Source organism: Gymnoscopelus microlampas (assembly GCF_963454915.1).
Source record: "Gymnoscopelus microlampas genome assembly, chromosome: 6".
In the NCBI taxonomy this organism is placed as follows: Eukaryota; Metazoa; Chordata; class Actinopteri; order Myctophiformes; family Myctophidae; genus Gymnoscopelus; species Gymnoscopelus microlampas.
Genome location: NC_139943.1, coordinates 2,224,688 through 2,296,776, shown reverse-complemented (window position 1 = coordinate 2,296,776; position 72,089 = coordinate 2,224,688). Strand labels below are relative to the sequence as shown.

At 41.4% G+C, this 72,089-nt stretch overlaps 3 protein-coding genes and 2 pseudogenes across 5 annotated transcripts; 2 read left to right on the top strand and 3 right to left on the bottom strand.

Annotated features, from left to right (window-relative positions):
- Positions 1–15,668: 15,668 nt before the first annotated feature.
- LOC311047938 (uncharacterized protein) lies at positions 15,669–21,504 on the top strand (the record flags this gene model as incomplete). The annotated part of the gene is made up of 3 exons (XM_084060889.1): positions 15,669–15,720; positions 16,258–17,229; positions 21,017–21,504. 3 exons carry the CDS (start codon positions 15,669–15,671, stop codon positions 21,502–21,504), a joined length of 1,512 nt encoding a protein of 503 aa, XP_083917015.1.
- A 4,119-nt stretch (positions 21,505–25,623) lies between these two features.
- LOC311047937 (signal recognition particle receptor subunit beta-like) lies at positions 25,624–26,412 on the top strand (the record flags this gene model as incomplete). The annotated part of the gene is made up of 1 exon (XM_084060888.1): positions 25,624–26,412. The coding sequence occupies one exon, from the start codon at positions 25,624–25,626 to the stop codon at positions 26,410–26,412; it is 789 nt and encodes a 262-aa protein (XP_083917014.1).
- Positions 26,413–31,802: 5,390 nt separating this feature from the next.
- LOC311047936 (mitochondrial inner membrane m-AAA protease component AFG3L2-like) lies at positions 31,803–44,025 on the bottom strand (the record flags this gene model as incomplete). The annotated part of the gene is made up of 10 exons (XM_084060887.1): positions 31,803–32,186; positions 35,153–35,347; positions 36,369–36,569; positions 37,539–37,654; positions 38,379–38,489; positions 39,278–39,403; positions 40,399–40,506; positions 42,464–42,617; positions 43,213–43,350; positions 44,017–44,025. 10 exons carry the CDS (start codon positions 44,023–44,025, stop codon positions 31,962–31,964), a joined length of 1,383 nt encoding a protein of 460 aa, XP_083917013.1. The 3' UTR covers positions 31,803–31,961.
- A 116-nt stretch (positions 44,026–44,141) lies between these two features.
- On the bottom strand, positions 44,142–57,781 carry LOC311047935 (mitochondrial inner membrane m-AAA protease component AFG3L2-like; annotated as a pseudogene). Its single transcript, XR_014602880.1, has 12 exons — positions 57,635–57,781; positions 56,314–56,467; positions 55,465–55,572; positions 54,781–54,902; positions 53,905–54,015; positions 51,268–51,383; positions 49,609–49,809; positions 47,787–47,981; positions 47,148–47,231; positions 45,798–45,947; positions 44,472–44,596; positions 44,142–44,145 (listed from the first exon to the last, which is right to left on the bottom strand). The product of XR_014602880.1 is annotated as a mitochondrial inner membrane m-AAA protease component AFG3L2-like (transcript).
- A 525-nt stretch (positions 57,782–58,306) lies between these two features.
- LOC311047934 (mitochondrial inner membrane m-AAA protease component AFG3L2-like) lies at positions 58,307–71,630 on the bottom strand (annotated as a pseudogene). The gene is made up of 11 exons: positions 71,465–71,630; positions 70,615–70,722; positions 69,940–70,061; positions 69,080–69,190; positions 66,403–66,518; positions 64,743–64,943; positions 62,936–63,130; positions 61,889–61,972; positions 60,546–60,695; positions 59,227–59,344; positions 58,307–58,335 (listed from the first exon to the last, which is right to left on the bottom strand). The product of its transcript is annotated as a mitochondrial inner membrane m-AAA protease component AFG3L2-like (transcript).
- Positions 71,631–72,089: the final 459 nt, after the last annotated feature.

The window sequence follows — 72,089 nt, the reverse complement described above, 5'->3', positions numbered from 1 at the left end:
GCACCTGTAAAGAATGTTCTATTTGAATAATTAAACGTAGGAGCTAATTTCTGAACCGGTGGCAACCTCCACAGTGTCCAGTAAAAACACACCAATTGTGTCGTCACGTCATCCACGTCACTTTGTCAACAGTACGGCATGCTGCAATGTGTGATTTCTGTATCCCTATATGTAAACCTTTGGTGCATTAATGGCTTGTTGGTCATCATCAGAGTAACAAAGTCTCCTCAATCTCTCAGTCTGCTCGTAGGATAGTGTTGCAGTCACTACTTTTTGTATAGATAGATTTGTGTACATTGCCTTTATCATCCCTCTAACTTTATGTCAAGAAAGTTAATTTCTGATTTTTTTGTACATGCCCAGGTTGACCGATCACAAATGGGAGCAACAAATGACCTGCATCCTGTGCGCCGTGGATGAAGACACCCTGGTAGGACTAAAGCCCAAGCCTGATAAAGTATTAGTAGTGTTAACGGTCTCAAAAGAGTTAAAGTATTAAAGGGACTACACCATGAATTAAAAAAATAATAATCCAGTTTGCTATGCATGAGGCCACGCACTCGGATTGGATACCATTTATTATCTGTGATACCTCAGTGTACACTGTAATATCCACAGTGATGCCGCTTATCATATACTGTCTATGTGTTACTTTTCAGGATTCAAATTCAAAAACAGCAAAAGTAGCAGATCTACAAGCTCAAAGCACTTGCGCCGCGTTTTGAGCTTGCGGATCTGCTACTTTTGATACTCTTGTGTGATGCTGTAGTATGATCAAGTAGGGGACTAATTTACAAACAACAAAAACACAAAAAGTGAATATGGCGATGAGGTTTCTGTCCGACAGATATATCACATATACTAACGTTACACTTTCCTCTCTCTTAACCCAAGGAAATGACGCAGCAACAAGCTAGTGTTTGACCTGGAGATGGAGTGGAATTGGATGCAAGAAAACTGCACATCGACGAGCACCCCATCAGCTGTTCCTATTGACCCAAATGACATAACGGATGACTTTGTCTTTGAGGACTTTAGAGTTGCAAAGGAATGCCTGGACATATACCTTTAAATAGGAAATCACTACTGGATGTCTCCAGTAGTGATGCATGTCTCCAACTGTTGCTACTGTACAATCTTGTAAAATGAGACACAGGCACTTCCGCTATGGGCAACTTCAGGCAAATATAGACACAGCCACAGGCACTCTGGGGTGTTAAGCGCATAAATAGTAATTGTGATGTCCTGGGTATGAATCCGATTCTGGATCTGTGCTCCGTACCTAAACCCAAGCATGCTGATCAATGCATCACCTTGTGTGACACACACACACACACACACACACACACACACACACAATTATTATCTAGGCTCTTGGGTGAAAGCACTTGACAATGCGTTTTTCCATACTGCTGTCGGTCTGGGAAATAAACATCTTTATTTTACACTAGAGCATTCTTCAGACCTGTGCAGGAATCATCTGTGGTAGACTGAGGAAGAGCCGCAGAGAGAGTGACAGGCAGAGCAGAAGGCTGAGTCTGGCCTCGGCGTCAATCACATTAAACAGCCCCCGGATTAGTCAGCCCGAGTCAGGGACAGGGTAGGCCGCACCAGCCCTGCTGTTTTCGTACCTAGAGGGGCGGGTTTAACATCTCCGGCGAGAGAATGCGTGTGATCCCATTGGTTCACCGATCTGTCCGTCAGCCCCCGCCCCGTCAACACAACATTACGAGCGACGCCCACTGCACTCTGGTTGGTTGGGGAAATGAAACACTTCCTATACCGGGTACACCGATGCGCTGGTCCAGGCTTTTATTTTTTAGCAAAACTAAAAAATAAAAGCCTGGAGATCGAGGCTAGGGACAGGGGACAGACGGGGGACACATGCTACTAGTCTGGAGAGAAGCGCCATCCTCCCATTTCTCTGAAAACAACGTTGTGTAATGTTGGGGGGTGAAGGAGGGTGCTGGAGAGCTCCCTGTGCAATGTCACTGTGATATTTGAATCGTTAGATGACAATATTGTGTAGCATATTCTTAGTGTGGGCAAAGCATAAATGTTATAAGACCAGTTAACTGCAGACAGAGGTAGGTGAAAAGTGAAGGAATAAATTATATTGATGGCAACATTAAATTAAATAGACAAGAGACATGATTGAAGCAAAATAAACTGTGTATTATGATCAAAAAGGAAAATAAAAACAAAACATACAACAGTTCAGTAACTTCCAGCAAGGTATCAAGGCAAGTCCAACAGAGTCTTTCAGTAGGTAGGTAGTTGTCAATGGTCGAGGTATTGTCTATAGTCAGAGGGAAGTGGCAGTGTGAGGGCAGTGTAGTGTGAAATGTTACTTGAGGGGATAATGTGTGGCTGCTGCTCTTTGGCCTACTCCAGGTAGGACAAACTTCATTTATGGTTGGGTTCGGTTAGTTGGCTCGCCATCCTTTTTCATCAAGAAAAATAAACCTGGCCAATTAAATCAGATTCAATTCAATTCATGTAGTCACAGCCAGCAGGTTGTGCCAGCAACTTCGGGTGGGAGTCTGCAGCAGCTTCAGAGTGGTGTGAACTTCACTCTGGCTACTGAAGACTGCCTATGCTTTATAGGGTGTGGCTGTGATTGCAATTGCAAGCACTGGTGTGACTGATTGATTGAGTGAGTGAGACTGTGTGTGCGTGTGCGTGTGCGTGTGTGCGTGTGCGTGCGTGCCACACAGACAGCGGTGACACAAACCTTTTGAAACCTGGGTGACATTTTGCAATATTGTCATTTTATTCAACAACAAAAAAAAAATGGTGGGTGGTGGTGGGGTAAATCGAAAAAAAATCTGATTACATTTTACCTATGTGACAGATAGGATTGGTCTCATCGCAGTCAAAACTGCTTCTGCGTGGGTGTTTAGATGCAATGGAAAGAGGACGTCACTAAGATCTGAGCCACAAGGTATGCATGCGTCAATAACAAAGAAATAATCAGTCTCACAGCAATTCCATCAATGAAATTCATTCATGTCTATTTAATGTTTGCACATGCATTCCTAAAAAGGAATTCATCCTGGTTCTAAGTCTAACTCTTCCTCAGTGTTAAATGCCTATTGCATTTCTTAAAAGGAATTTGTCCTGTTCTAACTCTCCTCAGTGTAGAAAACAACGGACCCCACGTTCATAAATAATAAGAAAACATGAGTCCCCGTCTAAAATAACCAAACTTTTTGAATACCTTTTGTAACTTTAAATGCGACATCGATACGGAACCAAGAGGCATCACCTTTTGACACTGAGCCTTTATGTTCCAACCGTAAGAGTCTAATTCCTCAGGGTGAGCCTGGCCTCCGTCTCTCTCTTTCACACACACACACACACACACACACACACACACACACTTTCATTACAATACTTGTGAGGATATCATTTTTACCTTTTTTGGGCATTTCTAACCTGACTGACTACGTGCGTGAGCTTTTAGATCTACTATTTTCTGTGCGCAACACCAGCGCACAGTTGAGTACAGTAATAAATCAGGCATAACTCCTAACCCGACCACTAAATACTAATCCGACGCGTTCTGAGTACATCATCCAAACCCTCATCCATGCCTTCATCTCATCCCGGTTAGATTATTGCAACAGCATCCTCCACGGTATCACCGCCAAAACCCTCAATAAACTGCAATATGTACAGAACTCAGCCGCCCGCCTGCTCACCCACACCCGCTCCAGAGACCACATCACACCAGTCCTACACAACCTCCACTGGCTCCCGGTCAAACAAAGAATAAACTTAAAAATCCTCATCACCACCTACAAAGCCCTCAACCACCAGGCACCCCAATACATCTCCGACCTCCTTCACAACCACGTTCCCACCCGTTCGCTCAGATCCAGCGATGCCAACCTCCTCAAATTCCCCACCAAAAAAACAAAGCGCACCTGGGGTGATAGGGCATTCTCCGTTGCAGCACCCACCCTCTGGAACCCACTTCCACCTCACATCAAAACCGCCCCCACCCTTGCCGTGTTCAAAACCTCCCTCAAAACCCACCTCTTCAGAACCGCTTTCCCCACCTAACTGTTCTCCTACCACCCTAGTCTCAACTTGTGTTTTATTCCCTGGCCTTCTGTAGCCTTTTAACTTTTTAATCTCTGTATTTTCTCATTAAAGTTGTTTTGTTTTGATTTTATTCCACTTAGTTTAGCCTTGTAAAGCGACTTTGAGTACCCAGAAAAGCGCTATATAAATCTCAGGTATTATTATTATTATTATTACATAAAAGGCGAAAATAGGCTAACGTTCAGCTGGAACATATTCCAGGGCTTGAACTGAGCTTCTATGCATGCATGCTGATACTTTACCTTCACAGCAAACAATGAATATGTAGCATTGTAACTTCCTTCATTTTATTTCTCATTACAGAGAATAATTCAAACATCATGGTTCACATTCACGGTTTGAGCACCGAAGTCTGACATCACTGCTGCTAGAGGCAGCTATCACAGTTATTTTTTGTATTGGAAATCCCATAGGCAAATCTTAGATTGCGTCATATAAGAACTCCTCCAAAGATAAACAAATCACCCCAGCGAAATTAAGCATCAACTGACGTGAAAAAGTACAAAAGTATCCAAAGACAATGTTTTACACATACCTGACAAAATCGCCGGGGTGATTTGTTTATTTTTTGGAACACAGTTCGTATATGACGCAATCTAAGATTTCCATATGGGTTAGGGTATGAAAACGCCACTCCTTTGGACATCGATTTAAAATGGTCACCAAATGAACCCCATGGGACATTAGTTGACCTGGGCAACAAGAAAAAATCTTAACTAGACACCATAAGGGTCCTAAAAACATGGGGTAAAGTAGAATACACCATAAGTATTTAATACAAGGATTAATATAGATGTGATTTGAACATTTTCTGTTAGTTTTTTTTGCAGTTTCTGTCCTGAAATAGAGTCAAGACCTGCTTGAATCTTAATAATAACCACTTTAATGAACTCCTTGGGTCAAAATTATACATAGAAATGTGTTCATTTGTCTCTGTATGTTTACTTCAAGAGTTACAGTATGTTATTTTCTATTGTCTCCATTGTATGGTTCAGGTTGGGAATAAGTGTAACAAAGGGTTAAAATAAACCCCATGGGACCTTATTTGACCAGGGCAACAAGATTAAAACTTAACTAGACACCTTTAGGATCCTAAAAGACATGGTAGAAGAGAATACACCTTAAAAATGTAGTACAAAGAGAAATATAAATGTGATTTCGAAATATTCTGCTATTTTTTTTTGCTGTTTATGTCCTGAAATAGTCAAAATGTGCTTGAATCTTAATATTAACCACTTCAATGAATTCCTTGGGTCCAAATGATATAGAAAAATGTATTAATTTGTCTCTGTAGGTTGCTACTTCAAGAGTTATGGTATTTTCTGTTATCTCCATTTTATGTTTGATTGGGAATAGGTGTCAGAAAGGGTTAAAATGAACCCCATGGACCATTATCTGACCTGGGCAACAAGAATAAATCTTAACTAGACATAATAAAGGTCCTAAAAAACATATGGTAAAAAAGAATACGCCTTAAAAGTTTAGTACAGAGAGAAATATAGACGTGATCATTATGATTTCAACATTTTCTGCCAGCTTTTGGCTGTTTCTGCCTGAAATAGAGTCAATATGTGTTTGAATCTTAATAAAAACATAAACCCCATGGGACATTAGTTGACATGGGCAACAAGCAGAAATCATAACTAGACACCTTTAGGGTCCTAAAAAAACAGGTTTAAGAGATGTGTTTTTGGGGTGCTCACGGAGCCTCGAAACTGCCCTACTATCAAGAATGGACTTCACAAATAAATCGGTCTTCCCATAGCTTGCACTTCCATGTGCTACTGTAGCCCCACAGAATTCAATAGACGGTCGGTTTGGTTGTTGAAAGGACTAGTTGCTACTCTGGCACTTCTCTTCGGTGGCTCAGCTTTATTTTTTTGTTGGATTTTTTATGTTTTTTTGATTTATGTACTGCTGTTGACATTTTGAGTGTACTTTTTCACCAGCTGAAATGACTATGTCATCCCCTCTTTGCACACTTGCACTGTTTCCATCAGCTCTCTTCTGGCGGACTTCAACCACATCAGAAGCATCTCTTAATTCTTCATGGCAGATTTTGCAAGTCTCTCTATCACTCATGGTCAGGCTACCACTACCACTGGCACTGTTGCCCTTCCTAATGTGTTCTAAAAATCAAATTAATTTTGTTCATGCCATGACCCAAATGCAGGTAGACTAAAATACCAACTTAAAGTGAAATCAAAGGTTTTATTCTCCAGTACTCAGTGACAAGCACATGTACAGACTAGTGCAACCTAACAAACAGGTAGGCCTATATATACACAGGGAATAACTAGACACAGGTGAAACTCAAAGACAATCAACACAGGGACTGGCTTGGGCAAACAGGACACAGGGGATACAAATGAACCATAATCGGGGTAGGTGAGACAAGGCAGGTAACAACTACAAAGGAGGACGACAGGAACACAAAACCATTACTACAAAATAAGATGCAAGAGCACAATTCAAAAACAAGACAGAAATGCAGATCTTTACAGAGGAGTTGTGAAGTTCTCGTGAGGTGGGTAGGGGGAGGGCAGCATAGTGATTGGTTCATACTGCGAGAAAAGTATTTAGTGAATGGGGTGGGGTGTATAATCAAAGATGCATTTTGTTTAAGCCAAATTTGATCCACAGAGCTATCCAAAACTTTTAAATAATGCAAGCAATACTATTAATCAACTGCCAATATTCTTCCACCACCTTCTGTATTACTGAAAATTGTGACAATTAGTTGTGTTGAGTGTAGCTGTTTTGAGGATATGAAGCCTTGTTCCAGTAAAAAAAAAAAAAAACTAGATGGACATTTATTACCTAATTAGTTTAGTTAACTTGAAATGGGTGACAATTTCAGAGGTTTTTAATAGTCACACACAAAATATTGGATTTCACAATGATCTAATTGTATCTCTGCCATTTGGACAAATCCAATGGATGTCTAGTCCCCAAAAACATAGGGTTAGACACAAAGAATATTTGTCTAGGATAAATAATGAAGGAGTTAGGTTATTTTAATGATGTCTTGGACGCCATCTTGAAAATAACACCTTTCCATTGACCAAACTTTGGTAAACTTTTAGTATGTTATTAAGGACACCTAATACTACAAAAAAACTGTTGAAAAACGTTTTGTTGCAATTTGTTTTGGGTAAGGTGCTTTTTTTTCATAAGTGCACCCGCCTATATCCAATCAATCACTGTGATTGATTGAATGTTTCGCTACCCAGACCTGGGTCAGTTGTGGTGGTGGGAGGTTGAGTAATAGTAATAAAACAAAAATATAACATAAAAAAGTCAACAACAGACAAACAACTTGTCTGAAAAATGTATGACCCCTCAATCACTGACCTGCAGGCGATGCGACGCGTTTTGAGCTTGTAGATCGGCTATTTTTGCTATTTTTGTGTGACATACAATGGCGAAGTACGGCATTCATTTACGGAAAAAGTTAAAATACGCCGATAAGAGGTGTCTTCCCAACAGTATATGCAATGTGGCCCTCTGGAGTGAGTGTGGAAATATAGTGGCTCTCCATCATCAAAGTTGCATCACCCCTGACACAAATGGAGACAATGAATAGGGTTTATGATGATAATACATTACCTGCACATTATCAGTGGAGATGGACACCTTAGAAGTGTAGACATAGTTCACCAGCAATCCAATCATGTGAGGTTCTACTCCACTGATGGTCACCTGTTCCTGTGTGGACTCCACCATACCAGAGGTAAACATGGCCTGTGCAGGTTGGAAAGGTGAACGGTTGGTTTGGAGTGTCCATGGTTTAGGCCAGTGGTTCTCAAATTCTTTCCTTGTCAAAGACCCCCAAATTGACACTTATTAGCCCCGCGGACCCCCATTTCAAAAGATATGCCAGGGACACCCATAAGAGAAGACTTTTACGGCTCTAGCAGTGATTCTCTACCAGTTTGATTTCAAGGACCCCCAGTTTGACATGCATTAGGGCTACAGACCCCCATTTAATGGCATTTCTATCTCTGGGACCCCAATTTATATTCTAAAATAAATGTTTAATTAACACTGTAAGAGTGTACAAATGGAACGGGTCCATTTGGTTTCATTTTTACCCTCTCTCTGAGTTACAGACCCATAGGGGTTCATTTGGTTCCTAACTATCATTTAGCTAGGGACCCCCTGGAGCTCCCTCAAGGACCCCTGGGGGTCCCGGGACCCCACCTTGAGAACCACTGGTTTAGGCCTTTCTTATTCACATTGTTAATTGATGAATTAATTTAGATATAGCATGATGATTGGTTTGATGTGAAAGCCAAGGCTGACTTGAAATACAATTCCCTTAACAACAGCAGGTCGTTAGATGTTGTGTATTTACCTCAAAGAGCTAAAGGAGGCCAGGACATAACGATGGCAGGGGACCTCCTGTCCCTCACAGCACAGGACCACATCACACAGGGTACTGTTGAGACCCTCCAGGACCTTGCTGGGATGGTTGGGGTCCACAAACATCTCAGCATCCAGGGAGGATAGAGGTACACTGGTGCCGTCCTCCTGAAGTGCAACGACAACATCCAGAGGGACATTTATAAATCAGACAAAATAAACTACTATTATTCATTCATTCATTAGTCATGTTGCCGATCTGGTAATGTGGCTTGAAAACACCTTGTGAAATCATAGTCATATTTTCCCTTGTATATTAGTCCCTCTGTGTGACAGTTTAATTGCGACCGTAGGTCGCACTTACTACAGAAAGCTGCTCCAGGTGTCCGTCCGTCACTCCGTCACTCCGTCACACACGTCACACTTTTGCCCTGCTCATATATCCGACCCCCAAGTGTAAAAAATGAGCACATGTGGACAAATTACCAAATGACCACCCCAACGGGGCTGCTCACGGGGCATTCCCGGGGACCACCCACTCCTGGTGCTCCAGAACGGATGCAAAAGTGGTGGCACCCCCAGTGGAGGACCCCCTCTCCACCAGGCCGAAGGCATGGTGGAGAGTATGTTTTTTCGTTCCCGTCCCGCTGTGTGTTTTTGTCTCCGCCAGGCCGGAGACAAAAAGCAGACAAACATACAGACAGACATCATGTATTCTGTCCTCCTGTGCTTGATGTTTTAAAGGTCAACACACAGCAGCTTGCACACAACAATGCAGTCAGTTCACCAACAGCTGTTGAACATCACACACATTCCATGTGTGTTTGTGACACACACACACACACACACACACACACACACACACACACACACACACACACACACACACACACACACACACACACACACACACACACACACACACACACACACACACACACACACACACACACTAATGTAAACTAGTCCGGTTGGAACGTGACGTCATCAGGTGGCCGGAACTAGCGACCGGAAACACTGGCGCCGTGCATCTCCAAAATGATTCCCCTAGTTTACAACTTGTTTAGTTTCTTTTGGTATAATAATGGTTTGGTATATATATGTGTTCTATTCTAACTCGTGGTGCGATGAGCGACACTAAACTAATTGATTCGCATTATGTGGGGAACAAAAACAATGTGACGCCAACCACCGGAACCACGATAATGTTTTTCTTTTTTTCTAAACCGGATCACACGGCTGCTTTTAGAAAGAACACCGGGCTTTCCTCAGAGGTGGAAAGTCTGGTGACGCGATGTTAAATGTAAATAAACTACAAACTACTAAATGTAATAAAAAGCAAACAGAAAAACACAACTCAAATAAACTTACCTCGTTGTCTGCATACAAATCTAAAGGGAATCCAAGTGTCCACAACACACACAGCGATGGAATGAACTTTTAGACGTTTTAAACTAATAGAATAAACACAGAGTTAAACAGAATAAACAGCTGTTTCGTCCCGCTTCTCTTCTTAAAGGGAGGAAGTATTGTCACTACTAACTGTGTCCTCCACAACACACTACCGTATAGAAACAGTTCCGGACACAAACCAGGGTTGCCAGATTCTGCAGATATTGGCACAAAATATATTCAGATGGGGGGTTTGTGTTTATGGACAAATACATATTCATTTGATTTGGGGTCCTTGACATGAAAGTGTTTGAGAACCACTGGTTTAAACAACATTAGGAAACAAGACCAAATAAGCATCTATACTTTAGAAACAAGCCAAAAATACCGCAACCCGCATTGTTTAAAAATAAAAAATAAAAGCTAAATCAAGTGACAGTCAATAAATGTGTTAAGAAGGCTCCCCCTTACAGGAGCCCTCCCTAATATCAATATATGGATGATAAATGAAACGGCTATGCTCTAGGGTCGTCCTTATATGCCGAATGTATCCTACCTGCTATATAAGGTTGAGTTAATGCAGGATAAGCCAGATCAGAGATATTTCAGTTCAGTAGCTAATAAGTATAACTAAGTAAGAGAGAGTGAGGGCGCCTTACGAACCATTTACTCTACCTTCTGATCAACTTACCAGCTTTAATTACTAGAGCTCCCACGAGAGGTACCGTTCTGATAGACGGCGCTCAGGGCAACCTGCTACCAGCTATCCACCCATACGAACTATCCTATCCCGGACCCCACTTTGAGAACCAATGCTCTATAGTATAGAGCATTGGTTCTCAAAGTGGGGTTTGGGGACCCCCAGGGGTACTTGAGGGGGTTCCAGGGGGTCCCTAGCTAAATGATGGACAGGAACCAAATGGACCCTTATGGGTCTGTAATAACTTTTAATTGTCTCCGCCAGGAGACTTTGTTTTCACTTTCCGTCCCCCCCCCCCCTCGGCCAAGCTAACATTGGTCAAGCCACACGTGACAATACGGTGAAATAGTGTGATCTTATTGGCTAGCAGTGTTGGGAAGTAACTAAAGTAATATGTAACTTAAAGTAATATTATTACCTTTTCCCAGTAACTAGTAACGTAACTAATTACTTTCACATTTTGAGTAATAATATTACCTTTACTTTTTTTCAAAAAGTAATTTATTACTTTTTTTCACGGGCCTCGTGGTACTCTGGGTTTGAGTGTGTTTATTTGATCCTGTGTTGTTTTTGGTCCATTGATATAATGGTAGACTGGTTGGGATCGAGTTGCTATGCAGGCTGCTTGCTGATCCGGTCTAGAGCGGATACGGAAACGTTGCGCACTTGTCTGTGTGAATTATCAGCTGCGGAAGGGCGGGCCGCCCGCCCTTAAACCGGATCAAACAGTGTTGCCATGTCTGCTTATTATAAGCGACTTGTTAACCGATGAAGACGCGCCGTAAGCTTGTAGGTCGGCTATTTTCTATATTATATATATATATATATATATAGGTCACTGACTGTGGCATGTATATATATACACACACACACACACACACACACACACACACACACACACACACACACACACACACACACACACACACACACACACACACACACACACACACACACACACACACACACACACACACACACACACACACACACACACACACACACACACACACACATATATATATACTGAATGATGCACTAAATATCAGTCAGTCAGAATGATTGCTTTGAAGTTTACATTTCCTACACCCATGAACCACGATGATATGTGTTGCTATGGGAGCCTTTTTATTTTATTAGAATTAATTTTGTTTACAAAGAAATGAAGCACTTTATGAAGAGGTTTTGTTGTTTAACGGTTGCTGTCCACCTGCATAACTGTAGGCCTAGTACATAGGCCTAGCTGTAGGCTGTTAGCATACTTTTTACTTTCTTTGAATTTTTCAGCAGTCATACAGAATGATTGATTTTTCTTTACTTGCATTTGCTCCTACATTCTGTCAGAAACCCACGATGATATGTGTTGCTATGGGAGCCTTTTTATTTTTTTATTTTATTAGAATACATTTTGTTTACAAAGAAATATAGCAGTTTATGAAGAGGTTTTTATTTATGTTTGTTTAGTTTATGTTTGGAGCTTTAATAAACAACAGAAGTTGTTCAAAGATTCTGTCTCATGATGAGTCATTATCTGTTTGAGCCCAGGTGTTTGAATTTGAATATTGTATTAGGCAAAAAATACATTAAATACATTTAAAATACTTGTTTCCATTGAGGTCCTTAGTATTCAATTCATAGTCGTCAAATGGTTTTCATTTAGTCTATAAGTTATGAATTCATACACAGTAAAAGTCTTAATATAATTCAAATGAGTGTACAATGAGGATTTTACAATGTAGGCTGCAAAAAAGAGAAAAAAAACAACTGCTAATGTTGAAAATGCAAAGTCAGACTTTTGGGGAGAAAGGATGCAATTACTGGGGGCGAGAAAAAAAAAGTAACTAAAGTAATAAGTAACTAAGTACTTTTGGCAGGGAGTAATAAGTAAAGTAACTATATTACTTTTTAAACAAGTAATATGTAATAAGTAACATATTACTATGTTTTAGTAACTATCCCAACACTGTTGGCTAGTGACGTATAGCGGCCTATAAATACATGTGTCACTTTGAAAGAGTCATAGCCTCTTTCAAAGTGAGGTAAGACAGGAATAATCACGAAATGGCTGAGAAATGGCGGAGCAATACATTATGTAGACACACTGGTGTCATCACAATATGTAATATAAATAGCTTAGGATTAATCAAGAACAGTACATTCCAGTACAAACTGAGATCACAGTTAATGACACAGTGCAACTAACTCTTATTATGCAAACTGAAGAAGCTAATCATTGTCTGCAAACCCAACACAAGTCTGCTGGCGGAGACTTGTGCTCCGAGGAGCACTTTTTCTAGTTAACATTGATTTTACAATATGAATTGGGGTCCCAGAGACATACATGCCATTAAATGGGGGTCGGTAGCCTAATGCATGTCAAACTGGGGGAAATTAAAATGGTTGAAATCACTGCTAGAGAGCCATAAAAATCTTCTCTTATGGGGGTCCCTGGCTTATCTTTTCAAATGGGGGTCCGCGGTCTAAGAAGTGTCTATTAGGGGGTCCTTGGCACAAAAAAGTTTGAGAACCACTGCTATAGAGTATGCCCATTTGGAGCAGACGTAATTTACACATCCTAGGTTTGTCTACCTGGTTCGCGGTTTCCCCTCCCCCCATTCTGAATCCCCATAGACGTGTTTAATATCGCGTCAAATAAGAACTGTGTTCCAAAAATAAACAAATGATCCCCGACGGTTTGACTCTTATGGATATGAAGCATCAATTGACGGTGAGAAAACGATAATGTTACTTCCACCAAATTAGTTAAATTTTCTCCAGAAACAGACTGTATCAAGTGTCTGACTATCATAAACGATACAGAGCCTCCTCCCTGACAATATCGCAGAGACAGTTTGTTTATTTTTGGAACACAATTCTTATAGAACCACAATTCTTAAGATGACCCAATGTTATTCTCCATAGCTAAATTACTTTACGAACCTGGGGATGAACGAGTGACGTCAGGACTTCTGTACTCTATAACTAGTTCACCTTAACAACTAGTGTTTGTATTTTTGTAACCTGCAGGCGGGGCTATAACACCAACATTATAAGAAAGCAGGGCTGAAGGGGAGCTTTTGTAAAAACAGATTCATACATAAATAATAAATATATACAGAGCTCTATCCTCACTGATAGAGCTGCAGGCTAGTAGTAGCAATGACTGGTCCCATAACCATATCCACTGATGAAAAATGAATATTATAGCATTCCTATTCTGGACATGTCATAAGGAGAAAATAGGCTAACGTTGATGGAAATACCAGATTTATAAGCTCTTTTTGTGAAGTTCATGGTTTATTATGAATGATAAACTGCACACAAAGGTTTGAAAGTGGAACTGGTTGCATGACCACAATATAGGCTAAAACTGATTCAACTGTTATTTTTCATTTTGCCTAGAGGCCGTTATTTTTTTGTATTGGAAATCCCATAGGCAAATCTTAGATTGCGTCGAACTGTTCCAAAAATAAACAAATCAATATGAAGCATCAACTGACGGTGCAAAAGTATCCAAAGACAATTTTTTACACCTACCTGACAAAATCGCCAATCTGTTTAGCCAGCAGTAGCCTGCCAAAGTGTCCTGTCGGATCCTGTCTTTGAGAAATGGCGAGATGGCGAGAAACGCCTGCAGTATGCCCATTTGGTGCGGAGTCCACCTGATATTTACAACAAAAAAAAAGCCTTGATTGAGCAAGTCATAGATTATTAGGTGACTGTGTCGTAGGTTGTACACAACATACAACATGTATGCTCATGTGGTGTTTGAAGGGAGAGCCTTTCTTTGTTCAATGTTAACAGTTTACTAGGTGACATGCACTAGATCAGGGGTTTTCCACCAGTGGTCCTTGAGGGGGTTCCAGGGGGTCCCCAGCCAAATGAATAGTTACCAACCAAATTGACCCTTATATGTCTGTAACTCTGAGAGTGTACAAATGGAACCAAATGGACCCTTACGGGTCCATGTGGTTCCATTTGTACACTCTCAGAGTTAAATGAACACTGATGATGGTGATACAGTGTAGATTGGGACCCCCAAGAAATCTAAATGGTTGGGTCCCTGGCATATCTTTTCAAATGGGGGTCCCTGGGCTAATATTTGTCAATTTGGGGGTCCTTGGTGCGAGAAAGGTTGAAAACCACTGCACTAGATAGTCAGAGCGAGGTGGAATACAAACAGACCATTGCTGTAACACATTTTGGAAGCAGACGTCATGTCTGAATGTCATAGGAATGAGCTGTGAGCACAGAACAACAGAGCTTGTTCCCTTCCAGTATTTTACACACACACACACACACACACACACACACACACACACACACACACACACACACACACACACACACACACACACACACACACACACACACACACACACACACACACACACACACACACACACACACACACACACAGGAGGAAGTCAAAAGGTGGTCTCACCACTAACAGGCAACAGACCGCTTCACTTTGGTTCTGGAGAGAGAGGGGCAGAGCAATGGAGTGTTAGGTTGAGGCAGAAGTGAGAGGTGGAGAGACAGACCGTGTCTGGAGGTCACTGGAGGCCTCCAGGAGCCCGTGGATGCTGTCGGGGGGGCCCAGGTCAGTGGAGCCCTCACAATGTCCCAGCAGACTGCACACATCCCAGCCTGGACCTAAGCTGGAGAGAACTTTCAATACAAATCATTACAATTGATGTTTTAAAAGGTGCTGTAAGTGATATTTCTTTCTATTAAAATAAGTGTTAAACAGCTTTATATTCTGATAGTAATTATTGCTGCAAAGTGCTTGTTAAATAACAGGGGTCTCCCCGTCTCTCCAGCCCTTTAATACACAGAAACTATATTTTTTTATCCTATCAGGAGAGAGAACCCATACAGGATACAGGATAAACAAGTACAATTGGAAGTGATCAAAACAAATAAATGAGCAAAATTGGAACTATAACACAAGCTGATAAATCATGTCTGTGCAGGGTTCTCTGTTTTAGTGTGTGATCTTTCTCAAATTCAAATAAGCATTATCTTCTATAAATATTTTCAGATTACGATGTATGACACACCATTTGAAAGCTTATATTCTGTTCTAAAATTCTGACAAATGACCAGAGCCTACAAGAGGATCAAAGTGCAGGACTGGGTCACATGTGCTGGTACGGTGGCAATGACTCAACAGCAGCAGTGGTTTGGTGGTGAATTATTGTGTGTAGTGGTATGATCAAACTTGGTTTAATGATTAGCTCATGGGACAACGGTCATAATCTCCCTGTATGAGATCACTTGTGTTCACTTGGGTAAACGTACGCAAAGCACATTGAAGAGTCAAAGTCCACACGGAAACAATAGAGAAGCAAACTTTGGAACAATTTATGGTCTTGTCGAGGCCCCGCCCCTTACCAGGACACAAATCAGGAGACTGTTAATCTACTTTCCTCACTGATGACACGATCGACACAAATACAGAGAGACAGACAATAAGATTCACCTTCAGATAAAACACAACTTCCAGTGAGGAGGTGAGACTGTCTTTCCACAGCTACAGGAGGGAATACTGACCCAGACCACTGGAACCTGCTGACTCTGTCAGCTGAACAGACTTTAACAACAACCAGGATTCACAGTGAAGGAAAACTTTAGGGAACATTCTAGAGGACGTGTTACTATGACTGACTGACTTCCTGCGTTTCCAGAAGACAATTATTCCTGTACTGTGTGTCATGACATCTTTAAAGATCCTGTTATACTGTCTTGTAGCCACAGCTTCTGTAAAGCATGTCTGCGGGAGTGGTGGCGAGAGAAGGTAATAAAGGAATGTCCAATTTGTAAGAAGAGACATTCAATGGATGCAACCTGTAACCTGGCTCTGAGGAACCTGTGTGAGGCCTTCATACAGGAGAGACATCAGAGAACTTCATCAGGGTCTGAGGATCTCTGCAGTCTGCATGCTGAGAAACTCAAACTGTTCTGCCTGCAATGTCAACAGCCAGTGTGTGTTGTGTGTCGAGATTCTAAAAAACACACCAACCACAGTTTCAGACCCATCGATGAAGCTGCTCTGGATCACAAGGAGGATGTCCAGAAATTACTGAAGCCTTTACAGGAGAAACTGGAGGTCTTTAATAAAGTTAAGACAAACTGTGACCAAACAGCAAAACACATTAAGGTCCAGGCCCAGCACACAGAGACACAGATTAAGGAAGAGATAAAGAAGCTTCATCATTTTCTACATGAGGAAGAGGAGGCCAGCATCACTGCACTGAGGGAGGAAGAACAGCAGAATAGTCAGATGATGAAGGAGAAGATTGAGGGTCTGAACAGAGAGATATTAACCCTTTCAAACAACATCAGAGCCATAGAGGAGGAGCTGACAGCTGAACACATCTCATTCCTGCAGAACTACAAGACTACAATGGAAAGAGTCCAGTTCACACTGCAGGACCCACAGCCGGTCTCAGCGCCTCTGATAGACTTGACCAAACACCTGAGCAACCTGACCTTCAGAGTCTGGGACAAGATGAAGGACATTGTCTCCTACACTCCTGTCATTCTGGACCCCAACACTGCCCATCCAGATTACACCCCGTCTGATGATCTGACCAGTGTGAGACATGGAGACATACAGCAGCTTCCTGACAACCCAGAGAGGTTTGACCACCAAAATGGTAGATCTACAAGCTCTCAAACGCATCATGATGCTTGTAGATCTGCTATTTGTGAATAGCCTGAGCATTAAATAGGGCTTACGTGGTTTATGATCAATAGTTATAATCCAATATAATGACATATGATATATATATATGAGGTTTTCAATGCAGGACTTTTACTTGTAACAATATTTTTTACACTGTGGTATTGCTACTTTTACTCAAGAAAACAAACTTGAGTACTTCTTCCACCACTGATAGTAATACTAACAATAATGTAATGATTACAATAACGTAGATTATGTAGATAGTGATGGTTATTAATCATTAATCTGTAGCAGCTGAGAGAGAAAAGTGTAAGCGCTTTGTGAAGGCCTTCTGTGCCACGAGGCACCAAGTGGATATATATAATATATGAATAATATAATAGGTAACTGGTAACATGAATCATTTGGGTTTTGTAATCATTATCTCATTTGATCAGCTGTTGCAAACAATGGTTGATATAATCAGAACATTGTACAATGTATCCAAATATCAGACACACTGGCACAATAAAATCACACATCATTTTAGAATTTGACCAATGATATGACACTGATAAACACAATGAGCAACAAAGACCTTAAAAATACAATTTCTTCCACCAAACATCAACATTATCACTAATCTAGATTAACACATGTGAATACATCATTAAACTAAATCAGTAATATAATTGTATCCAAAATCATGCATCCAGCCACTACTTTGATATATTTTTTTTAAATAGGCACTTCACAGATTTTGCACCAAATCCCATATACTGGGATAGTATATACTGTGTATACCGATCTTACACAGTTTATTTATTAAAGTATGTTACATTTTCATTTGCCTAAAGACAAAGAGCTTTTGCCCATCGTTGATGACCTGAAAAGTGATGAGTTACCTGAGGAAATGGCCGCCAATGTCCATGCTGACATCACACCCCACGCACGCATGAGGGGGTCCCTTGAAAGTGCGAACAGCAGCTTGGCAAGAGAGGCCCGGCGGCGGCCAGGTACCAGACTGAAATAATGTCCCACTGGGTTCCATTTTTAACGCTATGTTACACATATTGTACCCAAACCCAAAAATGTAAACGATAGCGTAATAGTAAATCTTTGGAAGTATACAATATACAAATGAACACACAATTTGGACTCAAGGAATTCAATAAAATTGGTATTATTAAGATTCAAGCTTATCGTTAGCATAATTGTCATTTGTTGGCCTAATTGACATCTCTGCCTAACTCTATTCTCCTAACACTGCTGCTTCATTGGGCCTCATTGCCTTATATGTCCTCAGCCTATCAGAATGCTTGTTACATTCTAAAAATGACTTAGGCAATAATTATGCTATGAGGCTAACTTATTTGACTTAGGCAGAAATTATTTTGAATGTAACAAGCATTCTGCAGGCTGAGAACAGAGGCAATAAGAGAGGATGAATCAGCAGTGTTAGGGGAGTAGAGTTAGACAAATATACTTAGACTTACAGTAGGCAAAATGAGAGTGTTGACTTATAGGCACTTTTTGAATAAGTCAAAAAGTAGATTTTTTTTTGCCTAATTTGCCTAAGTCAAATTTGTATTTCTTCTTTCCTGAAAGCCTTCAAAATATGACTTAGGCAATTATGCTATAGGGCTAACGATATCTTCACTCTATTTCAGGGCAAAAAGAAATAGAGCCAAAATTGTTCAGATTACTGTTCAGATGTATATTTCTCTTTTTACTAAATATTTGTTGTTGATTGTTTTTTGTTATGTGTATTTAAACATTCTGCCTGGTATCAGGCTGAAATAAGGTTGTGTGTGAGTACGTGTGCGTGCGTGCGTCCGTGCGTGCGTGCGTGCGTGCCTGCATTCCCAGAAGGCTTACTGGCTCAACTATCAGGCTCCTCTCCTGTGGAACCATCTTCAAGGTTTGGTCCAGGAGGCAGACACCCTAAGTTTAAGAGACTTACCTTCCATTTGGGGAACAAGAGCATCACCGTCACCCATAGTCTCTAATATCGTTTAAGCCATGTCATTTTTTTAATGAGGTAACCAAACATGGCACCGCGCTGGCTTTAATGATATTAGAGACTGGATAATGATGGTGCTCTTCTTGTTCCCCAAATGGAAGGAAAGTTTTAAATCTGCTGTTAAACTTTGGGTGTCTGCCTCCTGGAGCAAACCTTGAAGATGGTTCCACAGGAGAGGAGCCCAATAGTTGAAAGTTCTCTCTTGGAGACTCTAGGAGCCACAAAGTAAGCCTACTGGGAATGCAGTGCTCTAGGACGCACGCACGCACACACACACACACACACACACACACACACACACACACACACACACACACACACACACACACACACACACACACACACACACACACACACACACACACACACACACACACACACACACACACACACACACACACACACACACACACACACACACACACACACACACACACACACACAAGGAGCAAAGACAGCCGCCTGTCTAAGTGCAATCTCGCCTGCCTTAGAAAAACACTGACAGAAAAGGAATGAAAGACAAAAAAAACATTGGCTCCTTGTCCATCACGGACAGGCAGCCAATCATCACCATGTCCATTCAGTAGAGTGACCCTCGCCCATAGGGATGCAAATTTCTGTCTTTGTGGGGTGGGGGTCTGGGCCATCACCTGTACTCACCTGGCAGGTTTGACGGGGCCTCTGTAATGTGTCTGGACACAAGGGGGGGGTGCAGGCCATTTTTAAGCACACATTTCCAAACGCTACCTACAGTACACACATTGCCACTAATAGGCTTAATCTTGTCCTGGTAGCACACACATCAGAAGATGCAGAGTGGTTTTTCACTACTCTCAATTCACTACATGCTTTTATGACAGGCAGCCAGCAACATGCTATTTCATTGATGTGCAGACACAGAAGTATCCTGATCACAGACCCCTTGAACTTGAACGCGGTTGTGACACAAAGTGGAGTTCAAGCTCTTAAGGCCTTTCAGACTCGGGGAGCGAGTGACGCGCCTTAGTAATTAATTTGCATCATCATTCATCATTCATTCATTAGAGACGGGCGATTATTTGGGATGCACAGAGAAGTTGAGGGGTGGAGAGGCAAGCGGGCGCGGTCCAAAGAAATTCTTGTGCTCGTTTCATGCACACGCCCACGGGCGCCAAGAGCTGGATTGTGGTCAGCTTTTTCCCCCGCTGCGCACAGGAGGACAAAACAACAATGATCGTGGCACGATCCCCGCTGATGCAAGCGAGAACGCCTGTGTCACTCGCACCCCGTCTGAAACGGCCTTAATGCTGTTAGAAGTGCTTAAACTTAAAAATGATGTTGTACTAACTAGACGTTTTGAGTCATCGAAGGAAGCTAACGTCAGCAACAAGAATGATTAGGCGTTTACAGAATCTGCCCTCACCGGGGTAAAATATTTGTTAAAATATATTTAAAAAAACGCTATAAAATGGCGCTGGTACTCTAATGGCGACTAGCTGTACTGACTGCTTGCTTGAAATTAAAGCTCTATCTACGGCTTATTGGAAAAAAATATTTTAACTGTTCAATATTATATGAGACTGATTTTGAAACGTTCTCTTTATTTTATTATGAACTAACACGTATTGTCTTATTGTCTAAAGTTGTCTTGCTGATATAATGTCAAAAGATTATTACCTGCACTGAATGGCACAGTTGTCAGAAGCACTTATCATATTACCATATTATAGTTTTCCTGACCCCTCAATGTTTGTTTTTTCTCCTTTTCTTCATACAGGTGCAAATATGCAGATCTTTGTCAAGATCCTCCAGCGAGGAAAGACCATCTCCCTTAAGGTCAAGCCAAGCGACACCACTAAGAATGTGAAGGCCAGAATCCAGGACAAGGAAGGCATTTTCTCTGACCAGCTGAGGTTGATCTTTGCCGGCAAGGTACTGGAAGATGGCCGAACCGTGTCTGACTACAACATTCAGGACGAATCCACCCTCTACCTCGTGCTGCGTTTGAGGGGATGTGGGGGACCCGCCAAGCAGATCTTTGTCAAAACCCACACAGGAAAAACCATCACCCTCGAGGTTGAGCTAAGCGACACCATTGAGAATGTGAAGTCCAAAATACAGGACAAGGAAGGCATTCCCCCTGACATGCAGAGGCTGATCTTTGTCGGCAAGCAACTGAAAGATGGCCGATCCCTGTCTGACTACAACATTGGGAACGAATCCACCCTCTACCTCAGTGTTAATTTTGATATGAAAATAAGATGAAAGTGGGTTTGTCCATAGAAATGTGTTAATTTCCATTCGGACATGACATCTGTGCGTTGCCAAATTCACAGAGTAACCTGAATCACAGAGACATTACATTTAATGCAGACATTAAACACACCTCCTGGTTCATTTCCAACCACTTACAAACAGGTTTTTAAGAACAAAAGACTTCTTGGGCCAGCCTTCTCAGTCAGCACAATTGATCACACAATCTGCCTTGGTTTTAACACATAACATTTATCTATCAAACTGTATTTTTTACACAAGCTCATATTATGAAATCATTGTTTAACATCTTATTATCTTCAAAATAAGCCCACACACATATGTATTCAACCTTGTATGAATGATTTAAACAAAAAGAGATGATTTAAAATAACATGACTTTATCCTTAGATTCAAAAATAAAAGTTACATGAAACTAACTGGTTTCTTTCCCAACCACATTTCACCAATGTTCATACTTGTGTACTTTCTACAAAATAAGCTTTTACTGTGAAATAGGAATAATACATAAATTCAATTTGAGTCTGCATTACTTTAGGTTGAAGACCCTGCATTACACCATGTCTTATGTCTGTCTGCTCAAGGTCATTACAGTTGTTATTTCTATTTCGTTTCAACTGTTTTTAATTTCAGTTTAGTTTGAATTACTTCTAAAAGGGGGTTTGCTAGTTTGTTCGCGGAGCGCTCGCCCCCAGCGGTTCTTGTAGTCTTGTTTTTGTTTTACTGAGGTTAGGAATATGTTTAGGTTTAGGCATAGTTTTACTGAGGTTAAGTTTAGGAATAAGGTTAGGTTTAGGCATAGTTTTACTGAGGTTAAGGTTAGGAATAAGGTTAGGTTTAGGCATAGTTTTACTGAGGTTAAGTTTAGGAATAAGGTTAGGTTTAGGCATAGTTTTACTGAGGTTAAGTTTAGGAATAAGGTTAGGTTTAGGCATAGTTTTACTGAGGTTAAGTTTAGGAATAAGGTTGGTTTAGGCATAGTTTTACTGAGGTTAAGTTTAGGAATAAGGTTAGGTTTAGGCATAGTTTTACTGAGGTTAAGTTTAGGAATAAGGTTAGGTTTAGGCATAGTTTTACTGAGCTTAAGTTTAGGAATAAGGTTAAGTTTAGGCATAGTTTTACTGAGCTTAAGTTTAGGAATAAGGTTAGGTTTAGGCATAGTTTTACTGAGGTTAAGTTTAGGAATAAGGTTAGGTTTAGGCATAGTTTTACTGAGGTTAAGGTTAGGTTTAGGCATAGTTTTACTGAGGTTAAGTTTAGGAACACCTGGTGGAGACCGTTCCGAGGTCGCCGGATTAGATCCGGAGCGAGTGTGTTTTGGGGTTGAGCTCTATTATGTAATTTTTGGGGGTGAATAAAATGTTATTCTCTCCAATCTGTATGGTAGAGTATGTTAATGCAATATACCTTAAGTACAATTGGGGAGGTTGTATTTGGTCTCCCTGGGGCCTATTTCACGAAAGCAGAATTAGGGGTTAAGCCTGGATTTAACACCCATCCTGGCTTAATTTTGCCAGGATTTGCAATGAATCAGTTTCATGAAAGCTGAATTATCTTGTCAGATTAGCTTAGCCAGTTCACCCTGGATACATTTATCCATGACTAGATTTCACGAAAGAAAATTGACGCAATCCTAGTTACCATGGAAATTTAGCTGTGAAGTCAGCAAAGCTTAATTAGATTAGGTATTCTTTACTTCATGCTCTCAATGTTATTTCTGTGTGTGATTTTCTGTGATTACTGTGTTCTTAGCGCTAGGTATACTCTTGGTTGCTTGTTTTTGCAGGAAATGCACTTAAGACCTCTGGTGATTAGTAGTTTCGTTCCCTACCTACGTTCAATGCACGTACTGTAAGTCGCTTTGAATAAAAGCGTCTGCTAAATGACTGTAATGTAAATTGAGACGATTTATTCAAATTATTATCAAGAGTTATGTTATGTCTGATCACCTCCAATTAATACATTTGTATTATTAATATCAGGTAATAAATGCAATATTTTACGGGGGAAAAAAAACGGGTCATCAAAATTCTACTGTTAGTTTGGATCACTAACAGTAGAAATGTGTTTAGTATTACGTATCAACATATAGCCACTCCCCTGGTTTTACTGGAGAATGTGGACTGAAAGACCTGATTAGCCCAGCTGCATTTAAGCAGGTTCTCTTTTATTGGATTAATGTGCGTTTCTTGTAAATATATGACATCAGCGGACAAAGATTTTAAATGGGAAAACACTTTAGCCCGTTTGAGTATCTGGCCCAGACCACGCACATTCCAACGTTGATGCCTCCACTTTTACTAGATTAATTAGGACACATATCGAGTGTTCATAATAATAATAGCAGTGTACACATAGAAAGCCCTGTTAAAGAAGTAAAAATAAAAATAAGACAAAGAAAAGAAAACGAAAAACATTAACCCCCTCCCCCCGTCCCAAATAAAGTGAGAGTATGAGCCCTTCATATTCACTTAGGGGTTGCCGGGTCATATAGGAGTATTAAATTAAATAGAAATAAACGCCAAAGTTCCATTGGCCCCTCTCCAATAAAGTTTGTCCACTCCCTCTCCTCTCTTAATAATAATAATTCAAGATGCTTGAAACCAGCATTGACAAAACAAAACAAAAAAGAGGGGAAGAGATGGACGGTCTTGAAAGTGTTCCAGTTCGAATGATCACCAGATAGAGATTACATACCGAGATGAATTAAGCTGTATCAGCGGTCAGTCCTGCGTCTCCTCACCGTCCAGTGAGACCAGAGTCTCTGCAAAAGCCTCAACATCCTGCGGGGAGAAGGTGCATTGTCAACATTATACACTTTCACTGGAAAGGGTTTACAACAAAGCTTAGTGTTTGTTATTAACTGTTCCACAAAAGTAACAGACTCTGACTGCATTACAATGATCAAAAACAGAGTCAACAGTAACAAAATAAACATTACAATAAGCAAGCAATGTCAGAAGCAATGTAAGACCCATCTTTAATAATAACCATTCTTTACTTCAAAGTTAATATCTCTGTATGATTGCATGCACTGACCACACCCCCCAAGCGGGGGCTCTGGGGGTCCACCCCCAGAAACCTTTTAACATAGTAGATGTCATTTCCTGTGTTCTGGTGAATTTTGGGAGTTTCTCCAGGAGAAATGACAATCCAGGAGATTGTCAGGAGACATGGTTGAAATCCAGGAGACTCCTGCAGGATCCAGGAGTGTTGGCAGCCCTGGCCTATGTCACTCACCAGGAAACCCCCTTTTATTGCCCATTACAACATCATATATTGGTAGTGACAAGCATACATACTCATCCAGTTTAACCGCATCACTTAACAGACTTCCTTGTGTCTTAAACATTGATAAGCCTAGTGTAGTTTATTATTTTATCATGACATACAGTTTGGGTCATATTGCTCTAATGAGCATGTGCTTGTGCACATATCCAACTATGTGTTGTTCCATGTATCTATGTATACAACTGAGACAATGTCACATTCTGTGGTTCAACGAAAAGTTGTTTCGATGACACTAAACAAAGTGAAAGAGTTTTTTAAAGAAAGGAAAAAAGTGTCGTGTGTTTTGTGTTTAGGCATTTGTGTGTGATTTAGGGCAGCGATTCCCAACCTGTGATGTCACAGGCATAACTTCATGCCTGTGACATCACGTTGTCTATGACGTATCTATGACACACACGTGACTCAGGCCGATCTGACACCCTTGACTAACATATTTCAAAGAAATATAATATAATTATGTGATTCGTTGGGCAGAAACCTTGTACATCCATTCCATAGTTCAACTTTTTATGTTGGTTGTCGCAAAAGAAGTTGGGAAAAGGGCCGATTTACAAGCTCACAACGCGTCGTATCATTTTCTTGGTGAACTATCCCTTTAATGTCATGCTGTTGTGTGACATCAGACCAGAGCTCTGGTTAGCCTATATAAGGTGTGAAGTACCTTCTGACCTCCACTTCAACCCGGTACGATCTATATAAGCTATATAAAACCTATACAACTCACATGAGATACTGAGTGTGACCCGAGAGAGACGGAGACAGAGAGAGAGGACAGATCCAACACCAACCTACACTCCATCCCCATCACGGTCCATCCACATGGGTTTCTTTGACAATGAACCGCCGCTCCTGGAAGCAGCGATGTCCGAATCTTCAGCGTTTATCATGGGAATCATCGTTGCTTTATTAGTCGCTATCCTCACCTTTATTTTCCTGAAGTACTTACACAGCAGTAAGACCACAGTAGGAGGAAGAAGTGCTGTGCTGCTGGTGGGATTGTGTGATTCCGGAAAGACCCTGCTGTTCATCCGGCTGCTGTGCGGGAAGTTCAAGCGAACGCAGACCTCCATCACCGACAGCAGCGCCCCCTACAAAGGCAGGAACGACGGAGGCGGCGGCGGCGGCACGTTGACCCTGGTCGACCTCCCCAGTCACGGCAGCCTTCGTCCTCAGTACGTGGAGAAGTTCAAGTCCGACGCGCGAGCGATGGTGTTTGTGATAGACAGCGCCGTCTTCCAGAAGGAGGTGAGAGACGTGGCCGAGTTCCTTTACTTTCTGCTGACGGACGCCGTGATATCCAGGAACGCGCCCGGTCTTATCGTGGCGTGCAACAAGCAGGATATCGTTATGGCCAAATCGGCCAAACTGATTCAGCAACAGCTGGAGAGAGAAATGAACGCGCTGAGGGAGACGCGCTCGGCGGCCCTGGGCTCTCAGGACGGCTCCGTCGGAGGCAGCAGCGTGCAGCTGGGGAAGAAAGACAAGGACTTTGAGTTCAGTCAGCTGCCCATGAAGGTGGAGTTCTTGGAGTGCAGCGCCCGCGGCATACGAGGCGAGGAAGGGGACGCGGACATCGACAGTCTGGAGCGCAGCCTGGCTGAGCTGTAAAACCAGCCCCCATCGTGGTTCTCCGTGAGGCATCCAGGTGCAGGGTCTCTGGGACGAGTTCCGCTCCATATCAAGCATGCAGGGTTGTACTGTGAACTGACCTCAGTGAAGTGACTGGATATCTTCACAGTCACTGTGTATTGACAATTACCAGCCTTATAATTGCGGCCTGAAAGTTTGCACCCGTTAAACTTCTTTTTTTTTTAACCCATTAAGACCTGAGACGATTCTTTAAGAAAATCTAAATCCTAACAGTTTTTTGAAAAAAAAATATGAAAAATATTTTTTCACGATTTTTCAAAAATAGCAGATCTGCAAGCTCGTAGCGCGGCACTCGGTGCCACGCTACGAGCTTGCAGATCTGCTATTTTTGAAAAATCGTGAAAAAATATTTTTGAATAGCCCAAAGAAATCTTAAAATTAGACACAGATGCGTCCCCGGTAGGAATCAAGAAGTGATTGGTTTGTTTAGCTTTCCACCCGCCCCAAGACCAGTGCTGTTGGTCTATGCTAAATGGACAACTTAATCACATTACGTTATCACTTTCAGTGGACCCCAAACCCATTCCCTGTGAGTTAGAAGTGTGAAGTCGTAAGAGGAAAGGTGAAGCTGAAAGGGACAGAGACAAAAAAGACAGGCCTATGAAGAGGAAACGGACAAAAAAATGGCTAAGAGCGTACCAAAAAAAAATACCACGTACACCTCTAAGGATATTCAAAACCAGACTAGAAAAGTGCACCCCTCAGAGCACAGATCTCCGCCAGACCGGGTTCGCTACCAAGTGCCCACTAACCTCGTGTCACCTGGCTTTCCACCGCGGAGGAAACCCTGGTTTTCATTCTAAAACTGAGCCGTGTGATTCAGATTAGAAAAAAGGAGGGAAAATGGGTTCCAGTGGTGGGGTCCGGTTGGCGTCGCATTGTTTTTGTTCCCCACATAATGCAAATCAATTAGTTTAGTCTCGCTACGAGTCAGAATAAAAGATGGATACACCAAATGATTATTATACCAAAAGAAACAAAATGATTATAGCAAACTAAACACATTTTAAACTAGGGGAATCATTTTGGAGGTGCACAGCGCACTTGGGTTCCGCAGTGGGTTATATCTGCTCTAGACCGGATCAGAAAACCAGAAAAGGAGTCGTCCCAGGCTAAGTGCAAACACATTTTGTAAGTCAATCATAGCCAATTGGAATGGAATATGAAAAACTTCTAGCAGCAATATGTTTGTTAGGCTACAGTGATCAATGAAAGGAGGTAGCAAACTGAAGTCAAGTATTGTACATACATACAGTAATTCTTATGAGGTGCATTTTCACATTTATGCCAGCAGTATTATGATGATCTTCAGACGTTGTCATTAACATTGCTGGAGGCACAGGCAAAGAAAAAGACTCCCTAGACTCACAAGGCAATGTAACAACTTCTTTTATCACATATTCATTTGTATGCAGTGTGGAGGTGTAACTTGAGTGTGATTTGCTAAATGCAGTGGTGGACAGTAACTAATACTGTACTTTTTTGAGTGTCTACTTTACTTGAGTATACTTTTTTGTGTGCGGATACTTTCACTTTGACTCCATTTCATTTCGAAGACAAATATACTTTTGACTCCACTATATTTCTAGGAAGGGAAAAAAAGGTATATTATGAATACATTATGAAACTACTTATTATGCCCAAACATAGTGAAAGTAGCAGATCTACTAGTTTCATCATGATTGGTTGTTTTACGTCTAAAGTTTAATACAGCAATGTATTGATATATCAAAAAGAAAATGTACTTTGTAATTTGCACTTTTGAATACTTCAGTATTCTAAAAGCATGTGCTTTGAATATTTAAGTATTTTTTTTAAGTATTCCTGTACTTTAACTCAAGTACAAATTTGACAGAAACTTTCACTTTTCAGGATTCAAATTCAAAAGCAAGTTGCAGATCTGCTACTTAATTTGCGTTAATTTACGAAAACACAAAAAAGTTAGAATATGGACATAAGAGGTTTCTGCCCGACAGCAACGTTATAATAATGTACTTTGACTCAAGTACTGGAGTTTGGAACTTTGTCCACCACGGGCTAAATGAGCCTTTACAGCAGCAAGATCCTGTTGATATAAAACATCCGCATCTCCCTGAAAGAGAATGACATTTCTGTTGTTTTCTTCCCAACTATTCAGTATTCATTCAATTTAACTTAATTAAAATTATTCAACAGATCGTTAAACTCAAAAGCTCCGGGTCACTGAAAGCATCACCGCAAAAATATCGCCATTTTTCCCATATTTTTGACACTGGAGTGAAAAGAGATTCAACAACACTCTCTAAGTAATTCATGTTATGTTATAGTTAAGTTAGAGACCATTTCTCATACGTGTTTATTTTTAATTGGGAGGAGATAATCTCTGTGTAGTCAGTCATACTGGATTGATTTCACATTCAATAAAATAAATATGTATACAGAGAGACTCATCTCTTCAAGCGGTGCAAATATACACGACTTACACTTAATTTTGGAAAATCAAAACATGAAAATGCTTAAAAAGAGTAACACTATGAAAAATGTGTCCACGGTGGTTATCGCTGCTAGTTCTCAGTACTTCAAACATACTGTACAGCACGGCTAAGGTTCACTTTAGCCAATATTAAGCCTTAAAAGCCCTATGACACTATGGTAGAGGTTTGGGTTGTGTAGTCACATTGCCATGATGTAACCGGCAATGTGGGCGTTATGTCTTCAATAGTTTCTCTGTTGATTTTCTAATAAAGATTGTACAGTGAGACAGATCTCAAAGTCACTCTTTTAGCACATGTCAACGAACGCAAATAAAGCAGATTCTACCAACATGTAACATTGCAAAACATAAAAAACAAAAAACATAATTGAGCGGTGTAGCCGCTCCTATAAGTGGGTTTGGGTCCCGTCCGTGGTGGAAGTTTCTCTCTCCGTCGGGAAAATTTGTCTTTCGCTGTACTGTGATTGGCTGATTGGTATTCAGACCCTTTGCTCAGTACTGTGATTGGCTAGCGAGATGCATTATGAGATTAATAACCTATAAATATCACCACGCACTTAAAAAATCACTGTGATGACCACTGTTGTTTTTAAATAGCACCGCTCACTTCACACTGGGTGTGATTTTGTTTTATTGTATATTGTTTTCTTTCTAAAAAGTCCATTCCTGTTGATTTTACTATTTGAAAAGGCTGATCCACTGATCCACCCAATTCAAATAGTAAAATCCATCAAATTTAAAACAAAAACATCAATGGAATAGCTATTGAAGATATCTTGGTGAAGTTACATCATGTCAACGTAACGACACAAACCCAAACCTCTACCAATGAGTAACTGTGCTTTAACCATTTAAGCCCGACAGCGGCATACAACAAAAATAACCGATCTACAAGCTCACATAGACCGGCTATTTTTGCTGTGCAACACCGGCATACAGTACATGTATAAATTAAGCATTTAGGCCTAGGCAATTCTTTAAAAATTGTCTCCTATAACGACATGCGCAAAATAGGGACGCCAGGGTTTATGAAGTGTCCCACTCTGAGCAAATAACCAGAAAACACACACTCACAAAATAAAGAATCCACCAAGTCCACCCAACAGTGTCATTAGTCCAACATACAGAGCAACAAAACAGCGTGATTCCTTGAAGCGAGGGAATGGAGTTTTCCTCCTTCACACCTGGGGTTTACATGGTGTACTGTTCTGGGTGATTGCTTTGTAATAATCACTAAAATGCATAAAATGTCGGCGTAATTGTGTTCGAAGATCCGATCAACCGCCCCGTCTCCCCACAATAGGTGGTCAAAGACACGTTTGGCCACTTTAGTAATAAAAGCGTAAATTAATAAAAATGCGTCTCAAATCCAACAGCTGTGAGAGGGAATGAACGTGGAGTGGCTTGGCCTGGGTGAGCTTTTGTGTGTGTGTGTGTGTGTGTGTGTGTGTGTGTGTGTGTGTGTGTGTGGATGTATTTGTGTTGTTTTGGTTTGTTTGTTGTGTTTTCTGTACATTTGTGTTAAGGACCTCGCTTGGATAAGGTTATGGTTAATCTCAAGGGCTTTATCCTTCTAGTAACAGGCAGAATGAAGCGTATGCAAGGTCTAAAAAAGTGGACAGGAAACTGATAGTAATTTAAACAAGCAGGGAATATGCTGTGCTTTGTATTCTAATTTAGGATGTAAATTATAATGAGAAAGTGCAGCGTAGCATTTTATGAGGGGAGATAAGTCTCATTTGACTGTGTAACACCCTGGGAAGGCCTTTTAAAAACCCTATATTGTTATTCGACCGTATAGCCGATATTACAAGCTCACAAGGCGTCGCAAACCGTCTATTTTCACTGAATGTTTGGCCCAGAAATGGAACGCTGGCGTTCATGTGGTTAACACCAAGTGTAAATGTAATCGAGCTAAACCGGTGCTTCTCAAGGATTCTCATGTCAAGGATCCACCAATTGACCACCCTGGGCAAGACCTGGGATGTTGGTTGTCTAGGAAGTTGACAACCGGAAATGGTTGAATTTGGCGGAAGTACCGCCCAAGGAAATGACGTTGATGCTTTACAAATCTGTTAACATTCTCCGTGAATGAAACGAGTGTTGTGATTGGTCAAAAAATATCGTTTCCGGGGCAAACGGAAATCCTGTCCACTCAGGACTTCCTAGACACTCGCTGCTTTAGGTCGTGACCAGGCTCTTCTTTTCGCAGATGAGTGAGGCTGGGACCGAGGTTACCAATTGACATGTATTTGGCTGCGGACCCCAATCTGAAAATAGTGTGCCAGGGACCCCCATTAATTAACCCATTAAGACCCGAGGCGATTCTTAAACATGTTTTCTAAATGCCAACAGTTTTTTGAAAAAAAAAAAAAAAAAAAAAAAAAATGTTTCAAGATTTTTCAAAAATAGCAGATATACAGTACACCTGTACAAGCTCATAGCGCGGCACTCGGTGCCGCGCTATGAGCTTGTAGATCTGCTATTTTTGAATAGCCAAAGACATCTAAAGTGACACTGATGCGTTCCAGATCTTAATGTGTTAACTCATTTTCTGCCAATAACGCATAAATGCGTTTTTAGAAAAAAAGAAAAAAAAAACCAAAGACCAAGGAGATATGATTTTTTCGAAGATCTAGACTCCTATCCACTTCCTTGTTAACGTAAAACTTAAAAATTCTGTATCTCGGCTCCTGAGTACTTTTTTAATTTCAATGAAAAATCTCTGGCAGACAACTGCAAAAAAATCTGAAATAATTCAGGCAGGTTAAGTGTTAAGAGAACATTTAAATAGCTGGGCATCGCAACACATTGTGAGCTTGTACAGGACATCAGCTATTTTCCACTATCTGGATGCTATAGCGATTTCTTTGCTGGGAACCCCCTGGAACCCCCTCAAAGACACCCTGGGGTCTTTGAGCCCAGACCCCCCCACTATGAGAACCACTGAGCTAAACAACCTCAATCTGGATATGAGACGCATTCCTTTCATTTCCGGTGTGAACGGGGGGGGGTTGGTTCTGTTGTGTTCGTCCTACGCAGCCTGTTTCTCCAGTGCGGGGGGGGCAGAGTCCTCTCTCTCCCCTCTCTCCACATTCCAGTCTCTGAGGCCTTCGGGCAGGCTGGTGTCCTCCTCGAAGCTGCCCGTGCCCTCCACAAAGTCCTCGTACGTGGACTTCTCCTCGAAGGGCCGAGGGCCCAGCAGCTCCAGCATGTCCGCCTTGTCCAGCACCTCCTTCTCCAGGAGACGCCTCCCCACCTGAGATGGACGGAAAGGAGGAGGAACCACAACGCAAGTTGACAAAAAAACTAAAGTACGATCTTTCATTTCTCCTTTTCTGTGGAGTTTTTCTTTCAGGTCAAAGTGGTTAACCCGACCTGGAACGCATCTGTGTCACTTTAGGTTTCTTTGGCTATACAAAAACAGCGTGCCGCGCTACGAGCTTGTAGATCTGCTATTTTTGAAAAAAATATTTTTTATATATTTTTTAAAAATGTAGAATTTGGCCGGGATGTTTTCTAAATTAAAACATTTTGAAAACATTTTAAGAATTGGACTCGGGCCTTAATGGGTTAAGGCCTGAGGTTCCGATTCTACAAAATGTCTTCTAAATCCTAACAGTTTTCTGAAAAACGTATGTTTCTATATCAGTGGTGCTCAAACATTTTCATGTCAAGGACCCCCAAAATTATACGTATTTGGCCGCGGACCCGCATCTCAAAATATTTTGTTCCTGGAACCCCCAGAAGCAAAGATTTTAGTTAAAATGTTTTCTTTAAAAATAAAGTATAAAATATGGCTAAACTCTAAAGTGACACCGACGCTTTCCAGGTCTTAATGGGTTAAAGACCATCACAATGGATTACTGCCATTTCAGCCTCTTACATTGGCTTACTCTTAGTTTTAGGACCAATTATAAAATTGTGCTTCATTTTAAGGTTCAGTGGAGTTTGACCAGTTAACCTCCTGTAAATACACAATCCTCATATCAGGGCCCTGCCATAGCCTGGTATCCAGCCTACTTCGCTACGTTCGGCGGACTTTCTTTTCTCTCTTCGCTTCTCAGTCTGGAATGCCTCCTATCTCCAAGGGAGGCGGGACATGACAAACGTTTCGAATCGTGCCGTGGCTTCTGATTGGTCTGTGGTGCGGGGCGGGACAAAAAAAACAGTGTGATCGTTGTGATTCGTCATTCGTTTGAACAACATCCAATCAGCAACGACGTTGCCTAACGTAACATATGTAGTTCCAGTGTAGTTCTGCAAAACGAGTCAATGGGGTGCATTCCAGACTGAGAAGCGAAGAGAGAAAAAAAAGTCCGCCGAACGTAGCGAAGCAGGCTGGATACCAGGCTAGGCCATCCAGGCCGTTCCAGTGTCCATACTGAAGTCTAAGGACCACTAAGGCCACTAGACAAGTTTTCTGACATGTTTAGTTTACGGTTATAATTCACAGTACAATTATCATCATACCAGGGTTTGTTTTTGCCTTCGACGAAGCCAGTGTTTTCCATTCACTTGACTCAATTAACTTGCAGAGACTTCAAACTTGCTCGATATAGATAATCCAACATTACACTATGCAGTTATTTTCTGTCAAAGTTCCACCGTCGTTATGTTTTAATGTGTGCTGCATTATTATCCTACTGTCAAGTATATAACAAGCTCATTAGTAAACTTTCCCACCCAGGTGTCTGACCTACATTAACACATTCTGGTGGAAAACAGGATTAGTCATCTGGCAGGAGAAACAGGGATGAGGTTGCTTTTTTCAGGATTTGAGTTTTTTTGAGTGCTTCTCGATTTGTTTTGCTTTAAATGTTATGTTTTGGATCACATCCTTACAAAGCTCTTATGTCACATTCTTAAGGCCAATACATAGTCCTTCTAACATAAGAAAGGCTGTCCGGTTCGGACGAGCTTCCCGAACTATTTGAGACAATCAGGACATCTGGGGGTGAACGAGTTCTGAGAAAAAGTTCTGAGACCGCCCATCAGAAGATCTGAATGAATGACGTCAATTTGTAGTTGTATCACCTACCTTCCCCAAGAAAAGTTCTGATGTTGGAAGGAGCATGTATAGGCTCTACGCACAGCAACCATATTGTGGTCAAACAGAGTCAAGGTGCTGATATTGTGCATGTTGGCTCACTGGAAGGGGTTCCAAATGGGGTTACGGGTCCATTTGGTTCCATTTGTACACTCTCAGAGTTTTGGGGTTGTCATTGAAATGAAAAGGTTTGAGAACCACTGTGCTACACTAAATGGAACAGAGCCTTCATTAGTATTAGTGGTGGGAAAAACTGTTCATTTCGGTGAGTGGACGATTTCGTTCACGTTCACGGCAATGATTCGTTCAAATAATTCGTTCACGTTCTCGTTCAGTAGTGCTTGCGGTCCCAGTGGAGCGTATGCACAACGCTAACTGCATGCAACTGTGTGCATCTGATCCCACTGACATGACTAAACAGTGTGTACAGAAACACAGCACTGTCATTCACCATCTAAATGCACCATCTTCTTTGTAATATAATGTTTATATAATGTCGATAATTATTTATAATAATAAAAATCATTTTAAACAAAGCAGCCCAAGTCAGTACACTCACATGACTATCGATTTCCAACCATGTCTTTAACTACTATTAACTTCATGAATAGCAGCTGTAGCATACAGTACATACTATTTGCATCTTCTACTCAAACTAAAACGTGTTAATCTGTCCTTTGTCTAGGACCATGCATATTTATTTCTTTTGATACTTAAATGTGGTGCTAACACTATCTGTCTTTTGTCCAGGTAGGCTACCTTTATTTCAATTCAAATAGCAATACGCATGCATTTCTATACTGGAAAACTCTACAGCACAGTTTTCTGTCTGTCTGATGGTCTGTCTGTCTGTCGCGGGAGGAATAACAGCCCGCCCGTCGTGTGCGCGGTGTGCGGGGCAGGGGGAGGGGGGGCATGAACGAAATCGTGAACGTAACAGTTTCAAGAAGTGAACGTGTTCGTTCACGTCAAAGAACTAGTTCTCATGAACGAATCGATCATGACCGACACATCACTAATTAGTATCATTGGCAACACCTGTGAAGGAAGTAAGGAAGAGGCCCAATTTCTTTCCAATATGGCTGCTGTGCATAGCGCCTATTGGCCTTTACACGTGCGTGCATTGCTGCCACACCTCTGTCATCATATATTCATTGTGTAGGCCCTCCTCTCACCATGTCCACCAGGTCCTTCTTCTCTGTGATGAGCTCCAGTGTCCTCTGGTAGGCTCTGTCCACCAGCTCTCTGACCTCCTGGTCGATCATCTCCGCCGTGGCCTCGCTGTAGGGCTTCTCCATCACCACCTCGCCCTGCCGGGGCAGGTCAAAGGACACCTGGCCCACCTTGTCGCTCATCCCAAACTGCACGATCTGCAGGACGAGGGGAGAGAGAGCAGAGGATAAGCTGACCCACAATGAAACTATAGGGCTGCAACTATTGATTATTTTCTATCGATTACTTATTCTAATAAACAATTGAATAATGAATAGAAGTGCGTTTTTGTTTTTTTTTCGCTGGGAGCTGAAAGTCAGTAGCGTTGTGGAGAACCACACTGTGGGCTGCTTGCAGTGTTGTCAAGAACCGTTCCTCTGATAAACTGCATACTCACTGCACTCCCTTGGGTTCTCACATCCACCAAGTGTGAAGGTGATCGGATGAACAGACAGACATACAGTACATGTGTACAGTATGTACGTACACAATGTTTATTATTATAAAACCTACATCGATGACAATGCCCATGTCACTTTATATTCTTTGTTTTCTTTTTCTTTTATTAACTCAGTGCACGGACTGCCTGTCTGTTTACAAACGATCGGACTTGCAATCATAATGAATATAATTTTTTTTGTGACCTGTTGAAAGTTACAAAAAATACGAATATTGCTGGCAGTGGGCAATCACAGCCAGAAATAAATCTGTTAAGTTTTTATTCATTTATTTTTTTACATATTTTATATTTGCAGATAGCGCTTCACATCACGGCCAGATGAAACTCTCCCAACCCTGGCTAACTCTGGCACATTTATATTTTAATTGACATGAAACCAAAACATTTATATTTTGATGACATGAAACCAAATGGTTTCATGTCACACTCTCAAAAGTTAAATTATTGTTAAACATCTGCATTACTTAATTAAATAATTATTATTTTGATATCTCTCCTATGGTACCAACATCAACACAGCATGGAATTGTGGACAAATCTTATGAAACGACAATGAAATATTCTAAGATTTGGGTCTGAGAGTCTAAAATCTCGGGGTCCGTGGCTCAAATGCGGAATAAATAATGGACCTGGATGTGAAAAAGGTTGAAAACCACTGATTATAAAATGGACAAAAACTGCATCTACAAGGCGTGCAGAGCAGACAGCGAGCGGTGTACCTGAGCGTAGGCGGACTGTGTGATCTTCTTCAGGTCGTCCTGGGCGCCGGTGGTGATCTTCCCGAAGAAGACCTCCTCGGCCACGCGGCCTCCCAGCATCATGCACATCCTGTCAAACAGCTGCTCCTTGGTGTACAGGTACTGCTCCTTGGGCAGGTACTGGGCGTACCCCAGACCCTTCCCCCGCGGGATGATGGACACCTGCGCACAAAGCAGCAAAAAGAAACACACACACAATGGGCCTTTTGTCCCAAACAGGGTTTCATTTTTATTTATTTTTCAGGGTTTTCAACAGTTCGTCCAAAATAGGGATTGATTACAAATTACATTTTTATTTTTATCGATTAGTTTGATTGATTAGTCCCAAATCACATACTGCATGCTAAACACTAATCAGTATGCTATTTTCTAACATACTTTTGAGTGCATACATACACGATAGTACGTTTCATTTCAGACATATTAAAGCACATGGTTATCAAACCACACAGTATGTTAGGAAAGCGCCCCATCTGGTGGCCACAGAAGTACTACACATAATGGTTCATGTTTCATATCACAGACACACTGCGTGGATATTAGTCTGGTCCCTATCAACCATAGATTTCTTTTCCAAGGGGCGGTTACAAAAAGATCCAAACGGACTCTATTGGTTAGACCTAAAACCAATCAGAGCAGCAGCTAGCTCCACTCGTATTTAGTCTGGTAACCAGATGAAACTATTCTTAACACAACTATTCTTAACACAGAAATTAAATCTGTATTGAGGGGGGGGGCAGACCTAATCTGCCGAGGGCTAAAGTGCGATGCAATTTTGCAAAGGCAGATTCGCCTGGAACCAGGCTACCAAACTGCAGTAACTATGGGATTTTTGTTTTTACTGATAAATTGGTTTGAAAGTGTTTCAACTGGTCAGCCAAATGAGATATCGGCATATACGTGATATTACACTAATTGTACATCTGTTCTTGAGCTAATTGTTTATCCCCCCAAAATCACGAAGGCTAATTTGACCTTTGGGGTACACAAATAAGTTGTGTGTCCAAAAACGTAGTTACTGCACTTAAGCTTTGTAGGGCAGTGTAGCAGCTAAACGTTTCATTAACATGCCAACAAATAACACTCTAGAAGTGACACTGGTCTGGAACATTAAAAGGAGAGGTTGTGTACCTTAAGCAGTGGGTCAGCGTGCTCCAGGAACCAGCCAACGATGGCATGGCCGGCTTCATGGTACGCCACAGTCTTCTTCTCTGTAGGCTGGAGGACCTGGGTCTTCTTCTCAAGGCCTAAAGATCAATAGAAATGTCACTGAATAAACTGAGGGAAAAAAAAGATATTGCGGCTGCTGTTAGTGTTGCCATTGAGGCATAAAACAGAACAGTGGTGTTCATTTGTTTTTGTCAAGTCACAAAAACATGAGAACAAGTGACCAAGATATATCTGTAGTAAACTAGTATATCGTTGCTGTCGGGTAGAAACCTTGCATCTCCGAAATTTCTACTTTTTATCTGTTTTCGTTAATTAACGTTCATCATACAACCAGTGTTGCACCTTAACCCATTAAGACCTGGAACTGTGTCATTTTTAGATTTGAGCTAAAAAGCATTATTTTACACTTTGGGCTATTCAAAAATAGCAGATATACAAGCTCATAGCGTGGCACCGAGTGCCGCGCTACGAGCTTGTAGATCTGCTATTTTTGAAAAATCGGGAAAATGTGTGCAAATCTTTGAATATATATGTTTTTAAAGAGAACATTTTTAACTCAAATCTTTGCTTCTGGGGGGTCCCTGGAACAAAATATTTTGATGGGGGTCCGCGGCCAAACACATATAATTTTGGGGGTCCTTGACATGAAAAAGTTTGAGCACCACTGATATAGAAACATACGTTTTTCAGAAAACTGTTGGGATTTAGGAGACATGTAGAATCGGCTTCAGGTCTCAATGGGTTAAAAAAACGGTTAGGTTTCCAACCGACAGCGAAGCTTGTAAAGTAAATTTCACTGACCTCCGATGACCCTGTCGATGGCCTGTTCAAAGTGTTTAGCGCTGACAGACGTGTTGAGGTGTCTGGCAGCGATGAGCGCCGCCTCGTTGCACACATTAGCGATGTCGGCTCCTGGTGTCCATCCGTTCCGTTTTCGTTTCATGAGACAAATTGCAGAACACACATGGAAATAAATGAATGAAAGTCATCAAGGACAGTGTGCTCCAAGCAGTGTTGATTTTGACAGCAAATTTTGATTTAGTTTTAGTCATGGTCTTTTGAATAAAATTCCATTTAGTTTTAGTCCTATTCTAGTCACCTGAAATGTTTTAGTTTTAGCCTAGTTTTAGTCGACTATAATATCTTAAGATTATAGTCGACTAAATCTACTAGTTAAAATGTATCGGCAGATTTTACACTTGGTTGCATGCTGAAAATAGCAGATCTACAAGCTCACAACGCGTCGCAGCGCGACGCGTTGTGAGTTTGGGCTTGTGAGTTGTGGGCTTGTAGATCTGCTATTTTCAGAGCGCAACACACGAGCACAACCAAACATAAAATGACTTGTCTTTTAGTTCTACTGGATCTCTTCTCCACTAGTTCCCTCACTAACATTTTAGTCTAGTTTTTATTTGTTGATGAAATTATCAATATATTTAGTGTCTTAGTTTCAGTCATCATAGCTTAGTTTTTATTTAGTTTTCTTCAGTGAAAAAAGGTAGTAGACGAACATTTCTCGTCATAGTTTTAGTTGACGAAATCAACACTGGCTCCAAGAATTCCTATGCATTAGTGCAAAGGGCAAATAAAGTCTCTTGAATAACACAGACAAATCTATAACATATTTCCCTTGTGCTCCTCGGGGGGGTTTTGAACGTGACAATGACATATAAATGAGACGGAACTCTCTCTGGTCTTACCCGTAAACCCCGGCGTGGCGGCGGCCATCTTGCGGGCTAACCCGTCTCTGTCCATATTGGGGTCTATTTTGATTGGTCGTAAATGGACTTTGAAAATGGAAGCTCTGCCCTTGATGTCAGGTGGACCTGCAGGGAAGAACATTGTAAGCAGATAGTGGATTCTATCTATCTATCTGTCTGTCTATCTATCTATCTATCCACACACACACACACACACACACACAGTATTTAAAAAAAATGTCAATAATCTACTATCCGGTGTCGTCATGTACTGTCTGAACAAAATGTCAAACTTTTATGGAGTTGTTTAATTTTAACACATCGGGTGCCGTTCACGGTCTGAACCGTGAGTTCAGTCTTTTTGTTTTTTTCGTTTTTCTCCGCACGGGCGGGGCTAGAGCAGCCCTGGGAGTACCCATTGTGATCCTAAGAAGGATAGGCCAAATGGATCACCGGAAACAAAAATATGGCTTCCATCCGCTTCCTGTCTATTTCCTTCTTTAAAACGCCTATATCTCCGAATCCGTTTCCTGTGGTGAAAACCGGTCATGCGCGATGCGCGATTCCCCCCCCCCCCCGTTGTAACTCGCAACTGAAATGTTATGGTTCCAGGCTGTAGCCAGGGTCATCACGCTACTGTACATGAATGGATGCTCTTTTTTACGTGGATTTGCTCGTCGCGGAGTCTACAGATTTAAACAGTAAAGCGCAGTCAATGGGGAGAATGCTGGCACCCAACGTAAGTTGTTATGAAAAAATGCTGGCACCCGATGTGTTAAGTGTTGATTTGAGTGACATTGGATTCAAATGAGCTTGTAGATCTGCTATTTTTGAAAATTCGTGAAAATGTGTGAAAATCTTTGAATATAAATATTTTTAAAGCGAACATTTTTAACTAAAATCTTTGCTTCATGGGGGGGTCCCTGGAACAAAACATTTTGATGGGGGTCGGCGGCCAAATACATATAATTGTGGGGGTCCTTGACATGAAAAAGATTGAGCACCACTGATATAGAAACATAGGTTTTTCAGAATACTGTTGAGATTTAGGAGACATGTAGAATCCGCTTCAGGTCTCAATGGGTTAACGTGAAGGAGGTACAGTACGCCCGGTACGGTACCTATGAAGATCTGCCGGTCAAACCGTCCTGGTCTCATGAGAGCGGGATCCAAGATGTCTGGCCTGTTGGTTCCAGCCAGAACCACCACGTTAGTGACCGTATTAAACCCTGCAAAACAACAACGGGACAGTTACTACTCAACATTCTAAATATTACACTTCTCTTATGACAGTAGAAATCACATAGAATGAATGACATTAATTACAGCATTGGTTCTCAAAGTGGGGTCCGGGGACCCCCAGGGGTCCTTGAGGGAGTTCCAGGGGGTCCCCAGCCAAATGATAGATTAGGCACCAAATGGACCCTTATGGGTCTGTAACTCTGAGAGTGTACAAATGGAACCAAATGGACCCTATCGGGTCCATTTGGTTCCATTTGTACACTCTCAGAGTTAAATTGACATAGATTTTACAAAATAAATTGGGGTCCAAGTGATATAAATGACATTAAATGGGGGTCCGTAGCCCTAATGCATGTCAAACTGGGGGTCCTTGAAATTAAAATGGTTGAGAATCACTGCTAGAGCCCCTTCTCTTATGGGGTCCCTGGCATATATTTGAAATGGGGGTCCGCGGGCTAATAAGTGTCAATTTGGGGGTCCTTGGCATGAAAACGTTTGAGAACCGCTGAATTACAGTGCTGTTCTAAGGAGCCAGCACCTTGTTTGAGAGTAAAAAAAAAGAAAGTGCATTATTTGATTTAAATGGAATACATGTTTTAGTGTTTCTGTTGAGATACTGAAACACACATGTGCTCCCTGCTGGATATGTGCCTTGCCTTCACTGCACTAGCTCCACCTTTCCTCTGTTCATCTCAACAAAGATATAACATAACACAGACATTTGGAATATTTTACATATTGTACATAAATCACACATCTTGTATGGGAGACCGTGGCACAAACCATTTTCAGATTGGGGGGGGGGGGGGGGGGGGGGGGGGGTCCGCAGCCAAATACATATTAATTCAGGGGTCCCTGACATGGAGAAGTTTGAGAACCACTTGTTCTATAGACCATTGGTTCTCAAAGTGGGGTCCGGGGACCCCCAGGGGTACTTGAGGGGGTTCCAGGGGGTCCCCATGTTAAATGATGGATAGGAACCAAATGGACCCTTATGGGTCTGTAACTCTGAGAGTGTACAAATGGAACCAAATGGACCCGTATGGGTCTGTAACTCTGAGAGTGTACAAATGGAACCAAACGGACCCTAACGGGTCCGTTTGGTTCCATTTGTACACTCTCAGAGTTACATTAACATTGATTTTACGATATGAATTGGGGTCCCAGAGATAGAAATGCCATTAAATGGCGGTTCGTAGCCCTAATGCATGTCAAACTGGGGGTCCTTGAAATTAAAATGGTTGAGAATCACTGCTAGAGCTGTAAAAACCTTCTCTTATTGGGGTCCCTGGCTTATCTTTTCAAATGGGGGTCCGCGGGCTAATAAGTGTTAATTTGGGGGTCCTTGACATGAAAAAGTTTGAGAACCACTTGTTCTATAGACCAGGGGTCTTCAACGTTTTCAGGCCAAGGACCCTTTAGCCGAGAGAGAGATGAAGCCCCCCCCAACTACATATTGTATAACATTGTGTCGCGGATTAAAAATGTTCATAGATTCTGTAGAGTTTCATAGACTTTGACAGCACTGTCATCAGTGTATGTTGGATTAATGTGTGTTTTCAGACATTTACCCACTTAAACCATCAATACTTAGTCTGCTCTTTTTTACCCCTCTACACCAAACCTCTTAGCCAAAAATAGCCGATCTACAAGCTCACAACGGCTCGCAGCGCGAGCCGTTTGAGCTCGTACAATAGGATCTGCTATTTTTGGCTAACGTTCCACTCAGAATAGGGATGCTAGGGTTCAAGTGGTTAATGTAAAAAAACATGATCCTATCACACAAAGATCTGGCGGCCCCCCTGTAGTGACTCTGAGGACCCCCGAGGGGTCCCGGACCCCCTGTTGAAGACCCCCGTTCTAGACGGCTGGTCACTTTGGCACCACACCTTAAAAAAACGTGACGATTGAAAAAGAGCAACGTCAGCAAAGTGATGACCTCACCGTCCATCTCAACCAGCAGCTGGTTGAGCGTGTTCTCCTGTTCACTCTGACCTCCAAAGTTCCCTCCTCCTCTCTTACGTCCCACCGCGTCGATCTCATCGATGAAGAGGATGCAAGGGGCGTTCTTCCTCGCCATGGCAAACATGTCCGTGACCTTATAAGGGATGGTTAATAGTACAAACAAAATAATAAGAATCACAACTCTCACAATCATGATAAAGACTTAATAATACTTAATAATACTAAATTATGACACTTTCAAACACAAAAGTTACAAAGTTCTTCACTCAGGAAATGGTAAAGGTAGAAAAAAAAACAATGAAAAACAACCATTAAACTCATCAACACTCAATTAAATAACTAGGAAAGTAAACTAGCAAATAAGAAAAGCAAAGAAAAAAGGGATACAATCTGGTAAAAAGGAAGAAAAAGAAAACAACAACAAAGCAGAAACAGCTTCATAAAGTGACACCAGTGCCATCAGCCAAGCTAACATTGGACATGTTAGCTTGGCTGATATGTTAGCCAAGCTAACATGTTCTAATCCTTAGATGTTCTAATCTAAGAATCAGAACATTTCTAGAAAACTATGGTTAAAGATAGGGTAAGTGATTTCCTTTGGTTAGAATAGCATGGGTCTGCTGGCGGAGACTTGTGCTCCGAGGAGCACATTTTCTAGTTAACATTGTGGTGAAGAAAAACAAGCCTAAGTAACAAAGACGTATGTATGAGTGGTGTGTCCTCCTCACCCTGGCTGGACCAACACCGACAAACATCTCCAGGAACTCGGAGCCGTTGACGGTGATGAAGGGCACGTTGGCCTCTCCGGCTGTGGCTTTGGCCAGCAGGGTCTTCCCCGTTCCTGGGGGTCCAGACAACACAGCTCCCTGTGGCGTGAACGGCAGCAAAATGGTTATGGTTATCTGATACCACTTTGGACGCTTAAATTAAATCACTGCTTCTCACACAATGACCCCCCGGTTTGGTACGGATAAGGTCAGTGGTTCTAAATCTTTTCTGGATCAGGGCCCACGTGAAAAAAGTGTTAGCGGCCCACCCATCTGACCACATTAATCAGGTAATCACTAACCCTAGCATCACTATTACATATATGTGAGGTTTGGACATTGACTAATCCTGCACCGTGATTGGCCACCAGTCTACACCCCTAACCCCTACACATTCAATGCAAATACCAGTCTTCACCCCTAACCCCTACACATTCAATGCAAATACCAGTCTTCACCCCTAACCCCTACACATTCAATGCAAATACCAGTCTTCACCCCTAACCCCTACACATTCAATGCAAATACCAGTCTTCACCCCTAACCCCTACACATTCAATGCAAATCTATACTTTTCTTTAAGTGAGCTTCCATCAGTGTGATGACCACTGGCTGTAATGTGATTGGCTGACTTTATTGGTTGACTCTATTCAGGACTGTGATTGGCTAGCGAAACACATGACACATGTGCAGCCCTATGAATAGGACTATGGCACATTAAAAAAAACACATTTATGTTTTTTTTTAAGTGAGTCATGTGATGACCACACCCATCACTTTATCTAGAGACAGGTACAAAGAGAGAGAGAGGAGAGAGACTACACACCCATCACTTTATCTAGAGACAGGTACAAAGAGAGAGAGAGGAGAGAGACTACACACCCATCACTTTATCTAGAGACAGGTACAAAGAAAGAGAGGAGAGAGACTACACACCCATCACTTTATCTAGAGACAGGTACAAAGAGAGAGAGAGAGAGGAGAGAGACTACACACCCATCACTTTATCTAGAGACAGGTACAAAGAGAGAGAGAGGAGAGAGGCTACACACCCATCACTTTATCTAGAGACAGGTACAAAGAGAGAGAGAGGAGAGAGACTACACACCCATCACTTTATCTAGAGACAGGTACAAAGAGAGAGAGAGGAGAGAGGCTACACACCCATCACTTTATCTAGAGACAGGTACAAAGAGAGAGAGAGGAGAGAGACTACACACCCATCACTCTCAGAGCTGTAGACTACAGCTGCTCTGTGTGAAGGCTCCAGGCCCAGCTCCATGTGGGCCGCCTCTAGGTTACGCTCAAACGTGTCCACGCTCCCTATGTTGAACCACACATAGCTCTGTGGGGGAGGAGAGAATAACAGAGAACAGTGTCAGAACAAGCAAGTTGTTTAAGAAAACTCACGATTCCTAAATAAAGCCTAAAACTTATTTTGCACTGCAGTCCTTATGATTAAGGCAGTGGTTTTCAATCGCTTCTCCTAACCACCAAATGCTTTCCATATGGTCTGCCTACTATGATATAAGGTTTACTTTAGGTTCATTTGACTTTTATTGTTTCATTGCAATATGTGTCTTTGTTATATTGGTATTTTTGTTTTGTTTCTTCATCTGTATGACATGTCTATATTAATGTTTAATTTGTAATAGATGTGTATATTCCACATTGATGTCATTTGATCCTATGATTGTACAAATATTCCCGGAGAATGGCAAGTCCCTGTTTTTTTTTAGGCATTCTCCTCCACATTTTTACTGAATATTTGTGTATCATTTTTTAATTCTCTTGTAAGTGAAAATAAACAAACAAACAAAGAATGATACCGTATTTGCAAGAAAATGCTATACATTTAAATAATGAATTGTTAATCATGCATCCACACACCCCGTCTGAGGCGTCAGCTCCTGGCACCGTAATGACTCGTACATACTGTTTGTTGACAACCTCCAAACGGTCAACCTAGTAAAACAACAGTATGTAGGAAAGAAAACACACACATTAACAACATAGTTATATCATATAGCTATCATACATACTTACAAATACTAGTCTAAGTTGATTGCATGTTTTGGTATGTTGTAATGATATGAATGTTGTCGAACCTCACATCAAGAAGACGAGAAAAGGTCTCACACAGCTCTCAGCAGTTACTAGTATATGGACAAATTATACGTTTTATTTATTTTATCCTGAAACTGTTGTTTGTTATCTTGAGAGGATTCTTCAACATTTATTTTCTTGATTTATGCTATTTCATGTTTGCCTACTTGCAACACATTCTATCGGACCATAGAACAACTTTCTGTAGTTTTTTTTAACCACTTAAACCCTATATACTACGTTGACCGTGGTCCCCCAGGGGTCTGTACTTGGTCCCCTCCTTTTTTTCCTTCTATACCAAATCTCTTCAGTGAAAATAGCGGATCTACAAGCTCGCTACTGGGTTGTGAGCTTGTGGATCTGCTACTTTCACTGAATGCTTGCCTATGACAGGTCCAGATTAGGGAGGCCAGGGTTCACGTGGATAATCCCATTCTCACCATGCCTCTGCCCAGGTAGCGATGCACAAAGTCCTTCCAGGTAATCTCCCTGCCGGTGTCTCTGAAGTACAAGTAGAGGAAAGAAGACGAGATGCCTGCAGCAGCGATGGCCAGGTAGCGGAAATCCTTCTCATCCCATGGAAGATCACCCTGCACATGAGGAGACAAGGGGTCATTACAATCATTTTCAGAGAAAATATCTTCAGATGGAGGTCCACACTCCAAGGACAAATACATATTAATTTGGGGGTGCTAGTTGAGACATGAAAATATTTGAGAACCACTGTTTTTTTTTGCAGATTAGTCTGGTCGCAGGCTACGAACGTCCGAGGAATTGCTTCTGACCAGTGTTGCCCGATTTTGCGAGAGAAATAAGCAACCAGGTCTATGAAAACAAGCCCAAAAGAAGCGACTATTTTCAAAGAAACATCTTGAAAAAAATAATAATTATGGAATATTTTCCAAATCCATGCAAATCTTGCATGGGGGTCTATGGCAAAACATAATTTCAGTTGTTTGAGAACCACTGGTTTAAACAACATTAGGAAACAAGGCCAAATAAGCAACTACTCTTTAGAAAGCCCAAAAAGACGCAACAAGCAACTACCAATATTCAGACAAGCAACTTCACAGAAAAACAAGGCCAAAGTCGCTTATAATAAGCGGACATGGCAACACTGCTTCTCCGGTGTTTCAGAGAGAGAGAGAGAGTCAAAATGAATTGGAATAAAAACAAATGTATGCATTAGGTTGGGAGTGGATCGCATTGTGGTGAAACATCTTGTAGCGTGTGATCCCACAGCGCCGATCAAGCGGGTAGTGTGAAACCTGCAACGATATATGACAGCGCGATTTCAAGAAATTCACTTCTTGTTTAACTTATTACTGAAAAAGACTGTATCTCGGCTCCTGAGCACTTTTTTTTACTATGTATTTTTGGCTGGCAAAATGTTTAAAATAGCAAATCTCACAACGCGTCACATCGCTTTTGGAAATAAACGTTCAGAACCTAAGATATCATAATTTGAAGATTTGCTGCTCCATTCACTTCTTGTTTAACTTATTACTGAAAAAGGCTGCATCTCGTCTCCTGAGCACTTTTTTTTACCATGTATTTTTGGCTGGCACTGTTCGCAATAATGTTTTTATTTCATTGGCACTGAATGAGTTAAAACACAACTAAAGCCTCATTTATACCTGGTTGCGCACCGGTGTCACACACAGAAAACATCTACATGCTTATAGATCAGTTATTTTCCGTGGGCTATTTTTTTGTATAGATCAGGCATTCCATGCTTCTGGTGAGATGGTTGACACATACCTTCTGCATGCGGCTCCACCAGTCTTTACCTCCTCCTCCTCTCTTTCCTCCACCTGACCCCTTGCTCTTCCCATCTGCAGGTTACAAATGTTATAATTATAATGAAATATCACCTAAATAAACAAGACACAGATGAAAACAAAATATAAACACATAAGGCTGGATAATAAGCTCTATGCACAGCAGACATATTGAAAAGAAATGTGGTGTTACCACATGACACTAATGAAGGCTCTGTTCCATTGTGGTCACACAGAGTCAGGGTGATGACATTATGCATGTTGGCTCACTGGAAACACTCTGCTACACCAGTGGGTCTCAAAGTGTGGTCCAGGGACCCTCATGGTACCTTGAGGGGGTTATAAATGGCCCCTTACGGGTGTGTACCGGTAACTCTGAGAGTGTACAAATGGAACCAAATGGACCCTTACGGGTCCATTTGGTTCCATTTGTACACTCTGAGAGTTATGGGGGACCTTGAAATCAAAAGGTTTGAGAACCACTGTGCTACACTACATGGAACAGAGCCTTCATTAGAATCATTGGTAACACCTGTGAAGGAAGTAAGGAAGAGGCTGCTGTGCATAGCGCCTATTGGCCTTTACACGTGCGTGCATTGCTGCCACACCTCTGTCATCATATATTCATTGTGTAGGCCCTCCTCTCACCATGTCCACCAGGTCCTTCTTCTCTGTGATGAGCTCCAGTGTCCTCTGGTAGGCTCGGTCCACCAGCTCTCTGACCTCCTGGTCGATCATCTCCGCCGTGGCCTCGCTGTAGGGCTTCTCCATCACCACCTCGCCCTGCCGGGGCAGGTCAAAGGACACCTGGCCCACCTTGTCGCTCATCCCAAACTGCACGATCTGCAGGACGAGGGGAGAGAGAGCAGAGGATAAGCTGACCCACAATGAAACTATAGGGCTGCAACTATTGATTATTTTCTATCGATTACTTATTCTAATAAATAATTGAATAATGAATAGAAGTGCGTTTTCGTTTTTTTTTCCGCTGGGAGCTGAAAGTCAGTAGCGTTGTGGAGAACCACGCTGTGGGCTGCTTGCAGTGTTGTCAAGAGCCGTTCATCTGATCAACTGCATACTCACTGCACTCCCTTGGGTTCTCACATCCTCCAAGTGTGAAGGTGATCGGATGAACAGACAGACATACAGTACATGTGTACAGTATGTACACAATGTTTGTCATTATAAAACCTACATTAATGACAATGCCCATGTCACTTTATATTGTTCTTTTTCTTTTATTAACTCATTCACTGCAACTGACGTAAAAAAACGTAATTATTTCCAATTACCAATTCTGCCACGGACATAAAAAAATATAATTTCTATTTATTTGATTTTATAAAGGATCACGCTGGTCTTCATCTCTGGTAGTGACATATATAATTGTAACACACGGAAATAACGTCAATACAAGATTTCCGTGTCCGTCTGCTCCCTGTTTAACTCTCCACTTGAAACAGCCTTTTCTCGGCTTGACTTTTTTTCCCGCCGTGCTCAGTCAGACGTGTTGTTTACAAACTGCTACTACTGGAGAATGGATTGTCACGGATTGAATATTTGTTTTCTGGGCCACTCACACACCTACCCTGTGTGTCTACAAACAGTTGGACACACGATCATAAGGGATGTACATATTCTGTGGCGAGCTGAAAAAGTAAGTGAACCGTCCAATTTTGACGATAAATGGTGTGTTTGCGCGGGGCTGCATGAGAAGGACTACGAGACGATCGGAATGTTTGTTGTCGGGTCGACGTGCACGTATAGCCTGTCTTTATACAAACGATTGCACTTGCAATCATAATGAATATATGTTGTGACCTGTTGAAAGTTACAAAAAATACGAAAATTGCTGGCAGTGGGCAAACACAGCCAGAAATAAATCTGTTATTATTCATTTATTTTTTTACATATTTTATATTTGCAGATAGCGCTTCACATCACGGCCAGATGAAACTTTCCCAACCCTGGCTAACTCTGGCACATTTATATTTTAATTGATGTAGAATAATTGTCCCTGCCAAACAAATGAAAGATAATAAAATATATTAAAAAGTAACATTTTTAATTGGTATAAATCAGTGGTTCTCAAACAGTGGTCCGGGGACCAGCGGTGGTCCTTGAAGGGGTTCCAGGTGCTCCCCAGTTAAATGGAGAGTTGGTAACCAAATCGACCAAACCAAACTCTTGAGTTAAATTAGTGTTAAACATCTGCATTACTTAATTAAATAATTGTAATTTTGATATCTCTCCTATGGTACCAACATCAACACAGCATGGAATTGTGGCCAAAATCTTATCAAACAAAAACAAAATATTGTAAGATTTGTGTCTGAGAGTCAAGTGGGGGTCCGTGGCTCAAATGCGGAATAAATAATGGACCTGGATATGAAAAAGGTTGAAAACCACTGGTATAAACGGACAAAAACTGCATCTACAAGGCGTGCAGAGCAGACAGCGAGCGGTGTACCTGAGCGTAGGCGGACTGGGTGATCTTCTTCAGGTCGTCCTGGGCGCCGGTGGTGATCTTCCCGAAGAAGACCTCCTCGGCCACGCGGCCTCCCAGCATCATGCACATCCTGTCAAACAGCTGCTCCTTGGTGTACAGGTACTGCTCCTTGGGCAGGTACTGGGCGTACCCCAGACCCTTCCCCCGCGGGATGATGGACACCTGCACACAAAGCAGCAAAAAGAAACAGAATGGGCCTTTTGTCCCAAACAGGGAACTGTCCATTCTTTTCAGAGCGATTACTCCATGGATTGCTTTTTCGATTAATCGAGAAAGACGTTTATTGTGAAAAAGAATATTGATGCAACGCACTGTGAGCGTGTACATCTATCACCCCCCCCCCCCCCCCCACCAAAAAAATGTAGTTGTTGAAAAAAACTAGTTTTCATTTTCGCCCAAAATAGGGATCAATTACAAATTAGTATTTTTCTATTTTTATCGATTAGTTTGATTGACTAGTCCCAAATCACATACTGCATGCTAAATACTAATCAGTATGCTATTCTCTAACATACTTTTGAGTGCATACATACAAAATAGTATGTTACATTTCAGACATATTAAAGCACATGGTTATCAAACCATACAGAATGTTAGGAAAGCTCCCCATCTGGTGGCCAGCAGAAGTACTACACATAAGTGTCATCACGCCAAACTGCTGTAACTATGGGATTTTGTTTTTACTGAGAAATTGGTTTAAAAGTGTTTCAACTTGTCAGCCAAATGAGATACCGGCATATAAGTGATATTACACTAATTGTACATCTGCAGTGGTGAGCTGAAAATAATAATATTTATATATCTATACATGCATATACATATATACATACACATGCATATGCACATACATATACACACATACATACATGCACTAATAATTAGCATCATCAAAATCAATATTTAGACCCAATACATTAACCAAACAAAAGAAGACATAATCATTCAAATAACCAATCAGCAACTATACGTGTGAGCACATTTGATTTCAACCATAATTTGAGTTCTCTGTTAAACACATTACCATCCGTCTCTAGTTTTAGAACCGTAGGCAAAGAGTTCCAGAGGTTTACCTTTATTTTATGACGTCACGGCGCGGGCGTGTGCGCGGGCATGTGCACATAGCCACTCAGCTCAGTGCTAGTTGAAATACTGTATTCAACATGTGATTATTAATGTAATTATATTCTTATTATTTTGTTGCATTGTTAATTTGTTGTTTTCATTTTTGTTTCAATTAATTAATTATTTTATTTTCCTCTTAGTTTGATATAAAAGCCCTTTACATAGACTCACCCACACAAAAGTATTTAAAATAATCAGACAACTTGTCTTGTCTCAGAGAACTGGCTCCTCTGCTAAGCGATCCCCTTCACACTCTGCAGTGCAGAGACTGTTGTCTCTCATTGTGTACATCTGTTCTTGAGGCAATTGTTTATCCCCCAAAATCACGAAGGCTAATTTGACCTTTGGGGTACACAAATAATAAGTCGGTGTGTCCAAAAACGTAGTTACCGCACTGGTAGCTTTGTAGGGCAGTGTAGCAGCTAAACGTTCCATTAACATGCCCTCGGTTTCAACAAATAGCATTCTAGATGTGACACTGGAACACTGGTTGTGTACCTTAAGCAGTGGGTCAGCGTGCTCCAGGAACCAGCCAACGATGGCATGGCCGGCTTCATGGTACGCCACAGTCTTCTTCTCTGTAGGCTGGAGGACCTGGGTCTTCTTCTCAAGGCCTAAGATCAATAGAAACGTCACTGAATAAACCAAGGGCAAAAAAAGATATTGCGGCTGCTGCTGTGTTGACATTGAGGCATAAAACAGAACGGTGGTGTTCAAAAATGTCAAAAATCTCAAGGCACATCTATATACGTAGCAAAACATATAGCATATTTTCACCAGTGGTGGAAAACGTACTCAAATGTTTTTACTAAAGTAAAAGTATCAATACTGTAATGTAGAAGTACTCTGTTACAAGTAAAAGTCAGGAACTCAAAATTTACTTGATAAAAGTACAAAAGTATTGGTACCAAAATGTACTTAAAGTACCAAAAGTAAAAGAACTAAAATGTTTGAAAATAGCCGATCTACAAGCTCACAACGTGTCGCGATGCGATGCGTTGTGAGCTTGTATAGCCTAGGTATAAAATATGGCTAAAGTGGTTACTGTATGTTTTATAACGTAATCATTTATATCTGCAAAGTAACTAAAGTTTTCAAATAATTGTAGTGGAGTAAAAGTACAATATTTGCCTCTGAGATGTGGAGGAGTAGAAGTAAAAATATAGACAATTGGAAAAACTGCAGTACAGTAAAATACATGTAAAGTAAATGTACTTAGTTACTTTACACCACTGCGTGTCACCATGCGATGTGTTGTGAGCTTGTAGATCGTCTACTATTGAACATTTGTGTAGTGCCTCACAGAAATACCAAGCAGACCATGAACCTAGCATTTGTCTAAATAACATTCTGTATCACATGACCTGTTTGACCCACTAACTGTACGAGTCAAGTTCGACATCTCGTTGGCTGTAGGGAAGGGACAAAAATGAAATTTGATTATTATAATTCCATTAATAATGATTATTCCAATATTTAATAATACACCGCCCCCCTTATTTACAAAAAAAGAAAGAAAGGGAAAAAAAGAAAAAAAAAAGAAAAAGAAATAATATTTATCCTAAAACCGATTATTTGAATATTGGATTATTCTGACCCATCCGTACCGTTGTATGTGAAGTTGGCTTTTGCCTCGAAGCCAGGTCTCCACATCGTTGGGTCGTTGGGGTGGTTGGGGTTGTTGGGGTCAGGCTCTGTTAGGTCAAAACTAATTTTATTATTAGCCTTATCTTTAATTTTCCACTGATTACCGACCCTTTGACCGGTAATGGTAATTCTAGCCATTTCAGCCTTGAACGCCATCATGAAGACCGTTCTGCAAAGAAGATAAAAGAGGTAAATGTTACAAGATGCACCGGGAAGACTTATTCATCTTACGCCAGATAATATCTGGAGTAAGTATATTATTTTATATAAGAAGGTTTTTGAAACTTTTGAAAATGGCAGATCTATATCAACTATTTAAAAATAATAGTTGATCTACAAGTTTGTAGATCAATGGATATTTATCTGTGGAACAGAGTAAAACAAATGTTATGCCTCTACTCCTACAATTCCAAGAGCCTGTCAGGGTGGGGGTCCCCATTTCAAATATGATCATTTTGGGGGTCACATTACAGTCATTTAGCAGACGCTTTTATCCAAAGCGACTTACAATAAGTGCATTCAACATACTGTAGGTAGGGAACGAAAACTACTAATCACCAGAAGTCTGAAGTGCATTTTCTGCAAAAACAAACAACCAAGAGTATACCTAGCGCTAAGGTAAAAGTGCAATATATCAGCTACCTATTTCCTTAAACAGATGAGACAAAATAGCTAAATCAAATGAGCAAGAGCTAAAACAAATGAGTGTATTGACTAAACAAGATCCAATAAACAATACAACAATAAAACAAGCGTTCGTACAACTAGTTAACAAGTAGGCCAGGAAGGGTAGTGTTTCCTGAAGAGGTGGGTTTTCAGCCTGCAGCGAAAGATGGGCAGTGACTCTGCTGTCCTGACATCAGTGGGAAGTTCATTCCACCACTGTGGGGCCAGAACAGAAAAGAGTCGTGACCGTGTGGATCGGCCAGAAGGACCCTTGAGTGACGAGGCAATCAGTCGCCCCGAGGTGGCAGACCGAAGTGGTCGGGCAGGGGTGTAGGCATCGACCATAGCCTGGAAGGAGCTATGGTTTTCTTCCAGAGCTGTTCCTTTCACTGCCCTATAGGCTAGCACCAGGGTTTTGAACTGGATGCGAGCCGCTACGGGGAGCCAGTGTAGAGAACGGAGAAGGATGGTTGTGTGGGAGAACTTGGGGCAGGTGGAACACCAGACGAGCCGCAGCTTTCTGAACAAGCTCCAGAGGTCTGATGGCTGATGCCGGAGCACCAGCAAGGAGGGAGTTGCAGTAGTCCAGGCGGGAGATGACAAGAGCCTGGATGAGCACCTGGGCTGCCTTCTCCGTGAGGAAGGGGCGAATCTTCCTGATGTTGTAGAGGTGTGCGTGTGCGTGCACGTGTGTGTGTGTGTGTATGTAGCCACATGTACACATCAATGCTGTCCCCAGGAGCGACATAGCAAAAAAAGGAACGGTTTTGGACATACAAGGTTTCCACCCGACAGCAAAGCTGTAAAGTACATTTCACTGACCTCCGATGACCCTGTCGATGGCCTGTTCAAAGTGTTTAGCGCTGACAGATGTGTTGAGGTGTCTGGCAGCGATGAGCGCCGCCTCGTTGCACACATTAGCGATGTCGGCTCCTGGTGTCCATTGGTTCCGTTTCGTTTCATGAGACAAATTGCAGAACACACATGGAAATAAATGAATGAAAGTCATCAAGGACAGTGTGCTCCAAGCAGTGTTGATTTTGACAGCAAATTTTGATTTAGTTTTAGTCGTGGTCTTTTGAATAAAATTCCATTTAGTTTTAGTCCTATTCTAGTCACCTGAAATGTTTTAGTTTTAGCCTAGTTTTAGTCGACTATAATATCTTAAGATTATAGTCGACTAAAACTACAGTTAAAATGTATCGGCAGATTTTACACTTGGTTGCATGCTGAAAATAGCAGATCTACAAGCCCACAACGCGTCGCAGCGCGTTGTGAGCTTGTAGATCTGCTATTTTCAGAGCGCAACACACGAGCACAAACAAACATAAAATGACTTGTCTTTTAGTTCTACTGGATCTCTTCTCCACTAGTTCCCTCACTAACATTTTAGTCTAGTTTTTATTTGTTGATGAAATTATCAATATATTTAGTCTTAGTTTCAGTCATCATAGCTTAGTTTTTATTTAGTTTTCTTCAGTGAAAAAAGGTAGTAGATTAACATTTCTCGTCATAGTTTTAGTTGACGAAATCAAAACTGGCTCCAAGTGCTCCAAGAATTCCTATGCATTAGTGCAAAGGGCAAATAAAGTCTGTTGAATAACACAGACAAATCTATAACATATTTCCCTTGTGCTCCTCGGGGGAGTTTTGAATGTGACAATGACATAAATGAGACGGAACTCTCTCTGGTCTTACCCGTGAACCCCGGCGTAGCGGCGGCCATCTTGCGGGCGCGTCTCTGTCCATATTGGGGTCTATTTTGATTGGTCGTAAATGGACTTTGAAAATGGAAGCTCTGCCCTTGATGTCAGGTGGACCTGTAGGAAAGAAAATTGTAAGCAGACAGTGGATGTTTAATGTGTGTGTGTGTGTGTGTGTGTGTGTGTGTGTGTGTGTGTGTGTGTGTGTGTGTGTGTGTGTGTGTGTGTGTGTGTGTGTGTGTGTGTGTGTGTGTGTGTGTGTGTGTGTGTGTGTGTGTGTGTGTGTGTGTATATACACAGAATATATGCAAAATAATGTAAATCATTTTCTATCCGGTGTCATTATGTACAGTTGAACAAAATGTCAGACTTGTATAGTTTCTGTGGAGTTGTTTAATTTTAAGCGGAGTGACCTTGTATTCAAATAAGCTAAATATAGTCTCTGTCGGGTGAAAACCTCATATGTCAAAACTGTTACTTTGCATGATTTAAATATAGCAAAAGTAGCAGATCTACAAGCTCAAAACACGGAGGTCGAGCTTGTGGATCTGCTAGTTTTGATGTTTTTGTGTGACACTGTAGAATGATCGAGTAGGGAGTGAATTTACAAAGAAACATGGCCATGTTTTTAGACATGAATGTTTAACATGAAGGAGGTACAGTATGCCCGGTACGGTACCTATGAAGATCTGCCGGTCAAACCGTCCTGGTCTCATGAGAGCAGGATCCAAGATGTCTGGCCTGTTGGTTCCAGCCAGAACCACCACGTTAGTGACCGTATTAAACCCTGCAAAACAACAACGGGACAGTTACTACTCAACATTCTAAATATTACACTTCTCTTATGACAGTAGAAATCACGTGTAGAATTGATGACATTAATTACAGTGCTGTTCTAAGGACCCAGCACCTTGTTTGAGAGTAAAAAAAAGAAAGTGCATCATTTGATTTAAATGGAATAAATGTTTTAGTGTTTCTGTGAACGGCCCAGTGGTTGAGATACTGAAACATATGCTCCCTGCTGGAAATGGAGTATTGCTGTGCCTTGCCTTCACTGCACTAGCTCCACCTTTCCACTGTCCATCTCAACAAAGATATAACATAACACAGACATTTGGAATATTTTACATATTGTACATAAATCACAAATCTTGTATGGGAGACCGTGGCACAAACTATTTTCAGATGGGGGGTCCGCAGCCAAATACATATTAATTCAGGGGTCCCTGACATGGAAAAGTTTGAGAACCACTTGTTCTAGACGGCTGGTCACTTTGGCACCACACCTTAACCCATTAAGACCTGAAGCCGATTCTTCAAAATGTCAAACAGTTTTTTGAAAAAAAACGTTCAAGATTTTTCAAAAATAGCAGATCTACAAGCACTGAGTGCCGCGCTATGAGCTTGTATATCTGCTATTTTTGAATAGCCAAAGAACTCTAAAGTGACACAGATGCGTTCCAGGTCTTAAAACGTGACGATTGAAAAAGAGCTCTTAGCAACAACGACAGCAAAGTGATGACCTCACCGTCCATCTCAACCAGCAGCTGGTTGAGCGTGTTCTCTTGTTCACTCTGACCTCCAAAGTTCCCTCCTCCTCTCTTACGTCCCACCGCGTCGATCTCATCGATGAAGAGGATGCAAGGAGCGTTCTTCCTCGCCATGGCAAACATGTCCCTGACCTTATAAGGCATGGTTAATAGTACAAACAAAAGAATAAGAATCACAACTCCCACAATCATGATAAAGACTTAATAATACTTAATACTACTAAATGATGACACTTTCAAACACATTAGTTACAATGTTCTTCACTCAGGTAATGGTAAAGGTAGAAAAAAACAATGAAAAACAACCATCAAACTCAACACTCAATTAAATAACTAGGAAAGTAAGCTAGCAAATAGGAAATAAGAAAAGCAAAGAAAAATACAATCTGGTAAAAAGGAAGAAAAAGAAAACAACAACAAAGCAGAAGCAGCTTCATAAAAAGGTACCGGTAAGTCAATAAATATTCATTAAATGAACTGATTTATACATTTAGTTTGCTTTTTCAGAGCACTAACAAGTTGGCTGGAACATGTCAAGCTTATGGCTGTATAACATGTACAATTTAGGCATTTAGCAGACGCTCTTACCCAGAGCGACAACATATACAATAAGCAAGGTAAACGCACAGAGAGACGCAGAGAGACAGTGTAGTAGTGCCTCAGTAAACTAGGAGGTAACAAGCTTCACTTGCCCTATAGCACAGGCCTTATCCTGAAGGGACAAATGAGGCATATCTCTCCATGGGGACAAACGTTTTGTGGGCAGATTACTATGAAAAAGTAATCTGTACATTGAAATTAAAGCAGGGGTCTTCAACAGGGGGTCCGGGACCCCTAGGGGGTCCTCAGAGCTACTATAGGGGGTCCGCCAAATCTTTGTGTGAAAGGATTTAGTTTTTTTTACATTAACCAATTGAACCCTAGGATTCCTTTTCTGAGGGGAACATTAGCCAAAAATAGCCGATCTACAAGCTCTCAACGCCTCGCGCTGCGAGGCGTTGAGAGCTTGTAGATCGGCTATTTTTGGCAAAGAGGCTATAGGTGTAGAGGGGAAAAAGAGCAGACTAAGTAAAAAAAAAACTTTAATCTGAAACACAATTTTATACAATATAGAGTAGGGGGTCCCTGCTTCATCTCTCTCTCAGCTAGGGGGTCCTTGGCCTGAAAACGTTGAAGACCCCTGAACTAAAGGTTACCAGGTAAACAATGAACCTGTCTAAATGACATTTTTAACATTGTGGTGAAGAAAAACAAGCCTAAGTAACAAAGACGTATGTATGAGTGGTGTGTCCTCCTCACCCTGGCTGGACCAACACCGACAAACATCTCCAGGAACTCGGAGCCGTTGACGGTGATGAAGGGCACGTTGGCCTCTCCGGCTGTGGCTTTGGCCAGCAGGGTCTTCCCCGTTCCTGGGGGTCCAGACAACACAGCTCCCTGTGGCATGAACGGCAGCAAAATGGTTATGGTTATCTGATACCACTTTGGACGCTTAAATTAAATCACTGCTTCTCACACAATGACCCCCCGGTTTGGTACGGATAAGGTCAGTGGTTCTAAATCTTTTCTGGATCAGGGCCCACGTGAAAAAAGTGTTAGCGGCCCACCCATCTGACCACATTAATCAGGTAATCACTAACCCTAGCATCACTATTACATATATGTGAGGTTTGGACATTGACTAATCCTGCACCGTGATTGGCCACCAGTCTACACCCCTAACCCCTACACATTCAATGCAAATACCAGTCTTCACCCCTAACCCCTACACATTCAATGCAAATCTATACTTTTCTTTAAGTGAGCTTCCATCAGTGTGATGACCACTGGCTGTAATGTGATTGGCTGACTTTATTGGTTGACTCTATTCAGGACTGTGATTGGCTAGCGAAACACATGACACATGTGCAGCCCTATGAATAGGACTATGGCACATTAAAAAAAACACATTTATGTTTTTTTTTAAGTGAGTCATGTGATGACCACACCCATCACTTTATCTAGAGACAGGTACAAAGAGAGAGAGAGGAGAGAGACTACACACCCATCACTTTATCTAGAGACAGGTACAAAGAGAGAGAGAGGAGAGAGACTACACACCCATCACTTTATCTAGAGACAGGTACAAAGAGAGAGAGAGGAGAGAGGCTACACACCCATCACTTTATCTAGAGACAGGTACAAAGAGAGAGAGAGGAGAGAGACTACACACCCATCACTTTATCTAGAGACAGGTACAAAGAGAGAGAGAGGAGAGAGACTACACACCCATCACTTTATCTAGAGACAGGTACAAAGAGAGAGAGAGGAGAGAGACTACACACCCATCACTTTATCTAGAGACAGGTACAAAGAGAGAGAGAGGAGAGAGACTACACACCCATCACTTTATCTAGAGACAGGTACAAAGAGAGAGAGAGGAGAGAGACTACACACCCATCACTTTATCTAGAGACAGGTACAAAGAGAGAGAGAGGAGAGAGACTACACACCCATCACTTTATCTAGAGACAGGTACAAAGAGAGAGAGAGGAGAGAGACTACACACCCATCACTTTATCTAGAGACAGGTACAAAGAGAGAGAGAGGAGAGAGACTACACACCCATCACTTTATCTAGAGACAGGTACAAAGAGAGAGAGAGGAGAGAGACTACACACCCATCACTTTATCTAGAGACAGGTACAAAGAGAGAGAGAGGAGAGAGGCTACACACCCATCACTTTATCTAGAGACAGGTACAAAGAGAGAGAGAGGAGAGAGACTACACACCCATCACTTTATCTAGAGACAGGTACAAAGAGAGAGAGAGGAGAGAGGCTACACACCCATCACTTTATCTAGAGACAGGTACAAAGAGAGAGAGAGGAGAGAGGCTACACACCCATCACTCTCAGAGCTGTAGACTACAGCTGCTCTGTGTGAAGGCTCCAGGCCCAGCTCCATGTGGGCCGCCTCTAGGTTACGCTCAAACGTGTCCACGCTCCCTATGTTGAACCACACATAGCTCTGTGGGGGAGGAGAGAATAACAGAGAACAGTGTCAGAACAAGCAAGTTGTTTAAGAAAACTCACGATTCCTAAATAAAGCCTAAAACTTATTTTGCACTGCAGTCCTTATGATTAAGGCAGTGGTTTTCAATCTCTTCTCCTAACCACCAAATGCTTTCCATATGGTCTGCCTACTATGATATAAGGTTTACTTTAGGTTCATTTGACTTTTATTGTTTCATTGCAATATGTGTCTTTGTTATATTGGTATTTTTGTTTTGTTTCTTCATCTGTATGACATGTCTATATTAATGTTTAATTTGTAATAGATGTGTATATTCCACATTGATGTCATTTGATCCTATGATTGTACAAATATTCCCGGAGAATGGCAAGTCCCTGGTTTTTTTTAGGCATTCTCCTCCACATTTTTACTGAATATTTGTGTATCATTTTTTAATTCTCTTGTAAGTGAAAATAAACAAACAAACAAAGAATGATACCGTATTTGCAAGAAAATGCTATACATTTAAATAATGAATTGTTAATCATGCATCCACACACCCCGTCTGAGGCGTCAGCTCCTGGCACCGTAATGACTCGTACATACTGTTTGTTGACAACCTCCAAACGGTCAACCTAGTAAAACAACAGTATGTAGGAAAGAAAACACACACATTAACAACATAGTTATATCATATAGCTATCATACATACTTACAAATACTAGTCTAAGTTGATTGCATGTTTTGGTATGTTGTAATGATATGAATGTTGTCGAACCTCACATCAAGAAGACGAGAAAAGGTCTCACACAGCTCTCAGCAGTTACTAGTATATGGACAAATTATACGTTTTATTTATTTTATCCTGAAACTGTTGTTTGTTATCTTGAGAGGATTCTTCAACATTTATTTTCTTGATTTATGCTATTTCATGTTTGCCTACTTGCAACACATTCTATCGGACCATATAAGAACTTTCTGTAGTTTTTTTTAACCACTTAAACCCTATATACTACGTTGACCGTGGTCCCCCAGGGGTCTGTACTTGGTCCCCTCCTTTTTTTCCTTCTATACCAAATCTCTTCAGTGAAAATAGCGGATCTACAAGCTCGCTACTGGGTTGTGAGCTTGTGGATCTGCTACTTTCACTGAATGCTTGCTTATGACAGGTCCAGATTAGGGAGGCCAGGGTTCACGTGGATAATCCCATTCTCACCATGCCTCTGCCCAGGTAGCGATGCACAAAGTCCTTCCAGGTAATCTCCCTGCCGGTGTCTCTGAAGTACAAGTAGAGGAAAGAAGACGAGATGCCTGCAGCAGCGATGGCCAGGTAGCGGAAATCCTTCTCATCCCATGGAAGATCACCCTGCACATGAGGAGACAAGGGGTCATTACAATCATTTTCAGAGAAAATATCTTCAGATGGAGGTCCACACTCCAAGGACAAATACATATTAATTTGGGGGTGCTAGTTGAGACATGAAAATATTTGAGAACCACTGTTTTTTTTTGCAGATTAGTCTGGTCGCAGGCTACGAACGTCCGAGGAATTGCTTCTGACCAGTGTTGCCCGATTTTGCGAGAGAAATAAGCAACCAGGTCTATGAAAACAAGCCCAAAAGAAGCGACTATTTTCAAAGAAACATCTTGAAAAAAATAATAATTATGGAATATTTTCCAAATCCATGCAAATCTTGCATGGGGGTCTATGGCACAACATAATTTCAGTTGTTTGAGAACCACTGGTTTAAACAACATTAGGAAACAAGGCCAAATAAGCAACTACTCTTTAGAAAGCCCAAAAAGACGCAACAACCAATATTTAGACAAGCAACTTCACAGAAAAACAAGGCCAAAGTCGCTTATAATAAGCGGACATGGCAACACTGCTTCTCCGGTGTTTCAGAGAGAGAGATAGTCAAAATGAATTGGAATAAAAACAAGTGTATGCATTAGGTCGGGAGTGGATCGCATTGTGGTGAAACATCTTGTAGCGTGTGATCCCACAGCGCCGATCAAGCGGGTAGTGTGAAACCTGCAACGATATATGACAGCGCGATTTCAAGAAATTCACTTCTTGTTTAACTTATTACTGAAAAAGACTGTATCTCGTCTCCTGAGCACTTTTTTTTACTATGTATTTTTGGCTGGCAAAATGTTTAAAATAGCAAATCTGCAAGCTCACAACACATCGCTTTTGGAAAAAAACGTTCAGAGCCTAAGATATCATCATTTGAAGATTTGCTGCTCCATTCACTTCTTGTTTAACTTATTACTGAAAAAGACTGTATCTCGTCTCCTGAGCACTTTTTTTTACCATGTATTTTTGGCTGGCACTGTTCGCAATAATGTTTTTATTTCATTGGCACTGAATGAGTTAAAACACAACTAAAGCCTCATTTATACCTGGTTGCGCACCGGTGTCACACACAGAAAACATCTACATGCTTATAGATCAGTTATTTTCCGTGGGCTATTTTTTTGTATAGATCAGGCATTCCATGCTTCTGGTGAGATGGTTGACACATACCTTCTTTATGCGGCTCCACCAGTCTTTACCTCCTCCTCCTCTCTTTCCTCCACCTGACCCCTTGCTCTTCCCATCTGCAGGTTACAAATGTTATAATTATAATGAAATATCACCTAAATAAACAAGACACAGATGAAAACAAAATATAAACACATAAGGCTGGATAATAAGCTCTATGCACAGCAGACATATTGAAAAGAAATGTGGTGTTACCACATGATACTAATGAAGGCTCTGTTCCATTGTGGTCACACAGAGTCAGGGTGATGACATTATGCATGTTGGCTCACTGGAAACACTCTGCTACACCAGTGGGTCTCAAAGTGTGGTCCAGGGACCCTCATGGTACCTTGAGGGGGTTATAAATGGCCCCTTACGGGTGTGTACCGGTAACTCAACGGGTTCATTTGGTTCCATTTGTACACTCTGAGAGTTATGGGGGACCTTGAAATCAAAAGGTTTGAGAACCACTGTGCTACACTAAATGAACCACTGTGCTACACTAAATGAACCACTGTGCTACACTAAATGAACCACTGTGCTACACTAAATGAACCACTGTGCTACACTAAATGAACCACTGTGCTACACTAAATGAACCACTGTGCTACACTAAATGAACCACTGTGCTACACTAAATGAACCACTGTGCTACACTAAATGAACCACTGTGCTACACTAAATGAACCACTGTGCTACACTAAATGAACCACTGTGCTACACTAAATGAACCACTGTGCTACACTAAATGAACCACTGTGCTACACTAAATGAACCACTGTGCTACACTAAATGAACCACTGTGCTACACTAAATGAACCACTGTGCTACACTAAATGAACCACTGTGCTACACTAAATGAACCACTGTGCTACACTAAATGAACCACTGTGCTACACTAAATGAACCACTGTGCTACACTACATGGAACAGAGCCTTCATTAGAATCATTGGTAACACCTGTGAAGGAAGTAAGGAAGAGGCTGCTGTGCATAGCGCCTATTGGCCTTTACACGTGCGTGCATTGCTGCCACACCTCTGTCATCATATATTCATTGTGTAGGCCCTCCTCTCACCATGTCCACCAGGTCCTTCTTCTCTGTGATGAGCTCCAGTGTCCTCTGGTAGGCTCGGTCCACCAGCTCTCTGACCTCCTGGTCGATCATCTCCGCCGTGGCCTCGCTGTAGGGCTTCTCCATCACCACCTCGCCCTGCCGGGGCAGGTCAAAGGACACCTGGCCCACCTTGTCGCTCATCCCAAACTGCACGATCTGCAGGACGAGGGGAGAGAGAGCAGAGGATAAGCTGACCCACAATGAAACTATAGGGATGCAACTATTGATTATTTTCTATCGATTACTTATTCTAATAAATAATTGAATAATGCTGGGAGCTGAAGTGCTACTTCAGCTCCATCAGTAGCGTTGTGGAGAACCACGCTGTGGGCTGCTTGCAGTGTTGTCAAGAACCGTTCATCTGATCAACTGCATACTCACTGCACTCCCTTGGGTTCTCACATCCACCAAGTGTGAAGGTGATCGGATGAACAGACAGACATACAGTACATGTGTACAGTATGTACACAATGTTTGTCATTATAAAACCTACATTAATGACAATGCCCATGTCACTTTATATTGTTCTTTTTCTTTTATTAACTCATTCACTGCAACTGACGTAAAAAAACGTAATTATTTCCAATTACCAATTCTGCCACGGACATAAAAAAATATAATTTCTATTTATTTGATTTTATAAAGGATCACGCTGGTCTTCATCTCTGGTAGTGACATATATAATTGTAACACACGGAAATAACGTCAATACAAGATTTCCGTGTCCGTCTGCTCCCTGTTTAACTCTCCACTTGAAACAGCCTTTTCTCGGCTTGACTTTTTTTCCCGCCGTGCTCAGTCAGACGTGTTGTTTACAAACTGCTACTACTGGAGAATGGATTGTCACGGATTGAATATTTGTTTTCTGGGCCACTCACACACCTACCCTGTGTGTCTACAAACAGTTGGACACACGATCATAAGGGATGTACATATTCTGTGGCGAGCTGAAAAAGTAAGTGAACCGTCCAATTTTGACGATAAATGGTGTGTTTGCGCGGGGCTGCATGAGAAGGACTACGAGACGATCGGAATGTTTGTTGTCGGGTCGACGTGCACGTATAGCCTGTCTTTATACAAACGATTGCACTTGCAATCATAATGAATATATGTTGTGACCTGTTGAAAGTTACAAAAAATACGAAAATTGCTGGCAGTGGGCAAACACAGCCAGAAATAAATCTGTTATTATTCATTTATTTTTTTACATATTTTATATTTGCAGATAGCGCTTCACATCACGGCCAGATGAAACTTTCCCAACCCTGGCTAACTCTGGCACATTTATATTTTAATTGATGTTGAATAATTGTCCCTGCCAAACAAATGAAAGATAATAAAATATATTAAAAAGTAACATTTTTAATTGGTATAAATCAGTGGTTCTCAAACAGTGGTCCGGGGACCAGCGGTGGTCCTTGAAGGGGTTCCAGGTGCTCCCCAGTTAAATGGAGAGTTGGTAACCAAATCGACCAAACCAAACTCTTGAGTTAAATTAGTGTTAAACATCTGCATTACTTAATTAAATAATTGTAATTTTGATATCTCTCCTATGGTACCAACATCAACACAGCATGGAATTGTGGCCAAAATCTTATCAAACAAAAACAAAATATTGTAAGATTTGTGTCTGAGAGTCAAGTGGGGGTCCGTGGCTCAAATGCGGAATAAATAATGGACCTGGATATGAAAAAGGTTGAAAACCACTGGTATAAACGGACAAAAACTGCATCTACAAGGCGTGCAGAGCAGACAGCGAGCGGTGTACCTGAGCGTAGGCGGACTGGGTGATCTTCTTCAGGTCGTCCTGGGCGCCGGTGGTGATCTTCCCGAAGAAGACCTCCTCGGCCACGCGGCCTCCCAGCATCATGCACATCCTGTCAAACAGCTGCTCCTTGGTGTACAGGTACTGCTCCTTGGGCAGGTACTGGGCGTACCCCAGACCCTTCCCCCGCGGGATGATGGACACCTGCACACAAAGCAGCAAAAAGAAACAGAATGGGCCTTTTGTCCCAAACAGGGAACTGTCCATTCTTTTCAGAGCGATTACTCCATGGATTGCTTTTTCGATTAATCGAGAAAGACGTTTATTGTGAAAAAGAATATTGATGCAACGCACTGTGAGCGTGTACATCTATCACCCCCCCCCCCCCCCCCCACCAAAAAAATGTAGTTGTTGAAAAAAACTAGTTTTCATTTTCGCCCAAAATAGGGATCAATTACAAATTAGTATTTTTCTATTTTTATCGATTAGTTTGATTGACTAGTCCCAAATCACATACTGCATGCTAAATACTAATCAGTATGCTATTCTCTAACATACTTTTGAGTGCATACATACAAAATAGTATGTTACATTTCAGACATATTAAAGCACATGGTTATCAAACCATACAGAATGTTAGGAAAGCTCCCCATCTGGTGGCCAGCAGAAGTACTACACATAAGTGTCATCGCGCCAAACTGCTGTAACTATGGGATTTTGTTTTTACTGAGAAATTGGTTTAAAAGTGTTTCAACTTGTCAGCCAAATGAGATACCGGCATATAAGTGATATTACACTAATTGTACATCTGCAGTGGTGAGCTGAAAATAATAATATTTATATATCTATACATGCATATACATATATACATACACATGCATATGCACATACATATACACACATACATACATGCACTAATAATTAGCATCATCAAAATCAATATTTAGACCCAATACATTAACCAAACAAAAGAAGACATAATCATTCAAATAACCAATCAGCAACTATACGTGTGAGCACATTTGATTTCAACCATAATTTGAGTTCTCTGTTAAACACATTACCATCCGTCTCTAGTTTTAGAACCGTAGGCAAAGAGTTCCAGAGGTTTACCTTTATTTTATGACGTCACGGCGCGGGCGTGCGCGCGGGCATGTGCACATAGCCACTCAGCTCAGTGCTAGTTGAAATACTGTATTCAACATGTGATTATTAATGTAATTATATTCTTATTATTTTGTTGCATTGTTAATTTGTTGTTTTCATTTTTGTTTCAATTAATTAATTATTTTATTTTCCTCTTAGTTTGATATAAAAGCCCTTTACATAGACTCACCCACACAAAAGTATTTAAAATAATCAGACAACTTGTCTTGTCTCAGAGAACTGGCTCCTCTGCTAAGCGATCCCCTTCACACTCTGCAGTGCAGAGACTGTTGTCTCTCATTGTGTACATCTGTTCTTGAGGCAATTGTTTATCCCCCAAAATCACGAAGGCTAATTTGACCTTTGGGGTACACAAATAATAAGTCGGTGTGTCCAAAAACGTAGTTACCGCACTGGTAGCTTTGTAGGGCAGTGTAGCAGCTAAACGTTCCATTAACATGCCCTCGGTTTCAACAAATAGCATTCTAGATGTGACACTGGAACACTGGTTGTGTACCTTAAGCAGTGGGTCAGCGTGCTCCAGGAACCAGCCAACGATGGCATGGCCGGCTTCATGGTACGCCACAGTCTTCTTCTCTGTAGGCTGGAGGACCTGGGTCTTCTTCTCAAGGCCTCAGATCAATAGAAACGTCACTGAATAAACCAAGGGCAAAAAAAGATATTGCGGCTGCTGCTGTGTTGACATTGAGGCATAAAACAGAACGGTGGTGTTCAAAAATGTCAAAAATCTCAAGGCACATCTATATACGTAGCAAAACATATAGCATATTTTCACCAGTGGTGGAAAACGTACTCAAATGTTTTTACTAAAGTAAAAGTATCAATACTGTAATGTAGAAGTACTCTGTTACAAGTAAAAGTCAGGAACTCAAAATTTACTTGATAAAAGTACAAAAGTATTGGTACCAAAATGTACTTAAAGTACCAAAAGTAAAAGAACTAAAATGTTTGAAAATAGCCGATCTACAAGCTCACAACGCGTCGCGATGCGATGCGTTGTGAGCTTGTATAGCCTAGGTATAAAATATGGCTAAAGTGGTTACTGTATGTTTTATAACGTAATCATTTATATCTGCAAAGTAACTAAAGTTTTCAAATAATTGTAGTGGAGTAAAAGTACAATATTTGCCTCTGAGATGTGGAGGAGTAGAAGTAAAAATATAGACAATTGGAAAAACTCCAGTACAGTAAAATACATGTAAAGTAAATGTACTTAGTTACTTTACACCACTGCGTGTCACCATGCGATGTGTTGTGAGCTTGTAGATCGTCTACTATTGAACATTTGTGTAGTGCCTCACAGAAATACCAAGCAGACCATGAACCTAGCATTTGTCTAAATAACATTCTGTATCACATGACCTGTTTGACCCACTAACTGTACGAGTCAAGTTCGACATCTCGTTGGCTGTAGGGAAGGGACAAAAATGAAATTTGATTATTATAATTCCATTAATAATGATTATTCCAATATTTAATAATACACCCCCCCTTATTTACAAAAAAAGAAAGAAAGGGAAAAAAAGAAAGAAATAATATTTTTTTAATATTCAATTTTTATCCTAAAACCGATTATTTGAATATTGGATTATTCTGACCCATCCCTACCGTTGTATGTGAAGTTGGCTTTTGCCTCGAAGCCAGGTCTGCACATCGTTGGGTCGTTGGGGTGGTTGGGGTTGTTGGGGTCAGGCTCTGTTAGGTCAAAACTAATTTTATTATTAGCCTTATCTGTAATTTTCCACTGATTACCGACCCTTTGACCGGTAATGGTAATTCTAGCCATTTCAGCCTTGAACGCCATCATGAAGACCGTTCTGCAAAGAAGATAAAAGAGGTAAATGTTACAAGATGCACCGGGAAGACTTATTCATCTTACGCCAGATAATATCTGGAGTAAGTATATTATTTTATATAAGAAGGTTTTTGAAACTTTTGAAAATGGCAGATCTATATCAACTATTTAAAAATAATAGTTGATCTACAAGTTTGTAGATCAATGGATATTTATCTGTGGAACAGAGTAAAACAAATGTTATGCCTCTACTCCTACAACTCCAAGAGCCTGTCAGGGTGGGGGGTCCCCATTTCAAATATGATCATTTTGGGGGTCACATTACATTACAGTCATTTAGCAGACGCTTTTATCCAAAGCGACTTACAATAAGTGCATTCACCATACTGTAGGTAGGGAACGAAAACTACTAATCACCAGAAGTCTGAAGTGCATTTTCTGCAAAAACAAACAACCAAGAGTATACCTAGCGCTAAGGTAAAAGTGCAATATATCAGCTACCTATTTCCTTAAACAGATGAGACAAAATAGCAAAATCAAATGAGCAAGAGCTAAAACAAATAAGTGTATTGACTAAACAAGATCCAATAAACAATACAACAATAAAACAAGCGTTCGTACAACTAGTTAACAAGTAGGCCAGGCAGAGAGGAAGGGTAGTGTTTCCTGAAGAGGTGGGTTTTCAGCCTGCAGCGAAAGATGGGCAGTGACTCTGCTGTCCTGATATCAGTGACTCTGCTGTCCTGACATCAGTGGGAAGTTCATTCCACCACTGTGGGGCCAGAACAGAAAAGAGTCGTGACCGTGTGGATCGGCCAGAAGGACCCTTGAGTGACGAGGCAATCAGTCGCCCCGAGGTGGCAGACCGAAGTGGTCGGGCAGGGGTGTAGGCATCGACCATAGCCTGGAAGGAGCTATGGTTTTCTTCCAGAGCTGTTCCTTTCACTGCCCTATAGGCTAGCACCAGGGTTTTGAACTGGATGCGAGCCGCTACGGGGAGCCAGTGTAGAGAACGGAGAAGGATGGTTGTGTGGGAGAACTTGGGGCAGGTGGAACACCAGACGAGCCGCAGCTTTCTGAACAAGCTCCAGAGGTCTGATGGCTGATGCCGGAGCACCAGCAAGGAGGGAGTTGCAGTAGTCCAGGCGGGAGATGACAAGAGCCTGGATGAGCACCTGGGCTGCCTTCTCCGTGAGGAAGGGGCGAATCCTCCTGATGTTGTAGAGGTGTGCGTGTGCGTGCACGTGTGTGTGTGTGTGTATGTAGCCGCATGTACACATCAATGCTGTCCCCAGGAGCGACATAGCAAAAAAAGGAACGGTTTTGGACATACAAGGTTTCCACCCGACAGCGAAGCTGTAAAGTACATTTCACTGACCTCCGATGACCCTGTCGATGGCCTGTTCAAAGTGTTTAGCGCTGACAGACGTGTTGAGGTGTCTGGCAGCGATGAGCGCCGCCTCGTTGCACACATTAGCGATGTCGGCTCCTGGTGTCCATTGGTTCCGTTTCGTTTCATGAGACAAATCGCAGAACACACATGGAAATAAATGAATGAAAGTCATCAAGGACAGTGTGCTCCAAGCAGTGTTGATTTTGACAGCAAATTTTGATTTAGTTTTAGTCACGGTCTTTTGAATAAAATTCCATTTCGTTTTAGTCCTATTCTAGTCTAGTTTTAGTTTTAGTCGACTATAATATCTTAAGATTATAGTCGACTAAAACTACAGTTAAAATGTATCGGCAGATTTTACACTTGGTTGCATGCTGAAAATAGCAGATCTACAAGCCCACAACGCGTCGCAGCGCGTTGTGAGCTTGTAGATCTGCTATTTTCAGAGCGCAACACACGAGCACAAACAAACATAAAATGACTTGTCTTTTAGTTCTACTGGATCTCTTCTCCACTAGTTCCCTCACTAACATTTTAGTCTAGTTTTTATTTGTTGATGAAAAATTATCAATATATTTAGTCTTAGTTTCAGTCATCATAGCTTAGTTTTTATTTAGTTTTCTTCAGTGAAAAAAGGTAGTAGATGAACATTTCTCGTCATAGTTTTAGTTGACGAAATCAAAACTGGCTCCAAGTGCTCCAAGAATTCCTATGCATTAGTGCAAAGGGCAAATAAAGTCTGTTGAATAACACAGACAAATCTATAACATATTTCCCTTGTGCTCCTCGGGGGAGTTTTGAATGTGACAATGACATAAATGAGACGGAACTCTCTCTGGTCTTACCGGTGAACCCCGGCGTGGCGGCGGCCATCTTGCGGGCGCGTCTCTGTCCATATTGGGGTCTATTTTGATTGGTCGTAAATGGACTTTGAAAATGGAAGCTCTGCCCTTGATGTCAGGTGGACCTGTAGGAAAGAACATTGTAAGCAGACAGTGGATGTTTAATGTGTGTGTGTGTGTGTGTGTGTGTGTGTGTGTGTGTGTGTGTGTGTGTGTGTGTGTGTGTGTGTGTGTGTGTGTGTGTGTGTGTGTGTGTGTGTGTGTGTGTGTGTGTGTGTGTGTGTGTGAATATACACAGAATATATGCAAAATAATGTAAATAATTTTCTATCCGGTGTCATTATGTACAGTTGAACAAAATGTCAGACTTGTATAGTTTCTGTGGAGTTGTTTAATTTTAAGCGGAGTGACCTTGGATTCAAATAAGCTAAATATAGTCTCTGTCGGGTGAAAACCTCATATGTCAAAAACTGTTACTTTTCATGATTTAAATATAGCAAAAGTAGCAGATCTACAAGCTCAAAACACGGAGGTCGAGCTTGTGGATCTGCTAGTTTTGATGTTTTTGTGTGACACTGTAGAATGATCGAGTAGGGAGTGAATTTACAAAAAAACATGGCCATGTTTTTAGACATGAATGTTTAACATGAAGGAGGTACAGTATGCCCGGTACGGTACCTATGAAGATCTGCCGGTCAAACCGTCCTGGTCTCATGAGAGCGGGATCCAAGATGTCTGGCCTGTTGGTTCCAGCCAGAACCACCACGTTAGTGACCGTATTAAACCCTGCAAAACAACAACGGGACAGTTACTACTCAACATTCTAAATATTACACTTCTCTTATGACAGTAGAAATCACGTGTAGAATTGATGACATTAATTACAGTGCTGTTCTAAGGAGCCAGCACCTTGTTTGAGAGTAAAAAAAAGAAAGTGCATCATTTGATTTAAATGGAATAAATGTTTTAGTGTTTCTGTGAACGGCCCAGTGGTTGAGATACTGAAACATATGCTCCCTGCTGGAAATGGAGTATTGCTGTGCCTTGCCTTCACTGCACTAGCTCCACCTTTCCACTGTCCATCTCAACAAAGATATAACATAACACAGACATTTGGAATATTTTACATATTGTACATAAATCACAAATCTTGTATGGGAGACCGTGGCACAAACTATTTTCAGATGGGGGGGTCCGCAGCCAAATACATATTAATTCAGGGGTCCCTGACATGGAAAAGTTTGAGAACCACTTGTTCTAGACGGCTGGTCACTTTGGCACCACACCTTAACCCATTAAGACCTGAAGCCGATTCTTCAAAATGTCAAACAGTTTTTTGAAAAAAAACGTTCAAGATTTTTCAAAAATAGCAGATCTACAAGCACTGAGTGCCGCGCTATGAGCTTGTATATCTGCTATTTTTGAATAGCCAAAGAACTCTAAAGTGACACAGATGCGTTCCAGGTCTTAAAACGTGACGATTGAAAAAGAGCTCTTAGCAACAACGACAGCAAAGTGATGACCTCACCGTCCATCTCAACCAGCAGCTGGTTGAGCGTGTTCTCTTGTTCACTCTGACCTCCAAAGTTCCCTCCTCCTCTCTTACGTCCCACCGCGTCGATCTCATCGATGAAGAGGATGCAAGGAGCGTTCTTCCTCGCCATGGCAAACATGTCCCTGACCTTATAAGGCATGGTTAATAGTACAAACAAAAGAATAAGAATCACAACTCCCACAATCATGATAAAGACTTAATAATACTTAATACTACTAAATGATGACACTTTCAAACACATTAGTTACAATGTTCTTCACTCAGGTAATCGTAAAGGTAGAAAAAAACAATGAAAAACAACCATCAAACTCAACACTCAATTAAATAACTAGGAAAGTAAGCTAGCAAATAGGAAATAAGAAAAGCAAAGAAAAATACAATCTGGTAAAAAGGAAGAAAAAGAAAACAACAACAAAGCAGAAGCAGCTTCATAAAAAGGTACCGGTAAGTCAATAAATATTCATTAAATGAACTGATTTATACATTTAGTTTGCTTTTTCAGAGCACTAACAAGTTGGCTGGAACATGTCAAGCTTATGGCTGTATAACATGTACAATTTAGGCATTTAGCAGACGCTCTTACCCAGAGCGACAACAT